General features: G+C 43.1%; 2 protein-coding genes and 1 long non-coding RNA gene across 4 annotated transcripts; 2 read left to right on the top strand and 1 right to left on the bottom strand.

The window, feature by feature from the left end:
• Positions 1-8546: 8546 nt before the first annotated feature.
• LOC110214212 (uncharacterized) lies at positions 8547-26650 on the bottom strand. Its single transcript, XR_002326218.2, has 3 exons — positions 26497-26650; positions 11313-11388; positions 8547-9948 (listed from the first exon to the last, which is right to left on the bottom strand). It is a non-coding gene; the product is annotated as an uncharacterized LOC110214212 (long non-coding RNA).
• Positions 19878-50186, top strand: LOC110214198 (glycosylphosphatidylinositol-anchored high density lipoprotein-binding protein 1). Of its 2 annotated transcripts, none has more exons than XM_020994984.2 (5): positions 19878-19896; positions 32624-32810; positions 33597-33719; positions 43065-43181; positions 48154-50186. In XM_020994984.2, the coding sequence occupies exons 2-5, from the start codon at positions 32759-32761 to the stop codon at positions 48393-48395; spliced, it is 534 nt and encodes a 177-aa protein (XP_020850643.1). In that variant the 5' UTR covers positions 19878-19896; positions 32624-32758; the 3' UTR covers positions 48396-50186. The 2 variants fall into 2 exon arrangements, with proteins under 2 accessions (XP_020850643.1, XP_020850640.1); XM_020994981.2 differs by lacking the exon at positions 19878-19896 and adding an exon at positions 31927-32047.
• Positions 50187-55753: 5567 nt separating this feature from the next.
• LOC110214196 (uncharacterized) lies at positions 55754-67770 on the top strand. The gene is made up of 3 exons (XM_020994978.2): positions 55754-55954; positions 58870-59024; positions 66604-67770. Exons 2-3 carry the CDS (start codon positions 58898-58900, stop codon positions 67701-67703), a joined length of 1227 nt encoding a protein of 408 aa, XP_020850637.1. The 5' UTR covers positions 55754-55954; positions 58870-58897; the 3' UTR covers positions 67704-67770.
• Positions 67771-71109: the final 3339 nt, after the last annotated feature.

The raw sequence follows: 71109 nt of genomic DNA on the forward strand, positions 1-71109 counted from the left end.
ACCCTGGAACTGTGAGGAGGGTTCCTTTCCACTGCTGCCACAAGCTGTGCTATTCTAGTGTTCCTTCTCACCCTGGGACTGCCACCCAGGACTGTCACCCAGATCTGAGTATGGGCAAAGCAACAGAGTCCTGCCTCAAGGCTAGCAAAGAGACCCCTTCTGAGCAGTTGTTCAAGCCCCTTACCATCTGTGGACTGAGAGCTCTGGAAGCAGCCTGCTGATTCAGTCCCTCCCAACACCTGCTCCTGGTTTGCTGGGGCCCAGGCTGTGCTGGTACTACCTGAGCTGGACTGCATTCCTCTCTCACCCAGGTCTGACAGACCTTACCTGCTGACCTTCCGAGTTGTCTTTGGTGTCTGTGGGCTGAGCTGACTGGAAACCTCCACTGATGCCAGTGATTCAGTGACCTCGAGGCCTACTCTGGGTTTGCTGTGACCCAGTTTGTGCTGGACTGTGTTCTCTCTCACCCTGGTCCAACAGACCTTTCCTGATGACCTTCCAAGTTGTTTTGGGCTGGAAATTTATTTCACTACATCTTTTTGTGGGTTCTGCTGTCCTAGAATTTGTTTAGAGTCATTTTTAAAGGTATTTGGAGGGGTTTGGGGGAGAGCTCAGCTAAGTCCCTGCCTTTACTCCACCATCTTGGCTCCACCATCTTGTCTCCACCTCCTCACCTGGGCTATTTCAGTGGCCTCTTAACTGGACGCCCAGCTGCCAGTCTCTCTCCTCTGCAATCCGTACTCCACCCAGTTGCCAAAATCATCTTCCTAAGCCATCTTACCTTTTCACTCCCCTGTTTAAGAACTTTCAGTGTCTCCCTGTTACCAGTAGGAGAAAAGGCTAATGTCTGTCACAATCTGGGTCCAGTCTCCTTTGCTGGGATTATTGTCAATTACTCCCTTTGTCACTATTTGCTATTCTCTGAACCTCTCCCATCTCCCACCTCTCACCTCTGTGCCTCTGCATAGACTGTCACCACCACAACTATGTGGCAAGCAATCTCTCCTCATCTTCTCATAGAAGTCCTGTGTAGAAGACCACAGGTGAGTAGGACTCTGACCCTGATGGCTGAATAAGCCCTCTCAAAGGGTGACATCCATCCATATGGACTTGATTCAGGTGCCCCAGTGTTCAAGGAATTTATATTAGGACAGGAGGGGCTGCATGAGAATAGCGGAGCAGAGGGGGAAACCTGATGGTCAGCCTCAGCGGCGAGGCACTCCTCATCATTTCCCCGTTTCTGTGGTCTCGCTTCCTTTTCCATCTGAGTACCTGCATCAAATTTTCTCACTTCCCGAAGCTCGGGCCCCACTATACATAATTTGAAAACATTGTATAGCTGAAAACAATGGACTGGAAAGTCTGGTGCTTGAACAGTCACGGTTTCCTTAAAGGCACCATTCATGCATCACCTCTTATGGGAAGTTTTTCCTCATCTTCCTAGTTTTTAGTACTCTCTCCTTCCAACAAGACTGAGAACCCTGAAATATAGGGAGATGCATGTTTGGCAGGATGCAAATGTTTCAGCTGGTCTCTTGAACACATTGGGAGAGAGTCACTCCTATTCCCTTATAACCTTTGCCCACTCCAGAAACTGATATATTACTAGGAAATTATAATCTATGAACCTTTAGTGTAAGCTACATCGAATAAACCAAAAAGTCCAAACTGGGGGGACTGGAGCTTGCTAAGCAGAAGAAGATAAGGAGGGAGTATATTTGATAGAGCAGAATGCTGCAAGAGCTAGCAAGGAGACAGCAGCTTAAGACAAAAGAAAATGTAGGAGGAAAGGATATTGATCAAGAGCCCCCTGATCAGTTCTTTACCCTACCCCCTCACTCCAACCCAAATGGTGAATGGGTAGTGATTGTTATTGTTGTTTGTCCTTCCTTCTCAAAAGGACCATGACATCAGGAAGATGATGCCATGACTTGCAAATGAATTGGATTTAAGTGAGGGAGGGCTGTGCAAAGTCACCTTTGAAGCCCTCTGGGTCCAATGGGCAAGATATAGATCAGGATGACTGGAGTTGGCCCCCAATAAGCAGGAAACAGAGACAAGGAGATATTAAAGTCTTAAACAACATAAAGAAAGCTTTACATTTTGTTACTCCTTTATGAGATGAGAAGGCATCCTTTAATGAGGCTTGATAAAATTAGTGGGTAGCTGGCCCTTGGTTGACCAAAGAATCAGCCATATCCCTACTACTCCTTTAAAATGCAGACACACCCTCCAGAGGTGGGATTCTTAACCTTTTTTGTCACCTGAACCCCTTGGTAGTCTAGTGAAGCCTAAAAACTCTTTTTGGGCTTCTTTTTTGTTTGGTTGGTTTTGGGCTAGGCAATGGGGTTCAGTGACTTGCCCAAAGATCGCCCAGGTAATAAGTGTCAAGTATCTGAGGCCAGATTTGAACTCAGGTCCTCCTGACTCCAGGGCTGGTGCTCCATCCACTGCACCACCTAGCTGCCCCTCTAAAAACCCTTTTTGGAGTCAGGTTTTTAAGCACATAAAATAAAATACATAGGATTATAATGTAAGTCAATTACATTGAAATATTTAACTCTAATTAGAAGAGAAGGAAGAAAGAAAGAGAGAGAAGGAGGGAGGAAAGAAGGAAAAAAGGAAGGTAGGAAGCAAGGAAGGAAGGAAGCAAAGGAAGGCAGATCCAAAGAAGAACCATGGACTATGCATCCATTTTGTAGACCACTTAGCTCTGCTGGTTCTGGGATGATCTCTGATGACAAATATATTGAAAGAGTTTTGTAAGGCAGCTAGCCGGTAGGGGTCCTGGATTCTTTCTGGTGACCTTATATGGATTTACTTCAAAGTATAAGTGACAGAAGCTACTTTGGCTGGAAGAGTCCCTCCAGAGGACACATCCCCCTACCTGCCAGCAGTCTTTGTTCCACCTGAAATGGGGCTGGCCAGTTCAGCCCTGGAATAGAAAGTGATAGTACCAGGAAGATACAGGAAAGAAAGGACATCATTCAATCCTTGACCTGTATCCAGGTGTGCTGGTAAATCGTTAGTAAATGTTTAACAGCCAGCTCTCCAGGAAAACCATATCTACTTATGAGACATTTTTAAGTTTAATGTATGCTGTTAACATTTTCTCCATCATTTTCTTAAGTTTAGACAATCAACAAAACGATGAATCAAGCCCTAATCTGTGGCTTGCCGATTTCCAAGGTAAAAATGTTCACACTGGATATTTAACAATCAAGCTCAGTTCCCAGTTCCAGCATACCCCTGCCTACATCCAGCATTTCCAACTCTCTTCACTTGCCATTGTTAAGTAGAGTAAATATGTTTGCATTGGAAAATATTCTTTCTTTGTCAGGGAGAGCCTAGGACTCCACAAGAGCTTTCTGCCCCCATTATTCCATATAGTTGGGTGAACATTCCATTGAATGAGTCCATCAGCACTTAGGTCTTGGATAGGTACTGCAAGTGGAAGACCTGGTTGAATAATTGCATAAGAAGAGGAAAAAAGATGGAGTTGTATTTGGGAAATTAATTAGTGCTTTTAATTGCTCCCTGAAACAAACAAACAGAAAGTTGTATTTTAACACCATTATCTTCCCGAGGACGCCATGTAGCTGCAAAAAATCAGTATTGCTGGTGACTCTGAGGACAGAGGAGTAGAAGCAGGTTGCAGCATGTTAACATAATAATAGCTGTTATTTGTACAGTGCTTTAAGTGTTGGGAAATTCCGGAGGCAATTTGTGCTTTCTGTGGACAGAGTTCGGTAGCAACTGACCAAAAAAGAAAGTTTCTGCATTCTTCCCCTTTTATCCACTGTTGACCTAGCTAAACACTGGGCAAATACACACAAAGTCTTTTGCAATCTCCATTGGTTATTTGCATTAGAAAACGTTCCCTCATTATGAGCTCAGAGACGGAAATTGGAGGCTTAGCTAATGATTTGAGGAGGAAGCTAGGACTTTAAAAAAGGGTAGGCCCCCAGGAGGGTAAGGTGAAGGAAATAAAGGACCCAAGTTTCCCCAGGCTTTCAGTAAGGAAATGAAATAGGGAGCTCAGCAGAGCCTGAGTCAGCCAAGTCCTAGGGAACTCTATCATGGCCCAATTTTGACTCCCTCTTCTGACCATAGATGGAATAACACTGCACCCAAGGCTCATAACTGACCTCTCCAGTGACTGAGACCTAGTGGTATTTTCCATCCTGGTGGCTGATGTGGGGCCAGGGGTGTGCTGGAGTCAGTTTGTACAGGCTTTTAATCTGGTTAAGTTTTTAGTGTGAGTATTTAAACCTCAGAAGTTAGTAAAGGTACAAATCAGGGCTTGGTAAATTATTTTTGATTAAAAAAATCGTGGGGAAAATGTTAATAATTCAGATTAAATTTAAAAGTGTACTATACATGCTTTTTTTTAACCCAGAGAATCAGTTGTTATATGTTTACCAGCACACTCCTAGATATCACTAATTTATACCTTTCACATCACTCTGGTGATGTGACACGGGGCTCCTCCACCACCACCACTACCCCCACCTCCCCATACCTGTTATCAGGAACATCCCATAAAATTTTTTGGCTCTCCCTTCATAGTAGAGGAGAAATCTGAATTATTATGGCATTAAAAGATAAAATATGTTGATGTTGGACAATACTATATATATATTTTATGCGTTTCTGAGTTTCTAATCTTTTTTATGTCATCTACTGGCCTTCACGTGTCATCTGTGGCTTCCACAAAACTCCTCAAAAATTCCCATATAATTTCTTATGCCAACCCATGATATATCAAAACTGCGATGGGAAAAATCACCATGTGGAAAGGATAGCTGTATATCCTTTGTCCTGAACCTCTTTCCCTTACTCAGCTCTCCCAGACTCTAGCCCCTGGACATCTCAAGGGAAGCCTTATACTTTTCTTTTCTTTTCTTTTTTGTTAATTTATTTTTAGTTTTCAACAATCACTTCCATATACCTTTGAGTTTTAAATTTTTCTCTACCTCCTTTTCTTCCTCCCTCCCCAAGACGGTGTGCAATCTGGTATAGGCTTTACATATACCTTCCTATTGAACATATAAGCTTTATACTTTTCTTGTGTGAATAAAATATACCATAATAAAGGCCTATTGAAAATGAATAAATATATGAATGAATGAAGATAAGGAAACTGATTTAGAAAACTTGCCAGTGGAAGAAGTGGGAATAAAACTTAAGTTTCTCTTGACCTCAAGTCCAAAGCTCTGTCCATTAATCATGCTATCTCTACTAATGAGGACATACACAATTTGTAAGACATTATACCAGAAATACGTGACCAGAAAAGGGAGTGGGAGGGAGGTATCATGCTATGTTTACCAACAAGGACATAAATGGATTATAAGACATTACACCAGAAAAGGGAGTGGGAGGGAGGTATCATGCTATGTTACCAACAAGGACATAAATGGATTATAAGATATACCAGAAATACGTGACCAGAAAAGGGAGTGGGAGGGAGGGATCATGCTATGTTACCAACAAGGACATAAATGGATTATAAGATATTATGCCAGAAATATGTGACTAGAAAAGGGAGTGGGAGGGAGGTAGGAAAGCTATTCATGGAGTGAAAGAGAAAGTAACAAATGTGCAGAGGGTGAAAAGGTCATGGAGGTAGAACTAGAAAGCATTTGAGCTTCCTTCTGACTCAGAGGTACAGTTATGGAGAACTGAAGACTGTTCTAAGTTTGGGGGGCTACTATCAGAAATGTGTGCTGTTGCCACAGAGCCTTTCAACGACCTCATCTGTGGGTAGGTATTTGAAAAGACCCAAATGCAGAGGATGAGGTGGGGGGAGCAGAAGGAGTAAGCAATCTGGCTTGAACCCTCCAGAATCCGGAGGACAATTTGGGTGAGAAACATGAGCAGGTCTTTAAGGATGTAACCAGCTACTTCCTTCACACACCCTTGTTGACTTTTGCCAACCCAGTTAAGCACTTTTTATATGCTAAAATCAGTGCCTGGAGAGCTAGGAGGCAATTATATACCAGGAAAGGCTGTGGTCCTGATTTGTCTTTTGCTGTGGAAAAGGACCATGACATCAGGAAGGTGATGCCAAGACTTGCAAGTAAATAGGATTTAAGTGAGGGAGGGGGCTGTGCAAGGTCACCAGCCTCACTTTCTCCTCCCGACCATCTGGGTCCAGTGGCCAAATATAGATCAGGACAACTGGAGATGGCCCAGGATGCAGTGAGAGACCTTGACCTTTTTAAGCTAAGGTCTTTCCAAGTTCTCACTTTGACTGAGGTCACCAGACAGGGAGGAACATCTACCAGAAGCCCATCGCACTTACCAAGACAGGATTTATAACAGGGATGCTTGCTATCCAAACCAAGTTGGAGTTCTTGGCCCTGATGGGGGCTGCTAGACAAGTCCACTGGATCAGAGGATCATACTTCTATAGCTAAAAGAGATCTTCAAAGAGCATCTCTTCCCCTTAGAAGCAACCAGGTGGTGCAACTGGTCTAAAGATCTAGGCCTGGAATCAGGAAGACTTGAATTCAAATTCAACCTCAGATATCTATTAGCTGTGTGAACCTGGACAAGTCACTTTACTGCCTCAGGCTCCTCATCTGTAAAATAAGTACAATGGTGCCCACCTCCAATGGTCATTGTGAAGATCAAATGAGACAATATTTGTAAAGTGCTTTGTAAACCTTAAAGTGCTATATAACTCAATACCCTCAGATTACAAATTGTATTTCCTCTATATAATTCAGAACTGCAGGAGGGGATGCAATCAGTGTGAGAAGAGACAGAATGGGATGGAGTGAAGAGGGATGGCTTCTTGGAGGAGGTGAGACTTAACTTGAACCTTAAGGAATGCATCAGATTGAAAGAGGCAGAAGAGAGGATGAGGACAACTCACTTAAACTCTGTCTGCCTTAGTTTCTTCAAATGGAAATAATAATAATAATAATAATAACAATAACAACCACCATAATAACACCTACCTCTCAGGTTTGTTTTGAGGATCACATGGAATAGTGTTTGCAAAGTGCAGAGTCCAGGAACTGACATACAGTGGGCGCTAATAAATGCTTGTTTTCTTCCTTCTCCCCATTTTACAGAGGAAGAAACTGAATCTTTTTACACCTTCCTCCCTGACACGTACCCTTCAATACATTCACTGGCCTCCTGACTGTTCCATGAACAAGACACTCCATCTCTCACCTCCAGACATTCTCCAATCAACCATCCAGGCTGTCTTGGGCTGGAAATTTGTTTCACTCTGTCTTTTTGTGGGTTCTGCTGCTCTAGAATTTGTTTAAAGCCATTTTTACAGGTATTTGGAGGGGTTTGGAAGAGAGCTCAAGCAAGTCACTGCTTTTACTCTGCCATCTTGGCTACACCCCTCCAGACATTCTCTTTAGCTGTCCCTCATGCCTGGAACTCTCCCTTTTGACCTGTTTGCCTTTGAGATTCAGACCTTTCTTTCCATTAACATGTGAGAGATGGTACATTTGGCTGCCAGTGGGTTAAGCTCTGAGGCTGACTTAGAGGTAAGCAGGCAGCAAATAACTAGGAATGGAAACTGCTCTCTATACCTTGGCAGTCATGACAGCCACAGCCCAAGAAAGACTTTCTAGCAGCTGTTAGGACCCAAGGACAGGAAAAGATGCAGCAATCAGGCTAGGAGCTCCCAGTGTCCCAGTCAGCTGCTGGGATGCACATTCCTAGAGTCAGAGAGTAGGAAAGATGACAGAAGAGCTAGATGAGGCTGGAATTAGAGCAAGCAATTTGATACCAAAGAGCCAAGTCCCAACTGAGCAGAGAGGCAGAACAACACCTGGCTGAGGTAAGGGGACCTCGAGGCACTCTCCCCCACCCCAGCCCACTCCCTTTTCTCCCTTATTCTCACCATCCTGGAACAGGACCCAGAGCTGAGGCCTGGATCCCAATATTGATTTCCTTATACCCTTTACATGGCCTTTAATTTTTTTAATGGTTTATAAATTTATTTACTTATAAATATATGTAATTTAATTGATTTAATTGTTTTTATATCACCACATTTCTCACTATCTTCCTCTTGTCCCACCCCATCCCAGAGAGCCATTCCTTATTTAAAAAATAAAATTAAATGTGGGGTAGGGCGGCTTGGGGGAAGGTGGAACAGCTAAAAAAAAAAAAAAGACAAGAAACCAGCCAGATCAGACATTATATATGATGTTCTATACCAACAGTCATTCGACAAAGAAGGAAAGGAGGTACATTCTTATGTCTCTTCTTTGGGACCGAGCTTGGTCATTGTAATTTCACAGCATTTAGTTTCAAATGTTGTGTTATTGTTGGGTAGTTGTTGAGGTTTTTGCCCCTATTTATATTGTTATGCTTATATTATATGCCACCTTCTGGGATCCCTCTCCCAACTGGAACTCCCACTGGCAGTTTGGGATCCCCAGAGATGCAATAACTCCTGCTCTCTCTCAGAATTCTAGGGGTGACCCTGACAGTTGTTGAGGTTTCTAGTACTACTGTCCACAAGCCTCCACCAATGTGTTTCCCACAAATCATCAGCCAGGCTTAAATAGCTTACAGAAAGTGTTTATTAAGAGGGAATAGCAAGGACAGCTGTTACAGAAACAGTTCCCTCCTTCCAAAGTGTGGACACAATCTCCCCTTGCACACACAAGATCTCTGGGAAGAGTGGCCTCAAATTTATAGTAAACATAGTGAGGCACACAGTGTATATGTGTGTGTATGTGTGTGAGTGTGTGTGTATATACACAGATATAGCATATACAACAGTGTGTGTGTACATACACACACACACACACACAGGTATTGAGGAAGCAGCTCCAAGAATGCTGTATAACAAAGGGGTAACAGCTTCTGGTTGCTGAAAGTCCTTTTCTCTCTTTGTGGGGTCCTCATGAAATTCCCAGTAAGTGTAGTTGTCTACAACACTCTAAGGGCTAGTCTCCATGTAGATTTCTAAGCTATTTTTCCTCAGTATATCTAGTCTATCCTGTGTTTCTCAGAACCCAAAGCAGACATAGTCATAGCCTGATTCTGGTCCCATTGGACTCCATTATCAATGCCAATGGGATTTCCAGTTCTTCCAACTTTCAAAGCTTACAAGGTCATAACCTAACCCTTTCTTTTTCTGAATACTCAGCTACTTTTCTCAAAAGAGACCTTCTGTTTGTCCTGGTTAAATCTCCCCCTACTTTCAACTGTATGTATTGTCTTCTATTTGTCCAGCATCTTCAGCCACATGGTCAAGGACCTGGAATTGTCAGCTCCCAAATTTGGAGTCTTCTACTTGACTGACTTGCTGTAAACTAGCTTGCTTCTTAATATGTAGCCCAAGAGGAATGACTTGATCTTTTTCAACCAATTAAAATACATTTCCTATGTGGCACTATCCAATGACCCAACTTCCCTATGATACTTTCAACTGATTAAAAACTTACTCACACCTATTTTTTAATGATTCATTGATTTAATTCAGATGTCTAGCCCTTTTATAATTAACTGGGATCGGAGGAGACCTCTGCCCTTACATGCATATTGTTTTTTCTGTTTCTTCTGTTTCTGTTTCTTCATTTTCCATCAGTTCATATGTCTTCCCATATTCCTCTGTAATCATCATACTTATTATTTCTTACAGCACAATAATATTCATTATGTCCATTTGTTTAGTCATTCCCAAATTGATAGACATCCACTTTGTTTCCAATTTTTTGCTATCACAGAAATTGCTTCTGAAATATTTTGATGCATGTATTCTTATCATTGAATTATTTAGAGTATACATCTAGCAGTGGGATCTCTGGACCAAAGGGTAGGGAGTTACTCTGAGTTACTCTATTTTCACATTTCCTTTCATAATTCTAAATTGCTTCCCAGAATGGTTGGATCAGTTCACAGTTCCACCAAAAGCATATAAGTTTATGGGTGTTTCATTCCTGCTGGGCTGTTTGAAGCCTGTAGGATGATAAAGGTTAGTCATTTACATAGAAAGAATTGTTGACACATAAAATCAAAAGAAAACACAGGTTTGGCTCAGATTCTTAAGATCTAGCCCACTTGCATTCGCAATGTAAATGCTTAGATTCCTCAAGAATCTGGCCAATATGGCAGATTCTTTAAATCTCACCCACCCCACCCCCCGATCAATGTTATAATAAACTTTGTCTTTGGCTGAAAAAAAGAAAGAAAGGAAGGAAGGAAGAAAGAAAGAAAGAAAGAAAGAAAGAAAGAAAGAAAGAAAGAAAGAAAGAAAGAAAGAAAGAAAGAAAGAAAGAAAGAAAGAAAGAAAGAAAGAAAGAAAGAAAGAAAGAAAGAAAGAAAGAAAGAAAGAAAGAAAGAAAGAGAAAACACAGGGCTGGCATCTATAATTGACTTGACTGACTTGGTGTACCACCTGGTGGACAGAATTATAAATTATACTCTTGGGCTAATCAATGCTAAAGAGACAAAGGACCTATGTCTTTGTGTAAGGCAGTTATTTCAATTTTTTTTTGTTCTCCAAATCCTTTTTAACAACAACAAAATACGTCTTGTGAACCTTCTGGATAATTTTATATACTACTTATAATATTCTCTTAGATTAACCCATTAAGTGCTTGCAGCAATTAGTGATAACTTTTGCTTAAAAATGCTCATGATGGTTTTGAGTCGCTGTAGAAACAAATCTAATGCTTCAAACACATACAGCTTGTTGTCACAGAGGAAAAAATACATTGCTAATGTCACTGAGCAATTATTTACTACTTAAGGTGTTATTAAAGGATTTTTAGCATAAATCTCTCAGACCATTATTGAGACTGAATCACTAAATGGAGATTATAGCTGTAAACTTACAGAAAGGGGAACAACAGTTAATGAGTCAGTCAATAAACATTTATTTAGCACCTACTATGTGCCAGGCACTATACTAAGCACTGAAGACACAAAGAAAAGTAAAAGACAGTTCGCATCCTGTAGGAGCTCATAATCTAATGGGGAAGACAACACCTAAAAAGAAAATGGGGGTGGGGCTAAGAGGGTAGATAGTGCAGAGGCATGATGATGTCCAAAGGAGTGTTGCCAGGTGGGAAATGATGAAATGGCTGCCCGAGGATCTAGAAGGAGCTTTCCATTGTCCACCTGTCACCAAACAATATTACCACATGTAGCACCATAGATATGCATTAAGTGAACGTGAAACCTGTTCCTCTACCACACATATAAGGGTAAAGTTCTTTTAAATGTATCTAACTACATTTATTAATAACTAATAACAATTAATAAAATGCATTCTCATTAATTAATTAAAATAATCCAGACTTCACAGAGGTTACGCTTACCAACATTTTCTATTTTCCAGACTGAGAGCCTTCCCCATCACCGTCTACCAATGCCTGGCTCTGAGTTTCAGGGAACCTGAGGAAATGCAAAAAACAGGACTCACTCTATCAAAGGTCCTGAGCAGATCTTCAAGTCCCAAGGTACCAAAAGCAATAGACAGATGTCACTTCTTAGGACTCCAAGACTCTTAACTGAGTGTTTGCTACATTTACAGGGTTACCTTCTAGGTCTCTTCATTTCATACTCCTTCCATCTTCTGGGGCATAGAGAAACCTGGATATTCCTGGAAGAACGGTACACCTGGCCATCCTTTCTAGTAAAGGACGCTTTCCCTTATGTTTCCTTCATTGGTCCAGTTCTGATATATAATCAAACATAAAATATAATCACCTCTGACCTACCTATAAGTTTTATTGATAGCACTAAATATAAACCATGAGTAGATTACTTACTCACACCAAAAGGATACAAGAAGATATGTGCGACCAATGAGTCCCAGGCTAGACACAGTTCTGAGAGAGGAGATCAAAAACCCAAGCAAATGACTCTAACCAGAGTACAGATGGATTCAGAGCATTCCAGGGGAGTCAGGATCTGTGAGATTTTATTAAAAAGTAGATAAAGGAATATGGAGCCAATTGAAAATGCTACAGTCTGGGATAAACAGATGTCATGTACCTTTAAGTATTCCAATTAATAATAAAAATAATAATAATAGCTAACATTTCTATAGTGCCTACCTTGTGCCAGGCACTATGCTAAGCACTTTACAATTAGGTCAGATAAAGACAAACTTGGGGGTGTGCTCATGAATTCATCAGTCATTCCAGGTGTCCAGGTGTCTACATATTTCCTCTTCTCCATCTGGGGAAAGGGTCTAATCTTTCCAGCTTGAATCACACTTCCCCACCTCCCCCTGAACCCCCACCACCATCACCAAACACTTAGACTCCCTGGGCCGGGGAGAGAAAACGACATACTTTCTCTTATCTGTCACTTCCAGATACTTCCTTTGCCATTACCACTTAGCAAACCCTCCCCTTAGGAAGTTCACTCCATCTATCTCTTCATACCACCCAAGCCATATCCTTGCCAAAATCTTCTACCAGACTCTACTTTGGTCTCCTTCCTCTTACTTTAAGGAGTTCAGTACCTACCCAGTTCACAGACTTCCTCTCCACCAACTCCTGACCCCATATTCGAACATTTCAATATAGGGTGATTTCCTCTCTAATATTCTGGCCTCCTTAATTGCTATGATCTATTTCTTCATTCCACTTCAGACATATACAAAAGAGTATCACATCTTAGATTTCATAATCTCCATAATCATGAACTCCAAAATTCCTCTCTCTGGTACTAACCTCTTAAAATTGTTAGTACCCTTTTCCTCCTCACATTATTTTGCATTTTCTAATTTCTGTCTCCCAACAGAATATAAGTTCCTCAAGGGCAAAGACTGTTTCTTCTTTGTCTCTGTTTTCCCTAGCACCAAGTATAGTGCCTGGTAAATACTTTTAAAATATTTGATAAATTGAATTTATTTGAAATTCCTGTATTCCCTTCCTGAGACACAGTTTTTTTTAACTAGTCTACCTGGTCACTCTGGACAGACCTCATTGCTCCAGTCTATAATCCTGTGCTCACTCTAAAGCTCTCAGATATGGAGGCAGCTAGGGAGTGTAGTGAATAGTGCACTGGACTTGGAGACAGGAAGATCTTAGTTCAAATCCTGCCTCAAATACTTACTGACTCCCTGATCCTGGCAAAGTCGCTTAACCTCTGTTTGCCTCAGTTCATCAACTCTAAAATTATAATATTTGCATCTACTTCCTTGGGTTAAAAGAGATAATATTTCTGAAGTGCTTAGCCTGGCATATAGTAAGTGCTATATAACTCAGTTGCATGCTCTTATTCAATCACTAACTAATACTCTCCACTTGCTGAATAAGTCAAAGAGGAAATGGGGAGAGGGGTTGAAGAGGCAAAGAAGACTTCAAATAATAGACTTTCTTTTCTAGATATTTACTAACTATGTCTTCAATGATTAGTTCTAAAATTTTTCCAAGAATTAAAGTCAAGCTCCTTGGATAGGCTTACCATATTTATGAAATGAAACTGGGAAGGAAAACTAATATTTTGGGGGATAAAATATAGCTCCAAAAAAAAAAGACAAGCAGGTTAAAACAATTGGCTAAAACTAACAACATAAAACTGAAAATGGATAAATTTAAAGTCTTATTCTTGGGTTTAAGAAATAATTTGGACAAGTACAGGATTATTGAGATACGGCTAGATATCAATTCTAGCCATGTCAGAATAAGACCTGCAGGATTTTAGTGAACTGCAAATTCAACATTAGTGAGTAAAGTGGCTAGCAAAAATATTAATGCTGTTTGAAACCTCATTAATAACAGCATGGTTCCTAGAAAGAGGGAAGTGACAGTCTTGCCTTAATCTGCCATGGTCTTAATTTCTTCCAGAGTATTACATAGAGTTCTAATCAAATGCATTTTTGAAATGACATTGACAAACTGAAATATTCCAGCGAGGAGGGTGGCGATAATAGCAAGAAGGCTAGAGACCCTGCTGTGTGAGCTCTATCTGAAGGAACAAGTGAGTATGTCATTTATAAGATGATGAGGGATGATACCAGTTCTGCAGAACCAACAATGAAGACAGAGTGACAGAGGAAGTGCTTTGCAAATTTTGAAGCATTGTCTACATTGGTATTGTTGCTATCACCACTGTCATCTGCTAAAAGCCCAGCTGTCATCACATGAGTGCCCCAATCCTTGCCTTCCCACTGTTGTAGGGTGTAACGTCTTTCCTCTCAATTCCCAAAGCTAGACCCTCATCAAATTCTGATACAACAGCTTCTTAAAATTTTTTCCTGCCTTCCAGGTTCTCCCCATATTTCCAGTCCATCCTTAACAAACCTACCCAGTGTAGGGAAAGGTATATATTTTATGACCTCCATGGGTGACCTTTGTATTAGGTTGAATTATTCCAGATTTTTAAGATAATAGGAAACAGCAGAGCCAAGATGGCAGAGTAAAAACAGTGACATACTTGAGCTCTCCCCTAAACCCCTCCAAATACCTGTAAAAAATGGCTCTAAACAAATTCTAGAGCAGCAAAACCCACAAAAAGACAGAGTGAAACAAATTTTCAGCCCAAGACACCCTGAATGGTTGATTGGAAAGGTCTATTGCACTGGGCTGAGAGAGGAGTACACTTCAGCCTGGGCCACAAATGCAAAGATCAGGCCTCAGTGAACCTGGAGCAGGCCTCAAGGGACTGAATCCAGGACAGCTGAGGTGCTTTCCAGACTTCTCAACCCACAGATGCCAAAGACAACTTAGAAGGTCAGTAGGAAAGATCTGTGACCACAGTGAGAGAGAAGTTTGGCTCCAGCCGCAGTCCCAGCACAGCCCCAATGCAATGGCTGCTTCCAGAGCTCTCAGCCCACAGACTGAGGGGGAATTGAGTGGCTGATCAGAGAGGGGTCACAGGGATTTCTTTGCTGATGCTGAGGCAGGAATCTCTTGCTTTGCCCATGCTTGGATCTGGGTCATAGTTCTGAGTGGCGGTCCTGGGGCAAGGAGGAGTGCTGGCATGGTGGAGCTTGTAGTGGTAGTACAGAGAGAATCCTCCTCAAAGTTCCAAGGCAGAAAAGAGTGCTGACAGACCACTCATACACCAGAGCACAGGCCAGGAAAAGAGTAAACACCTCACCCTTGATCATACCACCTAGGAAGAATTGAAAATTTGTAGGTCCTTAGAAGTGTCTCTGAAAACAGTTGCTCAAAACCCCCAAAGCTTGGGACAGTACATTCTCCACACTGGAAGCAGACCCCTACCTTAACAAAGAGTTTAAAACTCAAGAAATTAGCTGGGAACATGAGCAAACTGCACAAAAAAAAAGTCAGACCATAGAATCTTTCCTTGGTGACAAAGAAGATCAAAACATACAACCAGAAGAAGACAACAAAGTCAAAGGTCCTACATCCAAAGCCTCCAAGAAAAATATGAATCAGTCCCAGGCCATGGAAGAGCTCAAAAAGGATTTTGCAAAGCAAATAAGAGAAATAGAGGAAAAATTGGGAAGAGAAATGAGAGTGATGTAAGAAAATCATGAAAAACAAGTCAACAGCTTGCTAAAGGAGACCCCCAAAAAAAATACTGAAGAAAATAACACCTTAAAAATAGCCTAACCCAAATGGCAAAAGAGGTCCAAAAAGCCAATGAGGAGGAAAAATGCAGAATTTGAAAAGGAAGTTCAAATGGAAAGTGTGAACTTCAAATGGAAGTTCAAATGGAAAAGGAAGTCCAAAAGCTCACTAAAGAAAATAGTTCCTTAAAATTTAGAATGGAGCAAATGGAAGCTAATAATTCTATGAGAAATCAAGAAATTATAAAACAAAACCAAAAGAATGAAAAAAATAGAAGATAATGTGAAATATCTCATCGGAAAAACAACTGACCTGCAAAATAGATCCAGGAGAGAAAATTTTAAAATTATTGGACTACCTGAAAGCCATGATCAAAAAAAAAGAGCCTAGACATCATCTTTCAAGAAATTTTCAAGGAAAACTGCCCTGATATTCTCGAACCAGAGGGTAAAATAGAAATTGAAAGAATCCACCAATCACCTTCTGAAAGAAATCCCCAAAGGAAAACTCTTAGGAATATTGTAGCCAAATTCCAGAGTTCCCAGTTCAAGAAGAAAATATTGCAAGCAGCCAGAAAGAAACAATATAAGTATTGTGGAAACACAATCAGGATAACATGAGATTTAGCAGCTTCAACATTAAGGGACTGGAGGGCTTAGAATATAATATTCTGGATGTTCAAGGAGATAGGATTAGAGCCAAGAATCAACTACCCAGCAAAATTGAGTAGGAAGAAATGGACAGTCAGTGAAATAGAAGACTTTCAAGCATTCTTGATGAAAAGACCAGAGCTGAATAGAAAATTCAACTTTCAAATACAAGACTCAAGAGAAGCATGAAGAGGTAAATAGGAAAGAGAAATCATAAAGGATTTATTAAGGTTGAACTGTTTACATTCCTGCATGGAAAGATGATATTTGTAACTCATGAGACTTTTGTCAGTATTAGGATAGCTGGAGGGAAAAAAATTATGGATAGATAGATAGAGGGTACAGGGTAAGCTGAAGATGAAGGGGTGATATCTGGAGGATAAAATTAAGGGGTGAGAGAGGATTATATTGGGAGAAGGAAAAAGGGAGAGGTAGAATGGAGTAAATTATCTCACACAAAGATAATGGGAAACACTGTCTGTGCTGGGTGCATTCTTGTTTTTTCCATTGTTTGAGGGAGTAGGAGAGGCAGAAAGTTTAGAAATTATTTAGTAATCTGGGTGGAGCACCCTGGATCTTGCCTTGACATTAGAAAGATTCCTAATGATGAAAGGTGCTGCCCATCTCCAGAGAAAGAATTAGTGGAGCCTGAATGCAGATCAAAGATACTTTTTCTTTACTTTATTTCTTGGTCTGTGTTTTCTTTCACATGTGACTGACATGGAAATGTGTTTTGTATGACTACACATGTATAATCTATGTCAAATTGCTTGCCTTCTCAATGAAAGGGGGGATAGGGAAGGGAGGGAGAGAATTTGGAACCCAAAATTTGAAGAAAAAAAGAATGTTAAAATTATTTTACATGTAGTTGGGAAAAAATATTTTTTTGAATAGAAAGATTCCTAACTGACTGAGAGCCTTCAGTTTTAGAGTGGACCAATGAACTCAGTTCAATGTTCTCAAGTGGAATGATTTACCAAAATCAATCAGTATAAAGGCTGTCCCAGTGACAAGATGCTAATATAGTCTGGGTTCTTTTAAGGACTTTTCAAGACTAGACTCCCACCTTAGCGAGAATCAGGATAGACTTCTCTAGCGCTAAGGAGGTTTAGTCAAGGTTTATAATAGAAAGCTTAGACGCTACTCAGTCTGAGATGGGATAGATTTCTTTCATTTGTACATATAAAAATCTTCCACCTAATATATCTGAAATTGTTCATTTGCTTTTCCTTTGTAAATAAATCATAGAAGATACACTACTGTACTCTGCCATGTGTAGAGCCAGAGGAGAAAAGGGACAGAAGGACACAAGACTGGGGCAATGGCAGAAAAGAGAGCTTAATTAGAATTCAAGTTAATTTTAGAAAGCAGTGGAAAGTGAAAACAACTGGCTTCAAAGGCAAGGGTCTTCTGTATTGACTCCAAGTGGAGATAAGGTTCAATATCTGTGGGTTTGGGATGGATCTTACATAGGTAAATTTCATCTTAATGTAATGGAGAAGATGCTACCAAATAGAACTGTCCCGTGGTGAAATGGGCTAGCTTGGAAGGGTAATGAGCTCCCCTTCACTAGAAGTGGGGGTTTTTTTAAAAAAACTTTAAAACTTTTTTTTAAAACGTCAAAACATTCCCTAATTGATAAATGGTCAACGGATATGAACAGGCAGTTCTCAGATGAAGAAATTAAAGCCTTCTATAGTCATATGAAAAAATGCTCTAAATCACTATTGATTAGAGAAATGCAAATCAAAACAACTCTAAGGTACCACCTCACACCTATCAGATTGGCCAAGATGATAAAACAAGAAAATGATAAATGTTGGAGAAGATGTGGGAAAACTGGAACACTAATGCATTGTTGGTAGAGTTGTGAAATGAACCAACCATTTTGGAGAGCAATTTGGAACTGTGCCCAAAGGGCTATAAAAATGTGCATACCCTTTGACCCAGCAATAGCACTTCTAGGGCTATATCACAAAGAGATCATACAAATGGGAAAAGGACCCACAGGTACAAAAATATTTATAGCAGCTCTTTTTGTGGTGGCAAAGAATCGGAAATTGAGAGGATGCCCATCAATTGGGGAATGGCTGAACAAGTTGTGGTATATGAACGTAATGGAATACTATTGTGCTGTAAGAAATGATGGGCAGGCAGACTTCAGAAAAACTTGAAAAGCTTGTATGGTCTGATGCTGAGTGAAGTGAGCAGAACCAGGAGTTGTACACAGTAACAGCCACATTGTGTGATGACTAATACTGATAAACTTAACCCTTCCCAGCAATACAAGGATATAAGACATCTCCAGAGGCCTTTTGTGATGTAAAATGCTATCCACATTCAAAGAAAGAACTATGAAGTTTTAATGCAGATCAAAGCATACTATTTGCTACTTTTTTTTTTTGGCTGCTTTGTTTTGTTTCCTCTTTCTGGTGGTTCCTCCTATTGATTGTAATTCTTACTCACAACATCACTAATGTGAAAATGTGTTTAATAGGAATGTAAAAAAAAAACCTTTAAAACAGTTTAAAACAGAAACTGGAGCATCACAGGGACATTATCAAAGAAATCCTTGCTCATGTATTGGTTGGACCAGATGATGTCTGAAGTTCCTTCCAGCTCTGATGTTATAGGATCCTACAGCAAAATTCAACTTGAAAAGTTCAAGTCAGAAGCAATTGGCTTGTGAAGAAATGCTGGCCAAACTGCCCTCCATTAACTGCAGAGGTGGAGAAATGCCACGTGTGTTATCAGATTGGTTGTTATTGCTGAACTTTGTTTTATCATCGTAAATCTTTGTTTCAAGGAGAAGCTCACTCACTGAGTTGGGGGAGGGAAGGAATCTATTCAGAAATTAGAGTTGTGGGGGAGGGGGGGAGTCTGGTGCACCTGTGCCTTTGCAATAAAGGTGTCCTGGGTGTCAGACCATGCTTCGAGCTGCCCCAAATCTTGGGCACAGAGCACACTAAAGGGTTGGAAGGGGACTGTGACCTTTGATAAGTGATAGCTATATCCTCAACAACATTTCCTGAGTCCTTTTCTGTGTCGTAGGTCCTGCTTCCCAACGTGTTGGTGGAGTCTCAGGATCCCAACTGACATCAGGTGACCCCTGCAGAACTGGAGGGGGGTCCTGGCCCTTTAAGGTTTAATTGTAGACCTGGTGCCTGACAGGGGGGGCAGAAGTCCCCAGGCAAGGCCCGATGGAATTGAATCATGGGGTGAAGGGGCACATCAAGGACTCCGCAGGCATAGGGCCTCGAGCAAGAGATAGAGATCCGAGGTCGCGGGGCAAGAGGGGGGGGTTTCCCAGAAATAACGCCAGTGGCTGAGCCCACTAGGAAGAGGTAGGAAAAACAACAACTGAAGACGAGAGACGTGGAGGAGCAAGAGGGGAGAGGGAGGGAGAGAAGCGCAGAAACAGAGACCCGAAGGGGCAAAGGCAGAAAGGAGGCCGTGGAGGACTAAGGGAGGGAGAGACAGACAGACGGACGGACGGACGGACGGATGAGGAGAGGGAGGGGCACAGGCACAGGAGAGGCTGGGAGCAGACAGTGCCCTGCAGCCACTTGCTCTTTGTAGGCCGCCCTGCAGGCCCCCACCGTCAGACCCCGCCCCCATTTTAGAAGAGGGGGATGGGCCTCGCCTGGGAGTAAAGAGAGGCTCTCTGTCCCCCGGCAGTCACCAGGTGGCGCTGTTGGGACTCGGGGGCAGCCGAGGCAGCGCCGAGGACGGAGAGCCGAGGAGGCCGAGACCTGCAGGTTCAGGGGGGAGACGCGGCCCGGCGGGAGGGGGAGGCAGCCTGGCCTGGGTTCAGATCCCGATCTTGTGCTCCCACGGGCGCGGCCTCGTCATGGACAAGTGGGTGTGGTGGGCTCAGGGCTCCTGCTCCGCCTAGGGAGACCCCGGCCTCAGGGGCCCTCGAGCTCCGATGGCCCACGTTCTGTGAGCCCTCCCAGGCCCGACGTCTTATGTACTAAGAGCCGTCTGGATCCGGCGTTCTGTGTTCTTGCGCCAAGCGGCCCACCTCAAATTTGATATCCTGTGTTCTGTGTTCTAAGTTCCCCTCCTGGCCGTGACAACCTGTGTTCTAAGCACCCCGCCTCCCCCCCCACACACATCCTATGTTCTGAGGCCCCTCCTGGCTCTGATATTCGTGTTTTATGTTCCAAGGACCACCACCATCACCACCAGCCCTCCAGCTCTGACATCCTGTGTTCTATGTTCTAAAAACCCTCCCAGCCCTGACATTTTATATACTAAGGGCCCTCACAGCTCTGACATCCTGTGTTCTATGTTCTAAAACCCCTCCCAGCTCCGACATTTTATATTCTAAGGACCCCCACAGCTCTGACATCCTGTGTTCTGTGTTCTTGCGCCAAGCGGCCCACCTCAAATTTGATAACCTGTGTTCTGTGTTCTAATCCCCTCCTGGCCATGACAACCTGTGTTCTAAGCACCCTGCCTCCTCCCCACCCCCACATCCTATGTTCTGAGGCCCCTCCTGGCTCTGATATTCGTGTTTTATGTTCCAAGGACCACCACCATCACCACCAGCCCTCCAGCTCTGACATCCTGTGTCCTGTGTTCTAAGGCCCCTCTAGCTCTGACATTCACATTCTGAGGCCCCTCCTGACTCTGACATCCTGTGTTCTATGTTCTAAGAAGCCTCTCAGTGCTGACATCCTATGTTCTATGTTCTAAGGCTCCTCCAGCTCTGACTTTCTGTGTTCTCTGTTCTAAGACCCCTTCCATCTCTGATACTCTGTTCTATATTCTAAAGTCCCTCCAAGCTCTGATGATGTGTTCTAATGTTTCTCCTAGTTCTGCCATGCTGTGTTCTAAGTTCCCTCCTAGCTCTAGCATTGTAACATTCTTGGACCATTGTGGCTGCCCTGACACAGCCCTCCCTCAACAGATATGGTATACAAAGAGGGGGCTGCTCTGCCAGCAACTGGGAGAAGGGGACTGATGAAAGTTCTGATGGAGTAAATAACCACACTTCCTCTCCTCAAGCTACCTGCATCACTGGGCTCTCCTCAAGCTAACCTCCTTTTTTTTTTCTATCCTCCCTCTCCCCCATCATTTCTCACCCTCTTCCTCCTTTTCTCTTGCTAAATCCCCTCACTCTCCACCTTTCTTTTCCCTGACCATACTGTCCCCTTCATCTCCTTCCTCTTCCTTTCTCCCTTGTCTCCTCCACTTCTTTCCTCTTTTTCTTCCTCTCCTCCCAGAATCATACAAAATCTGAGTTAAAAAGACCTCAGAGGCCCTATGGCCCAGCCCATACTTGTCCAACAATTCCCTCTATAACACCTCCAACAATTGATCGTTCAATCGTTCCTTAAAGACCCCCTAGTGAAGGAGAATCCAGTATGAACCCCTGCCACACACACAGCCTATTCCACTTTTGGATTGCTCTAATTCTTAGGGAGTCATTATCTTAACCCCTTCATCCCACCCCCACCCTGTCCTGTTCCTTCTCCTTTTGTCCCCAGTAAAATGGGTGGAGTACCCCATTTCTGAGCATGACTCACACAAAGGCCTAGAGCTCTTCCTCATCATAGGAAAGCAGTTTGTAGGGCAGAGGGCTCTGGGGATAGTGCTGCCTCACGTCTTTGAGAATTTCCCCTGACCAGTCACTTCTGACCCAACTCCAGCCCCATTCTGCTGCAGAAATCTCCTTGTTTTCAGCTGCCTGGCCCTTCTCCTAGTTAGAACAAGTGACTTCATCCATGTGGACATTTCTGTCACTGATGCAGAATGCAATTCATTGCCAGTCAGTAGGTCAGAGATTTGGAGCTAGAAGGGACCCTAAAGGTCAGCTGGTCCCATCTCCACATTTTATAGATAAGGAAACTGAGGCTTAGAAAGAGGAAGTGATTTGCCCTAAGTCTCTCAGTTAGAAAGTGGCAGATCTGGGATCTGAACCAAGATTTTCCTGACTCCAAGTCCATAATTCATTCCACTGTTCCATAGTGCCTCCAATTGTGTTTTCAATTCACAATTAATTCCGCTTGTTTCTACTCTCTCTAAACTCCAATTCTCCATCTAGCTGCCAAAATAACCTGCTTAGGAGATAAGGCTGACCATGTCACTTCCATACTCAGAAATTTTCAATGGTTCTACCATAGTTGCTGTGATGAAAAAATTTGTCACCAACTGGTGGTGAGCCTCTGACCTACTCAATTCAACTCAACACACTTATTAGACACCTACTACATACAAGAAAATAAAAATGAAATTGTTCCTGCTCCCGAAGGGTGTGATATGAGGTAATTTGAGAAGGGAAAAAGTATGAAGAACTGAGGGGATGAAGAAAGGCTTCCCATTAGGAAGGGGCACCTGGGCACTCTGAGTCATAAAGGAAGCCAAGGCTTCTAAGAATAGGAGCATGAGGGCCAGCTTCACTAGGCAGGGACAAAGCTTGGAGACAGGAGGTAGACTACTGTGCCCTGGAAGTAACTAGTCCACTTCAGCTGGAATGCAGAGTATAGGAAGGGGTATAATATGAAAAAAAGTCTGGAAAAATAGGCTGAGGCAAGGTTGTAAGTGCCAAGCTGGGAAGATTGTGATTTATTCTAGAGGCAATAGGGAGCCACTGAAAAATCACTGAGCAAATGAGTTCTATGTTCTGACCTGTGCCTTAGGAAGATTGTGTTGGTAGCTGTGTGGTGGATAAGGAGCAGCTTGGTGTTGCAGTGGATAGAACTGGAGTCAGGAAGAACTGAGTTCAAATCTGGTCTCAGACATTTACTAGCTGTGTGACCCCAGGTAAGTCATTTAACCCTGTTCCCCATCATTAATCCTATTGCCTCAGTTTTTTATCTATAAAATGAGCTGGAGAAGGAACCGGCAAACCACTCCAGTATTTTTGCCAAGAAAACCCTAAATGGGGTCACAGAGAGAGTCAGACACAATTGAAATGGCTCAGTAACAATAAAAGTGGAAAGTCATTTGGAGAATGGAGAGACTCAAGGCAAAAGAACTAATTAGGAAATTATTACAATTGTAATAGTCTCTTCAAGAGGTAACAAAGGATTGAACTAGAGGAGAAGCCATGTGAGTGGAGAGAAGATGGAAGAGAGAGATGTTGTGAAGTAGAAGCTACAAGCCTTAGGAACTGGTTGGATAAGGGGAAAGAGGGAAGGAGAGGAGAGGGTCAAAGATGTCTCTGAAGTTTCCAACCTGGGTAAAGAAAACATGGTGATGAGCTAAATAGAAATAAGCAAGTTTAGAGGAGGAATAGGTTTAGGGGAGACTATGAGGGGAGTCTATGAATTCATAGAATCACAGATCTTAGAGCAGGAAGGGCTCTCAGAGGCCATCTAGTCCAATCCTCACATTTTACAGATGGCCATGTATGTAGTATCAGAGGTGGGATTTGAACCTAGGTCCCAGACTTTCCACTATACCATGCTGGACATGTCCTGTTGGAAATGTCTGTGGAATATCCAGCTGGAGAGGTCCGTCTGGCAGTTGGCAATGTGGGACTAGAGTCTGTGAGAGAGACGAGGGCTAAACAGGTAGATTTTAGAGTCATTGACGTGGAGATGATAGTTGCACTTATTAGGGAGGGAGTTTGATGAGATTACTGAGAGTGCAGAGAGAAGAAAAGATGGCCAAAACAGTGCTTTAGGGTCAGGAGATGGATGACTCTTCAACAAAGGAGACAGAGGATCTGTCAGACAAGTAGGAGGAGAACCAGGATGAGAGGAGTTCACCAAAGCCAAGGAATGAGAAGGCATCCATGAAAAGGGGGTGGTTGATAAGGTGAAAAGTTGCCAAGGCGTCAAGAAGGATGAGGCTTGAGAAAAGTGCATCAGGTTTAGTGTGGGTAACCTTGGACAGAGCAAATTTAGTCTCAAGCCAAAAGACAGTAAGAAGTTAAGACACTGATGGAAGGTGAAGAAATGGAGGCCACAGGGTAGATGACTTTTTTCTCTGGAGTTTGGCTGTGAAAGGGAGATTTGGAGGGGTTGATGGGGTCAAGTGAATGGAAGCATCCACTCAGCCCTTGGTCAGACCTGGCATAAGCCATTCTGGTGTTTGATAGGATCTTAATCATGGTTAGGTCCTGGCAGCAAGAGGCAGCAAGTTAGGTCCCGGTGATTAGGGAGGGCTGAGAGCACTACTGTGATCCTCAAGTGACAAGATACATGCTCGGTAAGACCTACCAGGATTTGTGGTCTGCTGGATGGCATAGCCTTGAAGAATCCAGGATCACCTTCATACTATGACGGGGTATCAAAGGAGGACTTTAGGAGAGGTGTAGTCATAATCAATAACTCACATTTACTTGCCACTTTTAAGGTTCACAATCTCCTTTCCTCAAAATAACTCAGCAAAGTATGTAGAACAAGCATGACTGTCCCCATTTTACAGATGAGGAAACTGAGGCACAGGGTGATTAACTGACTTGCCTGTGATCACACAGATAGCAAGTGGCAGGACTGGATTATGAATTCATTTATACTGAGTCCAAGATCAGTTCACCCAATCAAAGCACTTTCCTCACAACAGTCCAGTAAGATGAGCAGTACAAAGTTTATCCCTATTGAATAGATGGAGAAATGGAGGCTCAAAGAGCTGAGGTAAACTGCTCAGGGTCCCACAGTTACATAGAGGGCAGAGCTGGGGCTTGCATGCTGGCTCAGAGACCAGCCCTCTTTCCCTGCCTTCACTGACAACTTTTTTTCTCCTTTTTTTGGCTGGACAATGGGGTTAAGTGACTTGCCCAGAGTCACACAGCTAGTAAGCGTCAAGTATCTAAGGCCAGATTTGAACTCAGGTCCTCCAGACTCCAGGGCTGGTGCTCTGTCTACTGCACCACCTAGCTGCCTCCACTGACAACTTCATAAAGATGCAGGGCTCCCTCCTCCAAATTCCCCCTTTTCTTTATTCCCCTCTCTCTCTTTTCCCCTCCCCTTCTCTCTTTCTGTCTCTCCCTCCCTCTCTCTCTCCCTTCCCCCTTCTTTCTCTCCCTTCCTCTCTCCTTTTTCTCTCCTCTCTTTTTCTCCCTCTCTTTCTCCCTCTCCCTCCCTTTCCCTTCCTCTTCTTCCCTTCCACTTCCCTTTCCTCTCTCTCTCCCTCTCTCTTTCTCTCCCTCCCACTTCCTCATTCCCACCCTCCCTCTCTCTCTCTCTCTCATTCCCTCCCCCCTTCCCTCTCCTCTCTCTCTTCCTTACTCCCTTCCTCCCTGTGTGTTCTCAGCTTCGGGTACAATAACCTTTCCTCCTCCTCTTCCTCCCACTGGGATGCCCAAGGACTATTTTGTTCTATTATTTTCTGAGACCTGGAGCCTCTTTGTCTCTCCTTAAAAATAAAAACAGACAAACAAAAAAAGCTAATCCATCTACTCTAATTTAGCCATAACAATTAACCCTTAACAGGGATGAACAAAAATCAGTATTGGGAAAGCTGGAAAGGCTGGCAGTTGTCATCCTGTGTATTGGCTTGAGCAGGTCACCCAGCTGGCCTTTCTGGATTTCACATTCATCTGAGCAGGGAGAGGGGACTGGATCTCAGTGGCACTTGGCCCAATTCCTGCCTCCTCCACTGACTCATCTCTCTAGGTTTTTTGGGGGGAATCCATCCCACTCAACACTTCCAGCTTCCCCCTAGCACCCCTTACTCCAGTACTCTCTGCATCCTTCATTCTGACCCTGTCATCCAGGTTCATTGACATCTCAGAGGATTCATCCACCTGATGATTTGACCTTAGGTCCTCTTGATGCACAGGGGAAAGTTATCATGGGATCATAGCTGAGAGAGACCATAGACAAAGCCCCTCATTTTTAAGGAAACAGAGATCTAGAAAAAAAGTGACTTGCCCAGCTAATGACACAGATGAGATATGAACTCAGGTGCTCTGAGTGCAGACTTTGTTTCCATTGTACCTTTGTTGCTTCCTTATCTTAGCTCATTCTGTGAGTCAGGCACCAATAAATCAGAGAAGAGATGAAAAGGACCTCTCATCAGTTGCAGCATCCACCTTAATTTTTTTCAGGAGCCACCATGAGGCTGACAACAGTATAAACTGTCCTCCAGTCATGTATCTTCCTCTCCCACCTTGTGGCTGCTCTGTGCTCCCTCACCACTAGCATCCCAGTAGAATCTCAGTATCCTCTAGGGCAAAGGCTCTTTAGCTTCTCTGGACCTTGGACCCCTTAAGCAGTCTGTTGAAGCCTATGGACCCTTTCTCAAAATAATGGTTCTTTTTTAAAAAAAAAATCATAATTGAAGGAAATTCTAAATTTTACTTAGAGGTTAATGAAAATAAAAATGCAATCTTTTCCCATACAAATTCGCTGACCCCTGAACCCCAGCTTTAGGGCTTGTTACCTGCTTCTTCTCCTTACCTCTTCCACAGCTGAACCCCCATGGGAGCCGAAGCAGCTGTTAGAAATCCAACAGGTGGAGAGTGAGTGTGCTGATCCCAGTTCCCCTCCTACTCCTCCTCTGCCTCTTCCTCTTCCTCATCAGCTGGCGGGGGAAGTCAGCCCTTTGACCCTGCCAGGCCCCCCATGGGTCAGTGTTGTTGGAGGCTGCTATAGGGGGAGGCTGGACCCTGGGAGAATATGGGAACTGAAAGTTCCAAAGCTAGATGGGGAGGAAGGCTTCCCTCCCAGAATAGAGTGAAGGATCTTTCCCAACCTCACATGAGTAGGCAAGATGTAACATATGAGTAACAGTGAGTGACAAGTCACAGAAGGATACCTTGAAAGGGCAGAGTGCCTAGCAAGCCCCTCTGTCAGCCCTCACCCTAAACAAGAAGGTCCTTCTTAGGCCTGGGGCTGGGCCTGAGCCCTTTCATCCAGATGGAAGTAGAGGGGCTGGGCCAGGGGAGGGGAAGCTATGGCCTTGAGGCCACTTGAGGGCCTAGACGGCCACATGTGGCCTAGAGGCCACAGGTTCCCCACTCCTGGACCAGGCACTTCCAAATGTGGGGCCCACGTTGTTATAGGCAGGTGCCCGAGGGATCACTTGGATATTAAGGGTTTCCTGTCTTTGTTTTGGGCTATGCTGGGGCCCTGCAATTAATTCTCTTTCCTCAGTGATTGGCAAATCCCATTTCAGACTCTAACTAGCCATCTGACCATAGGCAAGTCACTGACCCTCACAAAGCCTTGGTTTCTTTCTCTGTAAAATGGGGCATATAAAACCCTTGAGAGGAAGTGTGGCATAGTCAATGGAAAGCTTGCCTACCTCAGAGCCTGGAATGCCTGACATAATGGCACAGTCTGACTGTGTGACCCTGGACTAGTCACTCAACCTCCAAGCACTCTAGGCAGCTCTCTGAGAATATAAGTTGCAGAAAAGGTGCTGACCTGCATTGGTGGGAGAGAGTTTCCCCATTCAGGAGTTCCCTATACCAGTGAAATCACAAGCCGATAGATGGTACAGTGGATAGAGAGCTGGGCCTGGAGTCAGGAAGACCTGAATTCCAATCCTGTGTAGATATTTACTAGCTATGGGGAAATCACATAGCTACTTTCTGCCTCAGCTTCCTCAACTGTAAAATGGGGCATAATAATAGCACTTAACCTCCTCCTGGGCAAGTCACTTAACCTCTGTCTGCCTCAGTTTCTTGGACTGTGAAATGGAGATAATAGCACTACCTCCCAGGATTACTATGAGGATCAAATGAGATAATATTTGTAAAGTGCTTAGCACAAGTGCCTGGCACATGGTGAGCCCTTAAGAAATGCTTGTCCCCTTCCCTATTCCAGATCCCTATAGTATTCACCTCATAGCACTGTGATGAAGCTCAGATGAGGTAACATGACATAAAACACTTTGTAAACATTAAGGTACTATATATAATATATAACTATTAGAATTATTATTCTTTATAATGTAAAATTATATTCTTCATAATCTTATTATTCAAATGAAGTAATATTTATAAAGCACCTGGCACAGAGTAGGCACTTAATAAATGCTTGTTCCCTTTCCTTGCCCCTTATTCTTAGCTGTGGGTCTGTGCCATCCCATGGTGTGGCACCCAAAAGCCCACTTCCTTAGGAGTTAGGAGACCTGGATTTTAGTTGTGACTCCCATTACCTCCCTGGGTAACCTTGGGTAAGTCCCTTTGCTTTCTCTGGGTCTCATTTTCCTCCCCTGTCCAGTGAGGGTTTGTACCAGGTGTCCTCCAAGGGCCTTTCCTGTTCTTACCATCCTGTGCTCTAAGGTGCCTTCTGGCTCTATTGTTCTAGGATTCTATGATCCCATACTCTCTAGTCCTACAACCCAAAGAGACAGTGTAGTACCATGGCTAGAGGCTGAACCTGGCACAAAGGGCTTCAGCTTAGATCCTGCCTCTGACACCTACAATTGCAGTGTGACACCCAGCCCAACTTCTATTCACCTGAGACAACTCCAGAGTGTTATCTGCTGAATCACAATAGGGTTGCAATCTGTGTTGGTGGAAGGAATTCCCACACCAGGAGTTCCTATGTAGCTGTACATTTTTACTCCCCAGGGGACCTTAAAGTCTCAGAGGCTCAATGTCCTTACCTGTAAAATAAATGAGTTGGACAAGATGAAGTCTAAGATCCCTCCACTTCTACAGGATATGATCTTATGATCTTGGGTCACCAGTCGGTCAGTATTTATGGGTACTATGTGCCAGGCATTCTAAGTGTTGGGGAAAGAAAGACAAAAACCCAGACCCTGCCCTCAAAGAGCTAACATTCTAATTGAAAGCACTTTGTACAGCCTGGCACGTTGTAAGTGCTATATGAATGTTAGATATAATAATAATAATAATTATTATTATTATTATTATCATATTAATGGAGGAGACAACATGATTATGGAGAAGGGCATGCTCAGCAGCATTTGATTTGCAGCACGGAGAATTCCTAGACACCCTCAGAGCTAGGGAAATTCTAGGAATGTAAGAGAGGAAGAGGGAAAGAGCCCTTTACTAGGTGGATGGATATGTCTATCAGGGATTCTTAGGCAGGGTATCCCCACCAAAGAGCTGTCCAGATCTCCATGACTCTGGTGTCCCTCTGAGCCATCCGAAGTAAATTCAGGGGTAAGAAAGAAGCAGGGTGAGGGGAAAGAACGAGACCTGAGGAAGTTTGGGGGGAAAGCAATTCACCCCATTCTTAGTGGATAGAGTGCTGGCCTTGGAGTTAGGAAAACTTGACTTCAAATTCTGCCTCAAACACTTACTAGCTATGTGGTCCTGGATGAGTCACTGAACCTCTGTCTGCTTCATCTGTAAAATGGGGATAATTATAGCACCTACCTTCCAGGCTTTTGAGAGGATCAGATGAGATAAAGATGGAAAGTAAGCCTTGAGGGGATGTGTAAATGCTAGCTATTGTTGTTATCATTTTCATAAGTCACTGATTCACCAGCATCACTACTGGCAGATTATAGCTGTGCTCTCCAGGGATTTTATCCAACCCAGAATCCTGCTCTACCAGCCATAGCTAAAGAAACAGAAGGGATGCCCTAATCTTTGTCCTTGGGCCGGACCCAACTGGCCCAACCCTATACAACTGATGGCCCCACTGGGGTAGAAAATTGATGACACCTCAAAAACTTTCCCCCAATTTCATAGACCATTGGAACTGGATAGAGTCTTAGAGGCAATCTTAGATAACCTCATGTTACAGCAGAACAAGGTCAGGTAGGGATGGGAGGGGAGGAAATGGATCAGATTCATAGAGTAGGGGTAGCATGCTGGGGAGCGACCCACAGAAGATGAAGGCTTTGTTCTTATTCTTATTAATTGTTATTCATACTGCTCTAATGTTTGAAAGTTTGAAAGTTGTTAAGATTACGAAGAAAGTGCTTCCTTCATAATAACTCTGAGAGAAAGATAGTGAGGTTACTATTTTTCCCATTTTATAGATAAGGAAAGTAAGACTTGGAAAGGTTAAGTGATTTGCCCAGAAATCTTGAACCCAGAACTTGAACCATACCTCAGTTTCCCCATCTGCAAAATGAGGGGGTTGGATTAGTTGGCCCTTAAAGCCCTTGCTGTGATGCCTCTGTCTCTGTGGCTCACTCCCACCCCCAGCACTGCAGGGCTTTCAGAGGAAGTTCAGAAGCTGCCAAGTAATCCCTTGAGTAGTCTTCAGGGCAAGAAAGGCCCCTCACACAATGAAAAAATCTGCTCAAGGTCAGGGGCGGGAATGTAGGGGGGGCCTGAGGTATTTTCCTGATGGCTATTTTAAACTGGCTGAGGAAACCACGTCTCACAGTTGGATAGCTAAAGTACCTTTCCCACCTACTCCTGACCCCATAACTACTCTCCCTCTTGCCTCTCAGAGCCCCCAGACCTTTCCTCCACAGCCTAACTGATAAGTGGTCACATCCCACTTATCAATGCCCTTCCTAAAATGGGGCATCCGGAAGAAAACAGGCACTAGATGTGGTCTGAACTAATGCCTACTGGCTGTGTGAACCTGGGCGACTCACTTAATCCTGTTTGCCTCAGTTTCCTCGTCTGTAAAATGAGGATAATCACAGCACCTATCTCTCAGGGTTGTTGTGAGGGTCAAATAAGAGAATGATTGTAAAGTGCTTAGCACAGTGCCTGGCACATAGTTAAGTGCTGTATAAATATTAGCTATTATTATTGTTAGCTATTATTTTCTAAAATTCTATGATTCTAGACTTTCCATAGAGGTAGGAAAAGGAAGTAACCCTTTCCATAGCACTTAATGGATGTAGGACTTTCCTCACAAGGACCCTATGGGGCAGGGAGTACAATGAGCCCTATCGGCATTTTATAGGTGAGGAGCCAGAGGCTTAAAGAAATGACAGTAACTTGCCCCTGGTCACACAGCTAGAACTTAGAACCCAGTTGGTCTTTGGATTCCCTACCCAGCGGGAGGAGTTGAGGCGTGAGCCACTCACCCCACTCAGCCCATCGGTAGCCTGGCATCAGAGGGATGCCCTGATCTCTGTCCTTGGGCCAGACCCAACCGGCCCAGCCCAATGCAACCCACAGCCCCACTGGGGTAGAAAATGAATAACACCTCGCAAACTCTCCCCGAATTTCATAGGTCATTGGACAGAGGCTTCGAGGCAATCTTAGATGACCTCATTTTACAGCAGAACAAGGTTAGGCCGTGAGTTACAGGACGGCCTTGAAGGGAGCTGTATTCTGTTCAAAATCCTTTCCTCTTCCTTACTTCACTTGACCTTCCTAACAGCTCCATGAGGCAGGCAAGGCAGGGATTATTATGCCCATTTTACAGATGAGAAAACTGATCCAGAGTACAAAAGCTACTTTATGCTGGGTTCCAAAGTGCCTAAATCTGGGACCTAGGTCTTCTGAGTCCCAAGCCTGAGCCCTTTCTTCCATACCCTCTGGAGGAGGCTGCTCCTGGCTCCCAGGTATAGGTGGTGTCAGGTGCTTGGGGTACTGACGGCCAAGAAAGGAAGAAAGGTACAGTTGCAGCAACTGGCAGATGGAAAATCCCCACATATGCCCCATACCATGGTGCAATGGAAAAGATGTTACATTTAGAATCTCAAGTTCTTGTATAGCCTTAAGCAAGTTATTTACCTTAAACCTACAGTACGATTCTCTCTGTGCGGTTACTGACACTGCAGGCTGTGAGAGGTGGGAGGGAAGAGAGTGAGTGACTGAAGTTGCGCACAGGACCTTTAGGGGATGTCAGAAAATCAGCAGGGCACTAGTGGATATGGCATAAAAAAACTGGAACCTGGCCTGGTTCCTGTGGACATAGCAGCATGGAAGAAGTTAGTTGTGCTGAGTGTATATTCTGTGTGGGAGGAGAGGGTGAGGAGAAGAGACTGGAGCCACAGTTTATAAGGGAGTGTCCCTTACAGGGGAAAGGGAGAGCTACTGAGAGCAGAGATTGACCCCAGGGGCAGAACATTCAGGAATAATAATCTGGCCGAGAAGCTTAAGAGCAGGTGAGTGCAGGGGTTGGCTATAGAGATTCTGTCCCTGTAGAGGCATGATGATGTGTGCTGTGTGGTTCTGTGACCTGGCTGCGTATGCCCCTGTGCGTTAAAGTAATTAAGTATAAATCGGAATGATGTGAGCTGCTTTGAAAAGCTGGACTATCAGATTTTTATCTAGCACAATTTAACTGAATTAGCATCAGCTGAACTCCCCTCTAGCATTCTCTTTCAGAAGGATGTTGCCCTGGGTGGGGAGGGAGGGGTACTGAGCAACCTAACTGATGGTTACTGGGGGTCACTCCAGGGACTGAGGGAATGAGAGACAGGTGGACGGGAAATAGACTCCTGGAGTTGTCTGACCTCTTAAGACTGGAATGGTTTCCTCTTCCTCTCCTCATTTCCCCTATGACCTCCAGCGTCCCCCAGGGTCCAGTTGGGGGAATGGGAAGGAAGAGAAACGTGACAGACACCAAGTCAAGACCAGAGCTGGTATTCAGAGAAAGGGGAAAACAATTGTGTCAGGCTGGGAGCTGAGCCTGTCTATCGATCCAACACCCCTTCCCATACTTCTCTGGCATCCTTTAGCCCAGCCGAGCCTTGCTGCCATCCCGTGTCTCACGCTGCCACAGCTAGGTGACAGCCTTCAGGTCCCTTGGTCCCACTGTCCACACCACCACCATCAGGAGCACAAAGCTGGACTACAAGGGCTGTCCTGTTGGAATGAAGGTCTTTATCACCATCTTGTTGGCTGCTCTGCTATGCCTGGATCAAGGTGAGTGAGGGGTCTGGTACTGGAGGAGGGGGTGATGCCCTCATTTGAAGGGAAGAACCAAGAACAGAGTCTAGAGAGGGCAGAAGGGACCCTCCTTCTCCCTCAAGAGTGAGCAAAACTGCAACCCAGTCAGGGGGCATGTGTGGAAAGGTAGCATGGGAGAGGGGGCTAGGGCTTCCAACTGGAAAGCTTCCAGCAGGACCAGAAGAGCTGAAGTGGTCATCAGAGAACCTATTTAGTAACTAGGTCCACAGTGTAGTTGAAGTGAGTGATGCATTTTAAAGTCAGAGGACTTGAGTTCAAATCCCAGTTCTGCCACTGATCTTTGACAAATCACCCCTCCGGTCCTCAGCTTCCTTTTCTGTAAAAAGGAGAGGGTTGGATTTTAGGACCTCTAAGGTACCTTCTGTCTATAAATACAGGGTGCTCCCAAGGTCTTAAGCTATGAAAGCTTAATAGCAGGACAGTATGATCCTCTGAGTCTGATTCTGAGTTTTGAAAGCGGAGAGGAAGGCTATGAATTCACTTGTGCAGTGAATCAGCAGCAGAAACAATGCTTGAACTTCCCAACTCTGAATTCAATGCCTTTTTTACTATGACTGTGTTAGGGCTAGATTGTAAAGGGCCTCGAATAGCAGGCGGAGGATTGTTCAAGCCTTGGGGAGTCCTCAAAGGAAAGGGGAATGTACAGGGAGCAGCATGGATAAAGGCCCCACTAGAGACCCCAGCCCTAATTTCCCTGGGAATGCCTCACCTCTGAGACTTAGATTTCTCACTTTGGGACAGGGAGTGAACAGAAGGAGACAAAGTCGGCAGATGAGAGCAGAGAAGAGGATTATGACTATAAGGATAATGATGATGATGAAGAGGATGATGACGAAGTTGAAATCAAGCACATTCCCTATGAAGGTACAAATCTGTCCCAAATCCTCCCTGCCCCACCCCACAGCCATTCCTAGGACCTGGTGGAGTTTATAGCCTAGTAATGGAATAAGACGCATGCAAAGATAACTATAATATACATGATCAGGGCATTAGAGGGGTACAGAGAAGAGCTATGTGTGGTCTACAGAGGTTGGGGGAGGGGTGGGGAAGGAGGGAAGGCTTCCTGGAGGAGGTCACATTTAATACCTTCACCATCGATTCTAGGCCATCTCCGTTTATCATAGGATTTGAGTGGGGATGGGTATGAATTCAACAAGCAAAACCAGGGAGGACTTTCCAATATGAGAAATAGCCTAAGCAAAGGTCCAGAGTCAAGAGGGTGCTGGGTGTCCTTTAGTTCAACTGGTCTGGAGCAGAGAGGACCTGATACGTAGAGTGGCGTGAGCTGTTTGTCGGAGCTGGAACAAGCGTTAGGTGAATGGAGTTTTACCTCAGAATGCTGTCTTGGACGGGAGGTGGGGAAGGGGGAGGGCCTTCTGCCCTGGAAAGGTAACCATCAATGCTTTCCCATCCACTGAAACAAACACTGTCCCTGTATAGAGACTCACAGTCCTCTGGAGGCACAGGGCACAGCTCCTGCCACCCACCACCCCACCCACCATCCCTAGGGTCCTAATATTGTGGCAATCACACCCAGGGGCTGCCTTTCATGGGAGTGAAGGCTGAGACCCTGATGTCAGATGGGTAGATGCCTCCCTCCCCCACCCCAGGCGAGACTAGAGAGCTAGGATGGGCACAGAGAACATAAAAGTTCATGCTAAGCCCTAGTAAGTAGTTTACTCAATGCCTACTGTGTGCAAAGCCCCATGGGCACCTGGCTGAGGAAGGCTTCAGTGTCCTTTTCAGTCAGTCAGCCGGTATCAAGTATTTAGTAAGCATCGACCCTGTGCCAGGCACTGTGCTAAGTGCCAAGGATACAAAGAAAGACAAAAAGCATCCCTGCTTTCAAGAAGCTTACATTCTATGGGGTGAGACAAAGTAGAAATAACTAGGTACTTGCAAGATAGATGCAGAATAGACGGAAGATAACGTCAGAGGGAAAGGAACTAGCTACTGGGAGTCCTGGAGATTCGGCAAGCATTTACTGAGTGGTGTCTGTCATACTGAGGATGCTGGGAGAGGCTCCTTGCCCTTGTGTCTGGTAGGAGAGAGGAGACTACACATATATCTGCCCAAACATAACTACACACATATCACATCCAAGCCAGGGTGTGATAAAGATCATCGAGAGGCAGCTAGCTAGTTGGCATGGTGGATACAGGGCTGGGCCTGGAGTCAAGAAGACCTGAGTTCAGGGCAGCTAGGTGGCACAGTGGATAGAGCACTGGCCCTGGAGTCAGAAGGACCTGAGTTCAATTCCAGCCTCCCGACACTTGACACTTACTAGCTGTGTGACCCTGGGCAAGTCACTTAATCCCATTGCCTCTCCCTCCCTACCACCCTGCAAAAAAAAAAAACTGAATTCAAATGCAGCCTCACTTATCAACTGTGTGACCCTAGGCAAGTCATTTAACTTCTGTCTGCCTCATTTTCCCCATCTGTAAAATGAGGATAATAATAGCACCTAACTCCTAGGGTCGTTGTGAGGATAAAATAAGATAATATTTATAGTGCTTTGCAAACCTTAAAGTACTACATAAATGCTTTTGTCGTTGTTTAGTTATTCATTCATGTCTGACTCTTTTTTGGTGTTTTCTTGGCAAGATCCTGGAGTGGTTTGCTATTTCCTTCTCCAGCTCACTTTACAGAGAAGGGAAGTGAGACAAATGGGGTTAAGTGACTTGCCCAAGGTCACACAGCTAGTAAGTGTCCGAGGCAGGATTTTAACTGAGGTCTTCCTGACTCTGGGCTGGGCACTCTATACATTGTGCCACCTATGTGCCCGTGTAAATGCAACTATTGTTATTATTATTATTATTATTATTATTATTATTATTATTATTATCATTATTAAACAGACACACAGTGCTAGGGAGTGGGAGAGCTAGTCATTGAGTTATTTCCAGCTGGAGAGATTTGGGGAGGCTTTCTGGAAGATGTCAGATTAGATCAAGGGTTCTTAACCTGGGGTCCATAAACTTTTTTTTGGTTTTTTTTTTAACTAATTGTATTTCAATGTAGTTGGTTCCCTTTGTAATTCTATGTTAATTCTATGCATTTAAAGCCATCATTCTGAGGAGGAGTCCATAGGCTTTGCTAGGCCATCAGAGAAAACCAGGACATAAAAAAAGATTGAGAACCCCTGGTGAAAGGATGGGAACCATTTGGCTAGCTGAGGAAAGCAGGGATGTGAGCCCAGTCCTGTGAGCCCTAGGCTGGGGGAGAAAAGAGGAGAAGACAGTCCCTGCCCTCAAGAGCTAGCAGCCAAGTTGGGAAAATGAGACAAAGACACTGCTAGTTATAATATAAAACAAGACAAGGTTAGGACCATCTGAGGGAGCACCAGACGCTGAGTTGGAGAGGTTCAGAAGAAGGAGAAACAGCTTCCCAATGGGGGTTGGAGGGTCCTGACCATAGCATTTGACCTGGGCCTGCAAGGAGCAGTGGGATTTGAGTAGGTAGGGATGGTACTGTCTGTGGTAGGGCAAGGAGGAGAAGAAGGTTGTGAGGAGAGGGTAGACAAGAAGAAATTCCATTCAATGTCCAAATGAGTATGGGCAATAGGAGCTGAGAAAAGAGAAGAATGAGCAGAGGGCAGTGTGGTCAGGGAAGGCTTCCAGCGAAGGGGGAGTTGAGCTTTTCACTGAAGAGAACTCACATACCTAGAGCAATTTAAGGTTTGCCGATCCCTTCTCTAATTGCAAATGCTACCATCCCCATTTTACCGAGGAGAAAACGAAAGCTCAGAAAAATGAAGAGCCTTGCACAGTCACACAGCTCATAAGGGTCAGTGCTGGGACTCTCTTATCTCCAGCTCCAGTGTACTTTCTACTAAACGACACCACTTCTCCACCAAAAAAAGAGGGGAAATCTTTTCCTAAATGGAGAGAGGCAGGCAGAGAAAGCCCCCATGGTATAATAGGGACAGTCAGGAAAATCTGGGTTCAGATCGTGCCTCAGATCACACTAGCTGTGTGACCTTAGACCTAGTTCCCTCAACTGTAATATGAGGGGAATTGATCTGGATGACCTCCAAGGTCCCTTCCAGCTCTAAATCTTTGATCCTTCAAGACAAGAGGAACTTGAACCTGATCTGGAGGAAGAGAAAGTGAGTGTCCTCCTTCCTGGTGACAGCAAGGCTCTGAGCCTCTGGGCACGGTCCTAGGACTGTCATAAGTCCTGGCAGTGAATGGGGTTAAGCATCTGGCTGCTTGCCAGCTGGTTGACTCCCAGGGCCCATTGTCTTCCTTTCCCCTCTGTTCTGATGTTATCTGCATGCCCCAGCACTTCTTCAGTTCAATGGAATTCAACAAACAAACAGTAGTAAATGCCTACTGTGTGAAAGGCCTTGTGATTACCTGTTGAACCTTACCCTCTAACCTCACAATCCACTGGTTTTAGCATTTCTGGAATATGTCAAGACATGTCAAGACATAATCTTTGCGCATATCCTATTTCCCAGTTAGACTGAGAGCTCCACAAGAGGAGGGACATGTTCTTGTCTAAACTTTGCAGCTCCCCTCAGAACCTGGGGTAGTACTCTGTATTAAATGCTTAGGGAATGATTTGGGTCCTGGTTTGTTTGGTTTTTTTCCAATCTAATGGGAGGACAGATATATAAATAATGCTAGTAGAGGGAGGGGAGAAAGATAAGGGCAAAGGAGAAGTCTAGGCAAAGTGAATCAAAAAGGTTGAAAAAGGAGAGGATGTTTTCACTTTTGGGGTGGGGGTGAGGGGCAAAGGTTCAAGGAAGACTTCACAAAGGAGGTGTTATCTATATCGGGCCTTGAAGAAAGAGAGGGACTTCAGTAGACAGAAATGGGGGTCAGTGGAATAAAGAGAAACCAATCCATGAGAATGGGAGAGAGAAAGAGTGGTCCAGTTTGGCTGCTACATAAACTCCCTAAAAGGTGGTGGCATGAGATAAAGCTGGACAGGTATCTTGGAGCCAGATTGTCAACAGCAGGAGGTTAATACTTGATCATACAGTAGTGGCGAGCCAGCAGAGGCCTAGAGAAGCAGCATGACCAGAGTGGTGCATTGGGAAGATGACTTGGGCTTCTGTGTGAAGGATGGACCAGAGAGAAGAGAAAATCAGAGGGAGGGACAATACTTAGAAGTTACATGGGCTGCCAGCCACAACCATACTGCCGGGGCCCAGACTGTCTCTTCCTCCCCACCTTGGCCCGTTCTTGCTTCTCATTTCCTTTGCGACCCAGCTCCGTAGTTGTTACCACCACCTCCTCTAGGAAGACTTTTCTAATTTACTGTCTCTGTCCCTACCTACCACTCTCCCTCCCCTCATCGACTCTCCTTGTCCCAGATGTTGTCTCCACCTTATCTTTGGCACTTGGGGACTCAGTTCACATCTTTTTAGAGTTAGAAAAGACCTCAGATTTATCTAAGCCCAGCCCATGCCTGTATAAAAATCCCTTCTGCAACATCTAGTCCAAAACTGTCACAATTTAGATGAGGAAACTGAAGTTAAGCAATGTGGCCTAGCTGTGTGACTCTCTGGGCCTCAGTTTCCTCATCTGTAAAATGAGGGGGATTGAATCAGTGATGTCTAGGGTACCAGCTCTAAATTTGTGATCCTGTGATGTGTTCAATAAGGGCTCACCTAGGGTCCACTCTTTTTTTTTTCTTTTTAGTGAGGCAATTGGGGTTAAGTGACTTACCCAGGGTCACACAGCCAGTGTCATGTGTCTGAGGCCAGATTTGAACTCAGGTCCTCCTGACTCCAGGGCCAGAGCTCCATTTACTGTGCCATCTAGCTGCTCCTCCCAGGGTCCACTCTTGACAGCCCATTCCACTTTTGGGCAGCCCTGATCATTAGGAAGTCTTTAATTTCCTCTAGACTATGTTTACTTGATTGCAAATTCCACCTGTCGATCCCAGTTCTTCTTCCCAATGCAAGTAGGACAAAGCTAATACCTCTTCTATATGTTAATAGTATTTCCTATTCCTGAGCATAAGGATCACTCCCCACCCCTAAGTCTCCTCTCCTCCAGCCTACACATCTGTAACTCCCTCAAGAGATCCTCATGGGGTGTGGTTTTGAATTTGCACCTCCTTCTGCTACTCCTGTTTACCTATGTGGCCTTGGGCAAATCACTTGACTGCTGCTCTAGGACTCAGTTTCCCCGTATGTGAAATGAGCAGTTAGACAAGATAATCTCTGAGGTCCCTTGTAGCTCTGGATCCCATAAGCCAATGATCTTCCTCTTGTCTTAGTCAGTCCATCGATAATTCTGTTCTGTATTCCCAGTCCATAGGAAAAGCAAGAGGTAGAGACCCAGTCCTGTCCCTTGGGAACTTTACAATCTAGTTTGAAGGTCAACAAGCATTTAAGTCAACAAGTGTTTGCTAAACACCTACTATGTATCAGGAACAGAGAGAAAGAGAAAGAGGGTAAGAGAGATAGAAGAAGGAAGGAAGGAAGGAAGGAAGGAAGGAAGAAAGGAAGGAAGGAAGGAAGGAAGGAAGGAAGGAAGGAAGGAAGGAAGGAAGGAAGGAAGGAAGGAAGGAAGGAAGGAAGGAAGGAAGGAAAAAACAGTCCCTGCCCTCAAGAAGGTCACTATCTAATAGGAAAGATAAGATGTAAACACCTATGTACAGATAAGACAGATAAAGGATAAAGTGAAGATAACCAACAGAGAGAAGGCACTCCTGTTAAGGGGGATCTGGAAAGGCTCCATGGAGAAGGTGGGGCCTTAGCTGAAACTTGAGGTAGAGAGGAGGAAGGAGAATATTCCAGGCTTGTGGGAAGAGCCAGAGAAAATGCCCAGAGGCAGGAGACGGACTCTCCTGTGTGAAGAGGAGCCAGGAGGCCAGTGTCCCTGGGTTGACAAGTATGTGGAGGGGAGTAAGATGTAAGAAGGCTGGAAAGAGAGGAAGGGGTCAGAGATTTAAAAGCCAAACAGAGGACTTTCTGCTTGATCCTGGAGATAAGAGAGAGCCACTGGAGTTTGTTGAATAAGGTGGTGACAGGGTCAGATCTGTGCTTTACAAAGAGTACTTTTATGTTGGGTGGAGGATAGATTGGAGTGAAGGATGAAGAAGCCTTGGAGCAGAGAGTTGGTAAATTCAAAGTTGGTGAGTTGAAACTTGGAGCTGGTAAAGGAAAGAGACTTGAGGCAAGAAGGCCAATGAAGAGACATCAGAGTTCCGGCCTTAAAACAGGTCTCCTGACTCTACATCCAGTGTTTTTTCCACGGTTCCACAGAGGCCCCTCTCTCTATCTCATAGTTTGGTAGGGAAGAAACGTGAGAAATAATGAAATAATACAAGGGAATCTCTTCTACCAATCGCAAACCACTCCTTTCTGTGAAAGCCCTTTAAACACACACACACACACACACACACACACACACACACACACACTACTGTCCTAGTGGTGCCTATGAAATGTCACAATCTCAGAAGAATAAAATTTTCAGGTGACCCCAAAGGGCAACAGACAAATACGTGTTAGATATAAGGAAAGCACAAATCTACAAGTAATGACTCACATGACAGAAATAATACAAAAGACTTGAGGGGTGTGTCTGATCCAAAAGAGGAGGCGGGCCACAAATGTGGCAAGAATGAGGAATGATGAGTGGGTCATCTCAATGTCAGTATTTTTTTTAAATATCAAAGGAATTAAATTCAACAAAATTTAATGAGTGTCTACTATGTGCAAGGCAGAAAGCTTCAAAGTCACAGTGACCAATGACCTAGGCTTATGCTCTGTCTCTGACACAGTCTGTGTGGACCTGGACGAATCACTGTCACTGTTCTAGGCAGCTCTCTAAGTCTGTGATAGGCTGACCTTTATTGGCAAAGGGACTTTCTTCATCTGAGAATTTCCATACAAATGAAATCACAGGTCCAAGACCACTTCCCCAAAGCCCCAGATGCCATGCTAGGCACTTGGATACCGAGACAAAAATGAAAAATTAATCATAAAAATAAGAAGAAGAGCTAACGTTTATATAGCACCTACTATGTCCCAGGCACTGGGCTAAGTGCTTTACAATTATTTTCATTTGATCCTCACACCAATACTGGGAGGTAGATGCTAGTATTATCCACACTTTACAGACAAGGAAACTAAGGTAGACAGAGGTCAAGTGGCTTCCCCAGGGTCACCCAGCTAGCAAGTGTCTGAGGCTATATTTGAACTCAGACTCCAAACTTGTTGCTTTATCCTCTAAGTCACCTAGGAGCTCACATTGTGTCACTTGAAGCAGAGGAAAGCATCCACTACATTGGGTAGATTCTCCTTAGAGGATTTATTGAAAGGCCGTGTTCAAGGATCACGCTGGATGAGAAGGCAGCAGGTGGGGTCCAGGTGGGGAGTTGCTATCGGCACCAGTGGAGGGAAAACCCTTACCAACAAGATCACTGTTCCATAGAAGTTCATCAAGTAATTGAACCAGGAAGTATGTGTATTAGCTCCTCAGGGAGGCAAGGGGAGTTGATCTGTTGAGGGGGAAGTAAACATTTTCTACCAGTAGTCCTAGAACGGTCTCTACTCCTTCTCCCACCCTGAGGCTGCCTACTACAAGTAGGAGATGAAACCAGAAAAGGTCCGGGCCTCTGGACCAGAATGCCCTAAACTGGCCTTTAAACTATGGCTATGAAACTAGATGTGTTGACAACAGAAAAAAAGAAGAAATCTGAATGGACTTCTTTGTAACAGAGCCAGGCAACTCTGGAGAGCTGTCAACAGGGTAGCTTCCTGTAAGCCTGTGTCTACCCTATGTTGTTGGTTACCCCTAGAGAAGTCTTATGTCCTGGGCTGTGCTGTGAGCTGCCTGAGATCTTAGGCAGAGATCACTGAAGAGCTGATGACTGGTACAGAGTTGCAACTTTGACAACACCTTCTAGCTCTTCACTATTATTGTAGTAAGAGAAGTCAAGAGACACTGGCAAGCAGAGGTTGCAGGACCATAGCACAATGCTAAGTGTCAAATGCCAAGTTCAGACAGTGAACCTCGAAGTTCAAAGAAAGGAGAGGTCAATGAGAGCTAGAGTAGTCAAGAAAGGCTTCCTGAAGGAGATGGAATTTGAACAATGGGTTAATGTTTGGATAGATGGAGAAGATGAAGAGCATGGGATGATAGTGGTGGAAGAGACTACAAAAGCAAAGATGTAGGAGTAGGAATGAGCCACATATATGCAAAAGGAGACCACTCCAACTTACCCATTTCTCGCCAATGAGCTTTCCTTCAACTCCATGTTTTCCTTCAGCAATTCAACAAATATTTATTAGGCCAGTGTGAGGCACTGTACTAGGCACTGATAATCCAAAAGTGAAAAATGACAGTCCCTCAAGGCACTAACATTCTCCTGGGAGGGATATGCCATGTACACAGATAAATATAATAACACAGGATAGAATATAATGGGGGTAAAAGAGTGATAAGGGGGTGGAATCAGAGAAGACTTCAAAGAAAAAAGTGGCAACTGAACTGAGCTTCGAAGGGAGAAAAGACTTTTTAAAAAATTATGTTTTTATTTTGTTAAGTATTTTCCAATTACATTTTTAATTTTTAAGACTCATTTTTTTTTAAATTTTGAGCTCCAAATTCTCTCCCTCCCAACCCAATGAGAAGGCAAGCAACGTGATATCAATCATACATTTATAGTCTTTTCTTTTTTCTTTTTTTGGTGAGGCTGTCGGGGTTAAATGACTTGCCTAGGGTCACACAGCTACTAAGTGTCAAGTGTCTGAGTCCGGATTTGAACTCAGGTCCTCCTGACTCCAAGCCAGAGCTCTATCCACTGCCACCTAGCTGCCCCATGTATAGTCATGCAAAATAAAAATTCCATCAGCCATCTTGCAAAAAAAAAAACAAAACATGAAAAAAGCATGAAAAATAAAATGAAAAAAGTATGTTTCCCTTTGCACTCAGAGTTCATCAGTTCAGAGAGAGTATTTTCAGTAGGTAGAGATGAGGAAAAGAGTCAATGCCAGGCCCAGGGGACTGTCTGCCTGGGCAAATGAATAGAGGCAGGAAAACATAAGATGAGATTAGGAAACTGTTCATTAATCCCTTGGTTATTATTCAGAGTGCGAAAGGGAGGAATATGATTATTTCACATTGCTGGAAAGGTAGATTGGAACTAAATTGTTGACCACCTTTGGATTTTATTCTATACATCCCAAAGAAAACATCTCCCTCCCTTCTCTCACCTTTTCCCTTACCTTCATGTGTCCAGGCTCTCTGGAATGCTACACCTGTGAATCAGAGTCCATTGAGGAGCACTGTAACAAGATCAAAACTTGCGCACCCTCTCAGACCTTCTGCAAAACCATCATCACCAGAGGGAATGCAGGTGAGCAGTAGGGGAAGGGGAACCCACGCTAGACAAGAGGGACTGTTCCCAAGGCATAGAGTCTGATTTCAGGGCCAGGTCTTAAATAGGCAGCCCAGAAAGACCCTGGACTGAAAGTTTGGGACCTAGGTTTCAGTCCCGTCTCTGCCACAGACTAGGTCCATAATTTTGAGTACATTATCTCTCCCTAAATCTCAGTTTCCCATCTGTAAAAGACAGACCCCTGAGGACCTTCTAGCTCTGATATCCTATGTTCTAAGACCCATTCTAGCGCTATCATTCCATGATTCTATGATCCTGGGCAATTATCAACCCCTTTCTCTATATCTTTCCTTTTTTCCTTCTATCTCTCTTCTAGGACCTCTTCATATACTCACAGTCCCCCACGGAAAGGAGAAACAAGTTCTTGTTCTGCCTTGGCTATTGTCACAATGGATAATAATAATAATAATAGTAATAGTAATAATACCTCTCATTTCTTGAGCACATTAAGGTTTGTAGACTCTGAGTTGTAAGGGACCTCAGAAGCCATGTAGTTCAATCTGTACCTTACCAGGAATCCCTACCTTTATCCTCAATACAAAGTCACTCAGCCTCTACCTGAGAAGTTCTGATGAGGGGACTCCAACTACTGCTCCAGGCATCCCATTCTGCTCTCAAGACAATCCAAATTTTAGGAGTTTGTCTTGACATCAGACATAAACTGGCACATTGGTCCCAGTTTTACCATCAGGTCCAAAGCAGAATAAATCTAATGTTTATTTCTTATGACAGCCCTTCAAGTAACTGAAGACAACAATGGGGATTCCATTAGTTGTCTTCTTTTCTCCAAACTAAGCATCTTTGTTTCTTTTAACCCTGTCTTATGTGGTGTCTCTAGGCATCTCACCATCTTGGGCGCCCTCTTCTGGACACATTCCAGCTTCTCAATGCTTCTTAAAATGATGAGCCCAGAACTGAACAACACAGTGGTCTGATCAGGGCAGAGGAGAGAGGGATCATCACTTTCCAAATCTGAGCTCCTTTTTTCTTAAATTCTTTGTTTTTGTCTGTCATATCACACTGTAGACTTGTATGGAGCTTGAAGTCTACTAAACTCACCACATGTTTCCCACACAAGGACCCATTATCAAACCATGTCTCCCTATCCTTTGCTAGTTAGGCTCAGTTTTTAAACTGATTCCAGACATTCAACTGATTCTATCATCTAGCCCACATCTCTCTACCTTGTTGGCAAAGTTAGTGTAAAAGAGTTTTGTCAAGGTTTGGGTTTTTTGTTTGTTTTTTGTTTTTGCTTTGCTTTGCCAAAATCAGCGTACGCTCCCTTTGTCTAAAGTATTCCTTTAGTCTACCAGTCTGGTAAGCACATCCACAAAGGATAAGAGGTGAGTCCAACAGTACCGTTTCTTAATGATGGCTGCCATGCTGGCTCATAATGAGCCAGCCATTTTTTTCTAAATGCTTAGAAACTTCACCATTAAAAAATATGCCCTAGAACTTTGCCAGGAATTGAAGAAAATATTTTGAGCCTGTAGTATGCAGAATTCATTCTCCTGTTTTTGAAAACTCATACAATATTTCCCTTTTTCAAGTTGGTAATATCTCTCTTCTTTTTCAGGATCTTTCAAAGATCATAGATGGCTGGGTAGCTCAGTAGATACAGCACTGGGCCCTGGAGTCAGGAAGATCTGTGTTCAAATTCTGCCTTAGATATTTACTATGATCCTGGGCAAGTTACTTAACCTCTATTTTTTCAATTGTTTTTTCAATTGTAAAATGAACATCCCAGGGTTGTTGTGAGTATCAAATGAGATAATATTTGTAAAATGCTTAGCACAGTGCCTGGCACATGGTAGATAATAAATATGTGTTCCCTTGTTTCTATCCTTCAAAGATTGGTAACAGAAATCCTGCAATCTGCCATTTTCTTAGCTTTTCTAAAACATAGTTCATCTAGGCCTGGTGCCCTGAACTCACTAAGTATAGCTCAGTGCTCTTTTACCATCTCTTCACTCATCTTGGGGTTTCAACTCCTAGTTAAACTTCATTGTTCTAACTTTTCCAATCCAAAGATTTTGGGGAAAAGAAAACAGAAGCAAAATAAGGGTTGGGTTATTTAGCCTTCTCATTTCCAACCTTTTGTCATCATCCTATCTATCCAAGTCATTGGTCCTATCCCGTCTTTGATCTTCCTCTTATATTTTAAAATTTTTTATGAACATATTTTGTTTTTACATCACCTATTCTATATTTCCCAATGTAGCTACCTCCCAGAGAGTCATATTTTATAACAAAGAATTTTTTTTAAAAAACAGCTAAAAACAGCCAGCCATCTCCCAAATCTTGAATGTTCTTCCCTCCATCTTCTTCCATAATAGAAAAAGAGGGTTAAAAAAAAATTACATCTCCCAGGAGTCTGTGTGATTAGTTTTGGGTCCACAGGCTAATAAAAGATAATCCTTGACTTCAAGGAGATTACATTCTATTGGGAAAGGGGATGGAGGGAGATATAACAGGCACACAGATAGCTGAGCACAAAACATAAAAAGTAGATGCAAAGTAATTTCAGGGTGGGAAAATATTTAGCCACCAGGGGGATCAGGACAGATCAACCAGTGAATAAATATTAGTTAAGCACCTTCTGTGTGTTGGGATACAAAGAAAAGCTAAGACAGTCCCTGTTCTCAGGGAGCTCACAGTCTAATGGGGAAGGAGAACATGCAAACAGTTTTGTGCAAACAACCTATAATCAGGATACATTGGAAATAATCAATAAAAGAAAAGCACTAGAAATAAAGAGGATCAGACACTTGACACTTGCTAGCTGTGTGACCCTGGGCAAGGCACATAACCCATTGCCTAGCCAAAAAAAAAAAAGAAAAGAAAAGAAATAAAGGGGATCAGGAAAGGCTTCTCGTAGAAGGTGAGCTTTTAGCTGGGACTTGAAGAAAGACAAGAGGTAAGAGAGGAGGATGCATGGGGGACAGCCAGTGAAAATGTCTGAAGTCAGGAGATGGAAATCAAAGAGTATAGGAGAAGTGTAAGGTGCCAGAGAACATCTGAGCCTTCTTCTTCTTCTTGCCTTAACTTTGACTACCAGACTTATCTCATTCTGGCCAATAGTGTTCCCAACTCTATTCTTACAGAATGAGGCTACTGTTTTGTATTCATGCCTTGTTACCTACCTGCCCATCTTATATGCTTTTTTTTTATTTGACTTGTGATGAATTCCTTTCGTAGCTACATAGGCCCCTCTAGGCAGTTGCTCCTTTTCCTTCTCACCAGAATCACATCTATAATATTCAGAATTTCATTTACAAAAACTTCCCATCCCTCTTGGGATACCTTCCCTTGCAGAATATTAAGTTGGTGGATCCTACCTTTCTTCTAATCTCTATCTACTCTTTGAAGTCAGATCTCCTCAAGTCTAGGTTGTGTCTCAGACTATGCTGGTTTTCTTCTCTTTCCTGAGCTCTATGATAGAGTGGTCACTTCCCATCCACCCTCCACCATAGTATCCATCATTTCTCCTTGAGCAGCCAATATCTCCTTGTTGGTCAGAATCTAGTCCAGAACAGCAGTTCCCACTCCTTACTTCCTTCACTTTTTGAAGGATGAAATTATCCCTAAGGTAGGTCAAGAATTTGTTGACTATTCTACTTCTGACGGGAGGAAGGTTCCAGCAGGTATCCGGATAATGGAAGACCCCCTCAATAGGAAAGCGTGCATCGCTGACAGCCTTATGATCTGTTTACCAAAGTCCTCCTCTATTTCATCCTTCTGTCCAGGTGGCCTACATAATATTCTGATAACAATATCCCCTCTGCTTCTCCCTTCATTGGTCCTTATCTGAAAGTTCCATACCATATTTTCCCCCTTGGGATTCCTAGATTTCCTCACTAGAATACACCTTCAGATATCTATCTATCTATCTATCTATCTATCTATCTATCTATCTATCTATCTACTATATATATATACATATATATGTGTATATATATATATATATATATATATATATATATATATAACAAGCAGAATTTCTGCCTTCAACATAGTTTTATTAGCAAGACCTAAAGACAGGCCCTAAAACCATTTTCCTTAATGATACTTGAGATTCTACCACAATTGCTTCATTTCTTTGGATTCAGTATTACCCACTCCAGGCTCCCATTTTAAAATCCTACCACCTTTCCTCATAAAGGGGACACAGTTGGTCTCCAACCTTTGAGGGGAAGAAGTTCCTCAGAGAGTATCAAAGGATGTCAGAACCGGAAGGAGCCTTAGAAAACATTTCATCCGATCTTCTTTTATAGAGAAGGAAACGCCTCCTAGAGAGTAGAAATAACTCACACAGTGAGAGAGCTTGTAGCAGCATGCCTTGGAGGGTGGGGATGACGGTGAGAGTTGGAGAGGGGGCCTTCTATTTGAGGACAGTGAGCTCTCTTCCTCATCCTCCCTGGAAGGAGTGGAGAGATTAAGATTAGTAAGGGGGAGACCCACTGTGACCCCTATTCTCCAGAGTCGAAGTTTCTGAGGATGGGGTCCCACGAAGAGCAGGACTTTGATCTCACTCCATTTAAGAGGGCCAGAAATAGGCTGGATTCCCTGCTTCCCATAAGACAGAAATATACCTGATCATCTGATAAATATTGCAAGCAGAGAAGCTCCATGAGGTTCCCACTGCCCCATCCCCTACTCCCATCCCCAGTTGAGAAGGATAATGAGAGACAGCTGTCAGAATAAAGTATCAATTTGAAGTTCATCATTCCCCCAGGGCCCACTCCCTGGTCCTGTGGCAGACCCTGATTACCGAGTCCTTTGTCCCCATCACCATATCCTCAACCTGGTTCCCCTTCCCAACCGGTAAAATCTAGCAGCTACCCTCCCCCTAAGAGATCCAGCCTTGATCATGCCCTCAGCTCCCAAGCCATCCACATGGCCTTCTCACTCCCCGCTCCTTCCTATGCAGACTCCAACTACCTTACCACCTTTTCGGCGTGGTGCTCAGATACCTGCAAAGAAGCCACTAAGATCATAGAGGGGACTCATGTGACCGTGAACTGCTGCCAATCTGACATGTGCAACCCCTTGTTGGTGGATGGCAAAGCCTCAGACACAAATGCGAAGGCCAACTGTGGGGGCATCCTTACAGGTGTGGGGGTGACCACCCTGTTCATGCTGCTCTGCAGCTGGCTGGGGAGAGACCTATGAAAGGAGACCCCATCAGGAGTTCCCCTCTGCCTTCTGGCCCTACTTCCTTTGCCCCTGACCCTAATTCTGCCCCACCCCAAGGAAGAGCTCTCCTGTGCCATGAAGTCTCTAGCCCTTCTCCCCCAGGCCTGTATTCTGTGGTCCCTTTTGTTTCTGGAATGCTGTGTTCTACCAAAATCATTTTCACCTCCAACATCCCATTTTATGATCAGAGCTCTGCCTCTGATATCGTAGGTTCTAAAGGGCCTTTCCAACTCTGACATTCCATGCTGTATGTTCTCAGGTCCCTTCCAGTTCTAATATTCCATGTTCTGTGATCTAAGGTCTCTCTTAGCTCTAATATTCTATGATTTTATTACCTTCTCAAACGAGAGGGGACCCGATAAAGGAAAAAGGTCTCCCTCAGGCCAGCTCGGTCTGTCTCCAGGAAATAGGTCACAGGGCCAAAATGTTCAGACTTATATGAATTGTACTCAAGTCTCTGCTGCATCTCCCTACCTGTGTCTTCCTGTAGGGAAGAGGAGAGGTGTAGATGTTGAGAGACAATGTGGAGGCAAGCTCCTGTGTCTAGGAGCCGGGACTCTGCCCATCTCTAATGCCATACATTGGAATGGGATTGTAGAACGAGAGTCTAATTGGGCAAGGGGAAGGTATGGGAGGACAAAATGTTAGCCCTCTGGGCCATTCATTTTTGATAAAAGTCCCAAGGGCCTCAGAACACTGTAGCCCTTACTGCCCCTCCCCCTACTTCCTCTATCTCCATCTGTCTCTCCAAGTGGTCCTATCTTCATGACTAGAGTACTACCTTCTGATAATAAAGTTTTGGTTTCTTTAATAGGTGGCAGCATTCAAACTCTCCAATGACACCAGCATCTGACATGTCCCTACTCCTCTCTGAACCTGTTTCCTCACCTTTAATTATGAAGCCCCTTCCAGCTCTGCTGTTCATCCAGTTTATTCAGCCAAAACTAGGGACAGGCCAGATAGGCAGCTGCCTAGGGTATAACATTCAAGGGCTAGAGAGGGAGAGTCACAACAAAGGACATTTCTTTCCTATCACTTTTTATAAATGCACATATATTTAATGCCCCCAAATCCCGCTCACTATACCTTATAGGGATTAATTTTGTGACAAATTAGCACCTACATGTTACAGTGAAAGCTTGGGAAGGCTGTAGCACATCCTTGGGGCACAATTTTCAAAATTTGTCAGAGGTGCACAAATGCTTTGTGCTATCTTCAGATTAGGTGTTAAAGAATCCAAGAATTCAGAGCTGGAAGGGACCTTAGAGAGGTCCAAACTTCCCCACTCCTATTTTATTTATTCTTTTTTTCTATAATATGAGGAGATATTTTGTTTTTAACACGACAGCTGTTATCCAGCAAACACCTAAATAAACCCACTTACAAAGAATATTCCCTGAAAAACAGCTTATCAGCTGTCAGTACATATTTATGTATTATTAATATCAGAATCATTTCCCAATATACCACCTCCCCATTGAATTTTCCCTTGTAACAAAGAAAAATTGAAGAAAAGCCACAAAATAACTGTGTAATAGTATATACATCACTCCTCACTTATACTGCTTCACCTCTCTGCTCAGAGGAAGATAATGTTTTCCTCCCCTGTTCTCCAGAACCAGGACTAGTTGGTGTAATTATTATGACTTCAGGAGCTTTTTAGTGTTATTTTGTTTACATTATTGTAGTCATTGTATATATTGTTCACTTGGTTCTACTCTTTTCACTCCACATCGATTCATACAAGTTTTCCCATGTTTCTCTGAATTCAGTGTATTTGTCATTTCTTGTAGAGTGATAATATTCCATTATGTTCATATACCATGGTTTATTCTGTAATTCCCCTATTGATAGACACCCACTTTGTTTCCAAGGTCCTTGCTACCATGAAGAATGCCACTATGGACATTTTGTTATATATGGTTATATATGTCATTGACATCTGAGAGATGTGGGCCCGAGTTGTGTCAAAAGACATTAATAATTTAGACTTTTTTGCATAATTCCAAATAGTTTTCCAAAAACAATCCCTTCACTTTACAGGTGGGAAAAACTGAGGCCTAGAAGAAATAAAATGCCCAAGATCACTCATGTACTAGATTGTGGAGCCAAGATTCAGATCCACATCCTTGACTCCATATTCACAATGCCATGTCGAGTTCACCCATGGGAGGGAGGGATGACCCCACCTAACACACACCAGAGATCAGAGCCATCACAATATCCTAAGGGAAACAATATCCTAAGAAAAGTGGGTCAGAGTCCAAAGCTTGAAGATAAACCAGAAGTTGCTGTCTGTCAGGAATCAGTTTCCTGGGTACACCAAATGAAGAAACTGTAACAAATCAAGGAGTAAAGAAGGACAGCAGTGGTAGGACCATATGCCCTTGTGGCCTAGCAGCGACATATCAGTGTGGTCATGAGTTGACAGCTGACCTTTAGCTCATCCTGACTCAGTTGGACTGGTAAGAATATGGGATCAGAGAATAAAGAGAGAGATTACAATGGTAGCTTCCAAATCTATGGAGCATTAAATTCAATTGATATTAAATCAATGAGAGAACATTCAATCCAAGGAAAATAGCCAGTGCAGATGTTTAAAGCCAACAGATGGAATGTCTTGCTCATAGAAGAGCCAGAAGGTGGGAAGTGACTTGGTCAGATCTGCACAAAATCACTTTGGTGGCTGAAGGCAAGCAGACTTGAGCAGGCAGACCCTGCCTCATCCCAGGCTGTTCTAATAATAATGCGAATGTGAGATGATGAGGGCCTGTAACATAGTGGTGGTAGTGTCAGAGGAGAGAAAGGGGCCTATTCAAGAGATGTTGCAAAGGTAAAATCAACAGACTTTGGCAGCAGCTTAGATATGGGGGATGAGAGAGAGGGAGGAATCAGGATGACTCCTAGATTTTAAGCCTGAGGGACTGGATAGCAATAGAAAACCTAGAACTCACTTCCACCACCACGACTACCACCTCCTCCTTTTTATGGGGTTACAGACAAGCAGAGTAGATAGTTCCCTGTCCCCCACAAAACATCCTCATTGCTTATTACCAACCATTTATCTTTCGATAACTATATCTTTTTAAATCTTTCTTTGAGAACTTTATCTTTTAGGGTTTTAAAGACTTTTCCCATCTCTAGCAATCCCTATTGATACAAATATCTCCCAGAAGATTTAAGCTTTCTCAGATATTATTTGAGTTGTCAGCCATGGTCTTAGGCATGGCATAGTAAGAAAGAGCATTGATTTGAATTTAGGAGAGGTAAGTTCAGATATTAGTTTTGCACACAAGCTGTGTGACCTTGGATAAGTCCCTGAACCTTAGTTTCCTCAGAAATTAGCCTGGATAATCTCTAAGATTCTTAGCTGCTGTACACCATGTATGATCACCTAAATATCTGCCTGTTCACTGAGAACAAGACGTTACAGTCTATGAGGAAGGGTATGGAGAAACTCAAATGAAATAATAGATAAAGCACTTTGCAAGCCTTAAAGGACATACAGATGCCAATTATTGTTATTATCATCAGCCTAACTTCCTTCTTCAAGCCTTTTACTACACTCCTACTGAGCTCAAGCAATGTTTGTAGGGCAATGTAAGGGTGTGCTGGTAAATGTTTAGCAACTAGGGTCTGAGAGATGGAGGAAATTTTTTAAATTTATGCATTTAAATTTAATCTGAACTATGAACACTTTCTTAAGTCTAGACAATCAACAAACAATAATTCAAACTGACTTGTAACAATTGAATATTTCTGAAGTGTAAATACTCTCACTGAAAATTTAAGAATCAGCTCTCCCTACTGGTGAAAGCTGGCTAAAGCACACTGCTTGGCTACAGAATATAGGAAGGGTCCTAGGAGTGAGGGTCAGACAGTCAGTCAACAAGCAAGAGAAATTAATACTATGCTGTTATGTTAATGACTAATTATTAATTCATAATCCACCCTTTTCCTCTTATATCTATTAAAGCCCAACTCCTGAAAAGGTCAGTCTCTGTAGGGCATGGCTGAATGATGAGACCTCCAACAAACATGCTCCTTAACTAGGGTGGGTGGGATCCCACACAACTGGGAAACCTCATTTCTGTTTAAAGTGTAAACAAAATCCAATCTGAGTGAGTTCTTGCTGGGGGAGGAACCCCCTGTTCTTGATCCCTTCCATTAAAGCTTAGGGCACCCCAGCTCATGAAGGAGAAAACTAGGCAGAGAGATCCCAATGGAAATGGTTCCCCCTGCCCAAATGCCTTGAGACTGCTGAGTCTCGCAATCAAGCCACATTCTTAGCAGGAGGATCTGGAGACTTTTAGCCCACCTCCTCATTAAATGTCCATCAGTCAGGGTTGAGTTTCATGAGTCAAAGGACTTCCCTTTCAGAGGGTATGCATCTGATTAAAGACATTTCATAATCTCCTTTGGCATCTTTGGTTACTGAGAGAAACTGCTGACCATCACTTTATTGAGTCAGGCTAGGCTAATTAATAAATTGATTATTAATTATACAGAAACTCTGTATAATATAATGGGGGTTTTCATTCATCATACAAGTGAGGGTCAGGTAAAAAGAAGGAATTGCCACTTAGAATTTCAAAGTGGGAAGATAATTTAGAACCTGTGGTTTAATGAAGATGAGTAAGATATTTCAACTGATTACCTCCAAGGGAGGAAGGGGTCAAAGACAACTTGTGAGTTTTGAACCTAAGTGATACTTGATAGGGACTAAGATGGCAGGCAGACTTCTAGAGCTAAGAGAGATTTTAAAAATACAAAAACAGCTGGAGCAATTAGCAATCATGGTCCAACAAGGAACAACAACAACAACAACAACAAAATCCTCAGCAGGGAAGTGTCATGGTATGGGTGGCAAGCATTTTGGTCTCAGGACTCCATTACAGTCTTAGAAATTATTGAGGACTTCCCCCAAAGAGCTTTTCTTTATATGGATTATATCTATCAATATTTACCATATTCCAAATTAAAACATCTTAATATTATTGTGAAATTGTTTTAACCCTGCATCCCCCCTAAAAGGGTGAGCAGGATCCCTTGAGAACTGCTGGTGTAGTGAATGGAGCACTGGACTTCTAGTAAGGAGTCCCACCTCAAACACTTGCTGTGTGACCCTGGGCTAGTCATTTAACTAGTCATTTAACTTTTCGGGGCTTGTTTCCTCATCTGTAAAATGAAAGCATTAGATTGGATGACCCCAAGGTCCTCTCCAGCTCTAAATCTATGATCCTAAGTCATCTCCCCCGACTTTTCCACTCCCAATGAAGGAATTACCTTCCTCTGCAGCTTCCTTAGCAAAATGACCTAGCCTTTGCTTGAATATTTTCCAGTGATGGGAAGTTCACTTTAATTTTTAACAAATCCTACCAACTATTGAAATAGAACCTGATTCCCTAAGACTATCCCAACACTGAGCCTATGTTCTAGAACTCCCCAATTTTGTCTCTGGGAACCATCGTTGGAACCATTTGGAAATGATAAGCCATCTTAAGACAAAATCAAAATCAAATGGACTTTGGGTTTCTCCATTGAAGTCAACCCTGAATCTATCTCACCCTCATTTGACTTGCCTAGGACCCAAATCCCAGTACAGATGAGTTCACCCAGGAGAAGCAGAAATGAAATCACACAGGGGGCTGCTAGGTGGCACAGCAGATAGAGAACCACCAGCCCTGGAGTCAGGAGGACCTGAGTTCAAATCCAGCCTCAGACACTTGACACTTATTAGCTGTGTGACCTTGAGCAAGTCACTTAAATCCATTGCCTAGCAAAAACAAAACAAAACAGAAAGAAATGAAATCACGTGAAATCTCAGAATTCTAAGGCTCATCAGTGATCAAGTCCAGCCCATACCTGAACAGTTTGGAAGTGCTGGAATTAGAATCCAGTCATCTGATTCCATGTCCAAGGCTATTTTTGGAAGTTCAAAGCCTAGGATGGGAATACCAGGCTTCAAACTGGAAGGCCCCTCAAAGACCATCAGCTCCCACCAAATCATTTTCTAGAGGAGAAAACTGAGGCCCAGAGGGGAGAACTGATTTGTTCCATGTTTCAAAAATGGTAAGTATCAACCTCCCAGTCCACTACTCTTCCTCCACAACAGGCTGCCCTGGGAAGGGCTGGGAATCAGATGGAGATGGGAGATGGATATTCAGGTCAGTTTTTACTGTTATTGCCTGGACGACAGCTTATTCAGCTGGTCTGAAATGTGGAATGCATGAAGAGGAAATAATGTGAAATACAGTTAGGAAGGTCAGTTGGAACCAAATTGTCTATTGTACCCTAGCACCCTACTCTGAGAGGTTCTGGGACTCTGACTGAGGTGGGAGAGAAAAGTTCATGTTGGGTTTTTTTTAATTAGTTTATTTATTTTTAACATTCTTTTTTCTTAATGTTGAGCTCCAAATTCTCTATCTCCCTCTAGCCCCTCCCCTACCCATTGGGAAAGTAAACAATATGATATCAATGATAAACTCAAAGTCACACAAAACAGATTTCCATGTTAGCCATGTTGGCACCAAAACACACACACACACACACACACACACACACACACACACACACTAAAGAGCAAGAAACATAAAGCGAAAAAAGTATGCTTCAATCTGCTTTTAGAGTTCATCAGTTCTCTGAGTTGGACAGCATTTTTCATGGGTCCTTTGGAATTGTCTTGGATCACTGTATTGATCAGAGGAGCCAACTCTCACATTGGACCATCATTACAATATTGCTGTTACTGTGTACAATGTTCTCCTGGTTTTGCTCATTTCACTATGCATCAGTTCATATAAGTCTTCCCAGGTTTTTCTGAAACCATCTCCTTCATCATTTCTTATAGCACTTACAGGACTACTGTAAATAATCACATATCGCAACTCATTCTGCCATTCTCCTATTGATGGGCATTCCCTCAATTTCCAACGATTTGCCACCACAAAAAGAACTGTGCTAAATATTTTTGTACATCGAGGTTCAGGTCAGTTTTTACTACTATTGCCTGGAAAACAGGTAGTTTATTTTGTCTGAAATGTAGAATGTATGAAGAGAAATAGTGTGAAATAAAGTTAGGAAGGTCGGGTGGGGCCAGACTGCCCTTTCTACCCCAGCACCCTGCCCTGCGAGGTGCTGAGACTCGGATGCCGCCCATGAATTCAAGAAAACAGAAGCCACAGTTTAGGGAGAGGTCAGTACCACGAGCCTTCCCCCCGCCCTGCAGCTGGCCAACGACCGAGATGCCGAGTCCTCCCGTCTTCCTAGAGCGTCCCAGGAAGCAGCCCGGGGGACCAGGCTGAAGAGGCTCCGCCGGAAGGGGGTGTGGGCTGCCGAGAGTATACATCCGGCCGGACTGTGGCTGGGCTTCAGCTCGGGGCCTGAGCCCGCGTGCTTTGTGTTTGAGTCCTTTGGAGCCTGCTCTCCCCCCAGCCCACCCCCACAAAGCGCGCCCGATTCCGCGGGAGGGATTGCGCCTTCACCTGGGGGGTGGCCCGAGGGCCCCGAGGCTGCGGCCGGCGACGAGGACGAGGGTGAGTCCGGCCGGGACGGGGCGAGCCTCTCCTGTCCCCTTCCTCCTTTTTCAGAGCCTCTCCTTCCTTTTCTCCACATCCGCCCACTCGGGTTCCTGGTTTCCCGTGGCCCTGGAATCCCCTGCCTGGCAGGATTGGACTGGAAGAGGGTGAGGGCAAGCACGGCAACGATAGTAAGGGGCCCCGATGATGTGGCGGAGTCAGAAGGGCAGCAAGCACTTATTAAGCGCCTCCTGTGTACTGGGCATTAGGCTGAGATGCAGAGAGAGGCAGAAGAAAGACTGTGCCCTCAAGGAGCGCACAGCCTAACGGGGAAGACTAATTGTAAACAGCTATGTACAAACAGGATGTTGACAGGCTAAATTGGAGGTAATCAGCACAGAGAATGCACTAGCACGAAGGGAGATCAGGGAAGACTTCTCGCAGAAGGTGGGTTTTTAGGTGGGACTTAAAGGAATCCCCGAGGGGGAGACGAGGGAGAGCATTCTAGGAATGGGAAAATTCTGGGAGTGGGGACAGGGAGTGTCACGTGCAACCAGGAGCAAGCATGCAGGTGTCATTGGATGGTAGAGTAGTGGGAAAGGGATGAAGGTGCAGGAAGACTGGAAAGATGCTGAAGAGGCCAGGTTATGAATTCAGACCGTCACACTATAATGGGTGTCTCAGGCAAGATTTGAATGCATACCTTCCTTTCTCCAAAGCTGACCCACCATCCACTACGTTGTATGCCTGGGGAATTACATTTATTGGGATTCTGTCTTTTTAGATTCATCTCAGATCACTCTTTTTGCATACTGATTGTGTTGACATAGTCAGAGTTCTTAACATAGAGTCTAGGGCAGCCAGGAGGTGGCAGCCCTGGAGTCAGGAAGATGAATCTTCCTGAGTTCAAATCTGGTCTCAGACACTTATTATCTTAGTGACCCTGGGCAAGTCACTTAACCCTGTTTGCCTCAGTTTCCTCATCAGGCAAATGAGCTGGAGAAGAAAATGTGCAAACCACTCCAGTGTTTTTGCCAAGAAAACCCCAAATGAGGTCGTGAAGAGTAAGACATGACTATAAACAACAACAAAAAATATAGGATCTAGAAACTTGGGGCATTTAAAAATTTTTAATATTTCAGTATAATTGGTTTCCTTTGTAGTCTTGTATATTTTATTTGATGCATTTAACAACATTCTGAGGAGACTACAGGCTTTACAAAAGGGGTGCATGACATTAAAAAAAAAGTTAGGAAGCCCTAATCTAAATGGTTGCTATGGTTCCTTCCAGATTTGACATTATGTGATTCTAAATAACAGTGAAGGAAATGGCAGAAAGTTTACTAACAAATTTATATTCAGAGAGAGGATTGTATCAAAGGCCATAACCATCCCTGAAGAACAACTTACCAGACCAACTTAGTATTCCAAAGACTGATAGAAACAGCATTACTATGACTCCCTACATGGTGGTCTGCTTTAAGTGTTTTGTACTCTCAAATAAATTAATGAACAGTGATGAAATACGGCTCTACAGGGTCATTACACAGAAAATCCACCATTTTGTTGGTTAGTATAGATAACTAGAGGATTTTAGAGTTGGAAGGAACTTTAAAGGTAGACCATGTAGTTTCTCTCCTTCATCTTACAGTGTATACTTAGTGGAGTAAACCTATATTTCACTGAGACCTAGAGGAATAAACTTGCTTTTACAAGGTTACACAGTAAGTTGGCAGTAGAACCAGGCCTTTCTTGTCTCTGGTAAAGTATTAGATTTAGTTTATTGAAAAGAGCCCTGGACTTTGGAGTTAGGAGACCCGGGTTCAAGTCCCTGCTTGAGCACAATGGAAAAGGGGATTGTTATTAGAGAGATAAGGTTTCTGGGGGTACCATGGACAAATTCCACTTCCTTTGAAATTCAAATTCAAGTCAACAAACATTTATTACATACCTACCACGTGCCAGGCCTTTTCCAGGTGCTGAGAATATAAAGATAGAATTGATTGACCCTGCCCTCTAGAAGCTTATATTCTGGGTAATATAGAAGTAGTACAAGTACTCCATAATAAAAAATAGGGTGTGTTAGTGGGAAAATTTGAGGAAAGAGAATACTTGCTCTTCAGGAACTCAGAGAAGGCAACATACAGGAGATGGCACCTGAGCTAAACCATAAAGGAAAAGAGTTTTGCAAGGGAAAAATGAGGAAAGAGAGTACTCCAGGCATGGAGGATTGCCCCAGGAAATTTATGGAGGTGTGTGATGGCAGCTTAGATCAGTTTCTGGCGTTGCCTGGAAAATGCAAGTTGGGTCAGTTTTCTGAATTGTTGACTGCGTGAAAGAGAATGATGTGAAATAAGGGTAGAAAGGTAGGCTGGAGCAGATTGTGCTGATATTGCTTAATGCTGCCTGGCTTTTGCCACTAAACCATTTCCTAGGATAGTGACTGACATTTAAAGTTTGCAGAATGCTTCACATACGTTATCTTATTTGAGCCTAACACAAAATTATAGGTGCTACAGGTTTTGTCATTTTACCAATGAGGAAACTGGTGCTTAGAAAATGAAGTGATTTGCTCATGGACATACAGCAAGTGTCTAGGGTGGGATGCTATGATGGCTCTCCCACGCAAGAGGTAGTTGGCACATACTGATAACACCTGAGGGAAAGTAGAAGCTAGTCTTAGAAAATCTTGGAGAGAATATGATAGAAATAATACACAGTGCTAGGTTTTTTTTGGGTTTTTTTTTATCTCCCCTACCCCTTTGCTCTTCCTGATTTCCTTTAGGAAATGAATGAAACTCTGGTTCAACCTTCCCACCCACTCCCCAGCCTCTCTCCCCTTGGAATGAAGTGTTTATTGTTTTTAGTTTGGGATTCTTGCAATATCCATCTGAATCCATCCTCACCCTCCTGTAACATTAACTGTTCCCCAGGTCCCATTTGTGTACATCACCAGAGGATATGGCAGCCCTGGGGGCAGTACAGGAGCCACTCTCTGCTTCGGCCCACATCAGCTTCCCATCACCTGGATCCCATGCAGGGCCTCCGAATCATGAGATGCTACTGTACCTCCAGGATCCCCAATACGGTACTCATTTTACCCCAGCCCACTCCCAGAGGTCTATGTCCCTCCTCTTCAGCCAGAGCCTTCAACATAGATTCCTTCATAAAGTCGTTGAGCTCATTTAGATAAAAAATATTGTAGAGGCAAGTTGGATTTTTCTTCTCACTGCAGATATATCTGCTTTACATTAGACAGTTTACCATCTTTGCTGATAATCATTTTTTGTTTATTACAGGAACTGAAATAAGGATACTTGTGAATTAGAGTTGTCCTAAATTTAAATAAATTTATTTTAAAATATTTCTAGATGAGAGTTTGATACTTTTGGTGATCTGTGATTTCATTAGTGGGTTTGCCTAAATCTGCCAGTGCAGATCAATGTCAATGTCAGTCATTTTTCATCTTACTAGACTCTTGTCCATACAGTCCTTCATAGATTACTCACATGCCTGTAGCATTTTATGATATATCAGATAATACATTTAGAGGTAGAAGGGCTCAGAGAGATCATCTCCATCCCCCTCATATTGCTGATGCCAGTTACGGCACCTGTCTGGGCCCAGAGCGGGGACTTGGCCAAAGTCAAGCACAAATAGCAAGTGGCAGAATCAGAATTCATGCCCAAGTCTGCTGACTCCAATCTTTCCGCGCCCAAACCTTTCCATAATTTTCGCTCTCAACTTTTCAGAGTACTTCCATTTCAGTAACAAGGTAGGTAGTAAAGTATAATCTTCATTTTACACTGAAGAAACTAAGGCCTAGAGAGGTCTGGTAAGTGTCAGAGCCTAGGATTGACAGCTCCAAGTCCAGTATGCATACCACTACCCCACACTGCCTCCCCAGGGGAGGAAAGGTCCTCCTCTTACTCTTTTTGTATCAAGGATACAGTTGTATCATTTGGATTACTCTTCTGTTACTTCATATTGTTGGTTATGTGACCAAGCTTACATGCTTTCCCAAGTACTCTTATCTTCGATATTGCTTCTGCTTCTTGCATGTAGGTCATTGTTGGTAACATGTAGCATTTGCACCCCTTCTCAACATTTCCACTGTCTGCGGGTTTTCTAGTCATTTAAACTTTCCAGGGATTATGTTCCATACTTTGCCAAAGTGGTACATTTTAAACACGCATGAGGTTTTTACAGAAATCCATTTTTCCACTTCTTTCCCCTTTTGGTTATATGATCCCTATGTATAGATGTAAATACATATACAATATACAAAATTGGGAGAAACAACTAATATGTTGAATAATAGGATCCAAAAAATCTACAGGCTAGACCATTGGGCCAAATCTAATAATAATAAATTTAAAGTCCAAAGAGCCAACTACGTGAATACAGGATAGAGACAAACAGCTCTAAAACAGTGTGAAGAATATCTGAGCGTTTTAATGGGTTTCAAATTCAATAGTTGTAGCGATAATGGAAAAAGCATTGGATTTGGAGTTAGGGCACGTGCATTTGAATCCTAGCTTTGCCACTTACTCTCTGTGTCAACTCAAACAAGTCACTTTGTTTTACCTGTTTCACTTCTCTGGGCCTCGGTTTCCTCACCTGTAAGGTGAAGGTGTTGAACTAGATCAGCAGGTCTTAAGTTTCTTTGTCTCCCGGACCCCTTCAGCAGTTTGATGAAGTCTGTAGATCCCTTCTTAGAATAATGTTTTAAATGCATTAAAGAAAATACATAGGATTACAAAGGAAACCAGTTATATTGAAATGCAGTTATCAGAGAGTTAAAAACATGTTCATGGACCCCAGATTAAGAACCACTGGACTAGATGATTTCTGAGGCTCCCTCCAGCACTAAATCTGTGTTCCCAGAACACTATGACATGACTGCCCAAAAATAAAAACCACTATCTGTATTAAAATGAGGCATAGTCTTCATTAGGAAGGAGGTGTACTCACTGTGCTTTTCCATGATCCAACCACACTAAAGTGTCAGTTCAGTTCTAGACAGACTTTAGGAAGGACATTAACAAGAGAACAGGTGACCAGGTTAATGACAGGGCTATCATCGATGTCATTTGAGGCTAGGTCGAAGAAACCAAAGGTATTTAGCTTGGAAGAGAAGATTTTTAGGGGGATAGCTGACTTCAAGTTTTGGAAGGCTGTCGTATGGAAAGAGACATTAGATTTGTTCTGCTTAGCCCCAGAGGGTAGAACAAGAAACTGGGTAAAAGAGAGAAGTAGAATTCACTTCCATGTAAGGAAAAACTTCTTCACAGTTGGTGTTATCCAGAAGCAAAGCAGGCTGCCTAAAGAGGTAAAAAGTTCCCTTTGAAGTGTGGCGCAGAGAAGTGCCAGTCAGAGGGAGAGGGGATTCCTGCTTGCATGTAGACAGGACAAGGTGACTTCTGTAGTCTCTTTCAGTTCTGATTCTGACTCTGTGTTGCAGTCTTGGTGGGTGGGTGGGTGCACCCACACCAAAGAAATCACTTATCTTTTGAAGTATATAAAGTTGGATCCATTGTGGGGGCCACAGAGCCACTGCCCTCTATAGTCCTCAGCCTCACCTGCTTCTCTCCTTCTGGAGGACCTCTATCTCATCATAAATGCAGATTAGTTAATATTATGCTTCCCACTGTCTATCTAGGCTGCTTAGTCTATATCATTAATAACCCGATAGCTCCTGGCCCCAGAGCTGCTCTTACCGTTTATCCATTTCTTTACCCATGAAATCTTAGGTTTTGATAACCTTGAGCCATTACTGATAGTCAATTTAATTCAACAAACATTTATTAAGTACCTAAGCACACTCTAGCATTAGGGGACATCAAAAATTTGGATAAAAAGAGGAACCCCCTTCTCATCAAATTCACATTTCTACTAGGCAGATAAGACACCAACATGTTAAATTGTAATACACAGTTGTGCAAGAAGAGGTGCTAATAAATGCATGTGAAGTCCAAGGTAGGAGTTCAGAGTTTCTTGAGTTGGGGTCTGGAGCTATGATTTCATCGGTGTAAGCTGCTCGAATTTGGAAATTCATTCCACCAGTGTAGATCAGCAGTTTAAAGTCTTATACAGTTACTTGGATCTCAGAGCTCTGTGACTTACTTTTGGTCAGAGAGCTGGTATTAGAAGAAGCAACTTAAACCCAGGTCTTCCTAACTTCAGAGTCAGCTCCTTATCTACTTCAACATGCCACCTCTTAGAAGACTGTTAATAGTGAGAAATCAGAGGAGGCATCCCGGAGGAGGTGGCATTTCATTTGAGATCACAGAAACCCTTTAATTTTTCCAAATAGGAGACCTGATGCACAAATTTACAAAACTTAAGTCACATTTATTCGTGGTTTACAAGGCACATTGCCTTGACACGCCTGGAGGGTAGATAATCTAGTGATGGGAAAGTACTAATAAGATTAATTTCATACTTCAAGGATTCAATTCAATTCAACACATTTACTAAGCTCCTGTTTTGTGCAAGGTCCTGGAGTTACAAAGACAGAAAAGAAATGTTCCTGGCCCTCAAGAAGCTTCAATTCTCCCGGTGGGCACACATCATTTACATAGATAAATAGAAAGTAGATACAAAGTCATTTCAAGAAGAGAGTGCTAATAAATGGGCTATGGATGGGGAGGGGAGACAGCCTATGATGCAGGGGCAGAGGAACAGGAGATGCAATGTAAACAGACCGATTGCCTGGAATGAAGAGCAAAGGGGGGCAAAGGGGGTAAAGGAACAAGCACTTCTTCAGTGCCTACTTAGTACTCCGCTATGTGCTTTACAAATATTATCTCACTTGATCCTCACAGCAGCCCTGAAAAGGGAGGTGCTGTTATGATCTCCATTTTACAGCTGAGGCAAAAACAGGTGGAATGACTTGCCCAGGGGCAGACAGCAAGACTCAGTGACTCCAGGCCCAGTGCTCTGTCTGTTGCATTACTTAGCTGCCCATAAAGAGTAGTGAAGTGAAAGAAAAAGAGAAAGGTAGGCAGAACCCAGATTGTGAAAAGATGTCTATTTCAGACTAGTTTTTAGATTTTAATCCCAAAGACAGCAAGGAGCCATTGAAGGCATTTGTGGGAAGAGATATGATATTGTCAGATCTGCCATATGGATACCAGTTTGGCAGTTGTGTAGGAGATAGATTGGAGGGAGTTAGACTTGGAGTCAGAGAAACCAGTAAAGGGACTATTGCATTGGTAATTGCAAGGGTGATGAGGGTCTTATCCCTGATTTCATCAGGCATGGTGTGAAACCCCTCTTCATGCAATTATGTGAATGAATAATTCTTTATTTGGTAGCCAAGCTAATGTTGATGAGTCTCCTAGAGTGGATTTCAGATGACAGAATGATAGAAACAGTCTATCTCTGCGCCCATACTCAACTGTTTTCAGCTTGGTTAAAATTTCTAGAGGTTGAACTCCATTGGCACAGCCTCCAAGAGCCTAAAGGTATCTTCATGCAATGAGAAGAGGACTTTAGTAGAAAAATTAGGTTAACCAGGAGTCTATCTACATAACCAAAATATTCTTAAATTTGCTTTTTTTGCAGCATTCTTCAGCATCTAATTTCCTTATTTCACTTAAGGTATCTTTTTGTGTTAATGGGTATATGTAGCTGTATGTGTAACTTTGACACATGGTTGAAAGAGCCCTGAACCAGGAGTTAGGAGGCTCATGGTATAATCCTGGTCCAGCAACAACTAGATCCAACCTTGGACTAAATTACTTCCATACTGTAAGCCTCTAGTTCTTTCTCTGAGAAACAAGAATAGATAGACTAGATATAGCAACACAGTCTGCAGACCTGATATTGACATGGAAAACCACAAATTAGCATTATCTGTGTTATATTGTATTTTTATTTATTTTGTTAAACATTTTGCAATTGTATTTTAATCTAGTTCTGGTTTGTGGCCCCATGGCAGAAAGTTTGACACCTCTGGACTAGATGATCTCAGAAGGTCCCTTCCATCTCTGAAAGTCCATAGCTTTGATATGAAGTGAGTTATACTTGTGTTTTCCTGTTTTTCAACAGCTCTTCAGACTTCTCTCTCCATTGGAGATACCCAGTCTGACCCTACACAAGGGGTCGTGAATGAGTGTTGGTTAAGTAATTTGTATTCAACCAGTATTAAACACCTAGCATGTGCTATATTAGATGCTGTAAAAGAATACAAAAGAAAGTTTAAAACCCAGGACTTGTCTTGTAAGGATTTTAAAATCTAGTTGGAAAGAAAAGACATATATATTAAGAAAATTAATAAGCAGATATATGATAATCAGATTCAAAATATGTGCTAAAAAATAAGGAAACAGTAACACAGTGTTGGGGGGGCAGTATGAAACAGCAGAAAAAAGAGTATTAGCTCTGAAATCGGAGAACATGGTTTCAGTCCTCTAATGCTTACCACCTTTTTGACCTTAGATAATTACTGGTCCTTACCCTCCCTAGGGCCTCAGTTTCCTCCTCTGTAAAATGAAAAGTTGGCTTACATAGCCTTTGACACCCCCTCATACTTTAGCTCTGAAATCCTACTATGATGAAGTGGGGTGGCATTATTCAGGGAATGTATGAATGGAAAGGTCACTCTTGAAAGCTGTGGTGAAATTCTGAGGGGACAGCTTAATAATGATAATAGCTTGCTTTTTATGGTTATAAAGTATTTTTAGTAGGAAGAGCTGGGTTGAAATCCCAGCACCAACACTTACTAGCTGTGTGATGATGAACTAGCAAAACCAACCTCACAGGCCTGGAAGGGGCTCCCCAAATCGCAAAGCTCTCACATAAAAATATGAGTCATTATCTCATTTGAGCTTTGGTAGTGACAAATGGTAAGGACAAATAGGGAAACTGAGGCTGTGAGAGGTAAAGTGAGTTGCCCAAAGCTATATGACTAACAAATGGGAGAACCTCGACTTGTTCCCCATCCTCCTCCCAAGTCTAGTGTACTTTCCACTTGCAGATATGTTCAGTGTAAAGAAGAAATACTTACTCAAGGTAAAGAGACTAGGTCTAATAAACCGTGTTGAGAAATGATAGAAAAGAATTTGGAGAGGTACCTCCAAATGATACAAGGCTGAAACTTGAAAAAATAAGCTTTAGAAAGCTGTAACCGTATTGGTTTTGTGTGGGAAAATAATGTCATTTATTATTGATGTATTTAGAGAGATAATTTCAGAAGTGTTGGCAAGTACTAGGATAGGAAGATACATGAAGAAAAGGAACTGATTAGGGGAGTGTTTCATTTAGCTGGAATAGAAAGCCATCAGGGGAGACACAAAAAGAATAATGAAAAGATGATATGACCAAGACAGCACAGAATCATGGAAGCTAAGGGAAGAGCATTTTGAGGAAGTGATTGATGGTGTTGCCAAATGTGGTGGGGAGAGAAGAGGACAAATTTAAGAATCACCAAATTTCAAAATTAGAAGGAATCTCAGACCACTCTAGTCCAATCCAAACTCCAAAAGAAAAAAAACCTTTTTTACAGTATTCTGGACAAATGGTCATCCATTTGGGGAAGGCCTCCCCTTAAGCGTAGCTCACTATTTCATAACAAAGCAGCTCATTCTACTTTAGGATAGCTTGAATTGTTAGGAACTTTTTCATTATACCAAATTAAATTTGCTTCTTTGAAACTTCCATTGATTGCTCCTAGGTCTGTCCCCTCAGACCAAATAAAACAAATCTCATGCCTCTTCATATGACAGGCCTTGAAATATTCGAAGACAGCTCTGAGACACATTGTAATGGAAGAATTTTAGTAGTAACTGCTCAGATTTCCAAGGGGAAAAGGGAAGGAGAAAAATGAGACAAAGATAACTTCATGTTTAGAAACTGAAAGTACCATCCCACCAAATTGCTCCTTACTAGCTCATCTGAATTCCCTCTCGTTTCTAATAATGGTTCTCTCTCTCTCTCTGGCTTGAGCTTACCTCCAGAATTGTGCTTATCCTCAAATACCCTTACTCGTTGTTCTTTGTCTCCTCTAGTCAAAAGTCTTGTGTTATCTTGTCTGGATTCACATTACCTTATGTCCAAAACACTCGCCATTCCACCATAACATCACTCTTCTACTCTACTTTCCTAGCTTTTCATCAGATTGTAAAATAACTTTTAAAAGTTATCAAAGTCATGGGACCCTCTTGGACGTTACCATCAATTTGTAGAGGGAACTTAATAGCTGTCTTCCAAGTATTTGAAGTTTTGTCAAGTAGAAGAGGTTAGATTTATTCTCCACAGCCTGGAGAACACAAGTAGGAATGAGGGCTAGGACTTGCAAGACGAATTTCAGCTCAGGAAAAGTGGCCTAACATAGCTGAACAAAAGGAGACAGGTTGCCTCTAATGGTAAGGGGTTCCCCACAACTGGAGATCTTCAGGTAGAAGGTAGACCACTTGTCAAGGACATTATAGAAGGGAACCTCATTACTAGATGCACTAAACTTCTGAGGTCCCTTCCAACTCCATGATTCATGCATCAACTAGAGGATTGCACTACATGGCCTGTACAGTTACTTCCAAATCTAAGGCTCTTTGAAATTACGATTGGATAATTGTCATCTGTCTCCATCAATTTCCTTCCCCTCCTACTTCCAATGAGAGAACAGATGACTTTTTTTTTTTACTTTCCATTTATAATTTCAGATTATAAGACCAGGACTGACAACAAGTTACTGATCCCAAAGCAGGAAATTTCTGAAGAAATAGAATCTTGTGGAACAATATCAGAAATACTCCAAACAGATGTTCTCCAGAAACCCAAATTTGGAGAAACCTATGAACTTCAAAGCAGGTTAGATAGTCAGGTGGGAATCTCAGCTGAGAAGAGATGGAGAAACTCCCTTTCCCAGCAGAGAAAGACACGGGTCACAGTCATGCATGAAGAAACCCCTAGAGATGAGAGAGGCCATGAATGTACTGGATTTGGGAGAACTTTCAGCCTGAACTCAAATCTTGTTGTAGAGCAGAGAGTTCCTACAGGCGTGAGACCTCATAAATGTGATACTTGTGGCCAGAGCTTTGGCCAGCGCTCAGTCCTTATTCAGCATCTGAGAATTCATACTGGAGAGAAACCTTTTGAATGTAATGAATGCGGGAGAGCATTCAGCCAGAGATCTGAAATTATTAGGCATCGGAGAATTCATACTGGAGATAAACCCTATGAATGTAATGAGTGTGGCAAAGCATTTAGTCACAGATCAACCCTTATTGAACATCAAAGAATTCACACTGGAGAAAAGCCCTTTGAATGTAATGAATGTGGGAAAGCTTTCAGAGGAAGGTCAGACCTTATTCGGCATCAAAGAATTCACACTGGAGAAAAGCCCTATCAGTGTAATGAGTGTGGAAAAGCCTTTAGTCACCGATCTGTCTTTATTGCACACCAGAGAATTCACACTGGGGAGAAACCTTATGAATGTCATGAATGTGGCAAGACCTTCAATTGGAGCTCAAGTCTTTTCCAACATCAGAGGGTTCACAGTGGAGAGAGACCCTATGAATGTCATGAATGTGGGAAAGCTTTCACACAGCTTGCAGTTCTTATTGATCACTTAAGAACTCACACTGGGGAGAAACCTTATGAATGTCATGAATGTGGGAAGGCCTTCAGTCATGGCTCAAACCTTCTTCAGCATCAGAGAATTCATTCTGGCCAGAAACCATATGAATGCTGTGAATGTGGAAAAGCCTTCTGTCACAGCTCAAAACTTATTCAGCACCAGAGAATTCATACCAGAGAGTGACTCAATGTAGTGGGGAATTCCCAAAAATTACTTTGGTGTAAGACCCTATTAAAGATGATAAGTTCAAGGGCAGGGCCAATTTTTGTCTAACTTTCTCTAGCACCTAACCTGGTGCCACATGCAGAGAGTTTAATAAATGTTTTTGGTTGGCTAAAATGATAAATAACTTTGAGTGACAGTTACCCCAACTGGTCATCTCCCCGCCAGAGAATATACAGCTAAAGTATTCCTTGGAATCATAGGAGGGTGACATTCCAACTTCAGAATCATTTATTCTCTATCAAAAATTGATATGAATTGGGCAGGGCAGCTCTACTGCTTTCCTTATGGGCCCCACTGAGAGAGAATGATACCACCCCTATCCGAGGCAGTTTGGAAGATAATGAGCCTAGTTTTTGATGTTTTAAGTTAAGTTCTGTTGATGGGATATTTAAGTGAAGGTGGCCTACAGACAACTGGATTTATAGAACAAGGCTAGAGACACAGTTAAAAAGAGGCAACTACAGATAGGGGGTACCCATATGGTGGAGTCATGTGAGTGGGTTAGCTTCCCCAATATATAGGGTAAGCAGAACATCCAGAAGAGAATGAAGAGTTAGTGATAAGAGAGAAGGCTCAAACATCAATAGCTAACATCACACTTTAAAGTTTGCAAACCACTTCACATGTATTATCTCATTTTGATCATCCCAACAATCCTATGAGGTGGGTGTTATTATCGTTACCATTTTATAGATGATACTGAGGCTAAGAGGTTGTGACTTACCTAGGCTCACAACTAGTAGTTTCTGAGGCAAGATTTAAACTGAGGAGTCTTCCTGACTGCCAAGTATAGCACTCTGTCCAGAAGAATTCACTCAATATAAGGAAAGATCAAGCAAGAAAGGAGAGGCTGAAAAGTTGTGTCTTGAAATCAGTTAATTAGCATTTATTAAGTGTCTACTAGATGTCACATTATGCTAAGTTCTGGGGATCCAAGAGTGGAAAGAATCCTGAGACAAAGGTTGCTGGGTTTTGTCCTTTCTCTCTCTTTTTTTTTTGGGGGGGGTGTTAGGCAGTGGGGTTAAGTGACTTGCCCAGGGTCACACAGCACGTAAGTGTTATGTGTCTGAGGTCACATTTGAACTCAGGTCCTCCTGAATCCGAGGCCGGTGCTCTATGCACTTTGCCACCTAGCTGCCCCTTCTCAAAGAGGATCATGACATCAGGAAAGTGATGGTGTGACATGCAAGAGAATTGGATTTAAATGAGGGAGGGCTGTGCTGAGTCACCTAGCTTCACTTTCACCTCTGGAGCCATCTGGGTCCAGTGGCAAGATCAGGACAACTGGAGATGGCTCCGGATATAGTGGGGGACCTTGGCCTTTTCAAGTTAAGGTCCTTAACAGGTCTCAGTTTGACTGAGGCAAAGTCTATTCAGTGATTAAGGCTTGATAAGAAATTTTTTTAAAAAATAGATCTGGGAGGGGAAGACCCTCAGGGTTTCTGGCCAAAACAGAAACAATTGCTATTTACCTTCACTCTGAGCCAATCAGGGCCCAAACCATGACCAATTAAGGCTTGGCCTGAGACCTGTTATTGGCCAAAAAGAGCCCGAGTGATTTGGGGTTTAGGCTGGTCTTTTTTTAAAAAAAAAGTTTCAGAGATTAAAAATTTCCATTCCCTTTGGCAGAGCACCCAGCAGGTAAGGGTGTGGTACTCTCTGTGGACTGAGGGAAAGGAAAGGAGAGAACGCTGTGTTGCCCACCTGGCCAGTTCCAGTTTGCTCCCCAGTTGGCAGCTCTTTTTCTACTCTCAGAGGTTTTCTCAAAGAGGACCATGACATCAGGAAGGTGATGCCATGAAGTGCAAGAGAATTGGATTTAAGCGAGGGAGGGCTGTGCTGAGTCACCAGCCTCACTGTCACCTCTGGAACCACCTGGGTTTAGTGGCCAGATCAGGACAGCTGGAGATGGCTCATGATGTAGTGAGGGACCTTGGCCTCTTCAAGCTAAGGTCCTTAACAGGTCTAAGACAAAGGGAGCAATTGCTAATACAGAATGCAGTAGAGAAGTCAAGAAGGATAATGGAAAAGGAGACCACTTGACCATATCATCAGAACCTTTATTCATTTCAGCATTCATTAAACACCTACTGTGGTTAGAGCACTGTCCTAGGCACTGGGGGAGATAAAAAGTTTAGAGGAGATATGCTTCCAGCCCTCACAGACTTTGAAGGCTAATCGAGGGATAAGACAACACAGTTAACTAAAATGCACATGAGAGAGGAAGTGACATTTGAAAATTATTTTTAAAAGGAGTGTAGGAATTCAGTGGTCAGGATAGAGTATTACTAGCAAGTGAAAGTGGGGAAGGTGAGATTGGGTACTTTGTTTTAGCTGGAGTTACTGTGAACCAAGAAGTACTGTGAGGTAAAGCTTGAAAAATAGATCTGTGCCAGACTGCAGGACCTTGAATGCCAAAGGAGTTTGGATTTTACTCAGTTGGTGATAAGAAGCCACTGAAGGTTTTGTTTTTTAAAAACAAAACCACATGACCATATCATCCTGTGAGAATTTATGAAAAAGATTACTCTGGCAACAGCAGGAAGTACAGACCGGAGTGGTAAGTAAGTGGACTTGGCTAGACCTATTCAGAGACTATTGCAGTAGTCAGTACAAATAGCAATGAGATCCTGCACACTAGATCAGTACCAGTAGGACTAGATGTGATGCAATGTAGAGATGGAATCAGCTAGATTGGTAGTTGGAGTTTAGATTCAAAGATAAGCCCAAGTTTACAAACTTGGTGAATAGTGTTATCAGTGATAGGTGTCAGTAGGAAGTGAAGCAGATTTAAGAGAATGACCATCAGTCAGCTTTAACGTTTAGAGAATCAACAGCCCTTGCCCAAGAAGCAATGAGGTTGTCAGGATGAAGTGTCAGACACTGTGGTATAGAGGAAGGAGCACTTTGGATGTGACATCAGAAGACTCAGATTTCTGTCTTGGCACTAACATTACCTGTGTGACCATGGTTGATAAAGCCTTTCTGAACCTCAATTTCTTAATTTGTAAAATGAGGATAATGATTTAGAGTTGAAAGGGACCTTAAAGACTATATAGTGTATAACCTTTTCTTTTTACAAATGAGGAAACTGAGGCTAGAGTTTAGATGGCTTACCCAAGGTCAGTAACCAGAAGAAGCTGGATTTGATCACCGGTCCTGTGACTCCTATCCTAATGCTGAACTGTCATCTTGCTTGAGCAAAAGTGAAACAGTGGCCCTACACACTGATGAAAGTGATTCATTCAAATGAGAAAGTTAAAACTAGAGTCTTTTTCTACCCTGAGTGAGTTAAGAAAAGCATACTTTGCTAACTTACTGTAGAAATGTAAGCTATTAAATAACATGAAATCACATTTTTATA

This window comes from Phascolarctos cinereus, unplaced genomic scaffold (genome assembly GCF_003287225.1).
Source record: "Phascolarctos cinereus isolate Bilbo 61053 unplaced genomic scaffold, phaCin_HiC Scaffold_4;HRSCAF=312, whole genome shotgun sequence".
Classification (NCBI taxonomy): Eukaryota; Metazoa; Chordata; class Mammalia; order Diprotodontia; family Phascolarctidae; genus Phascolarctos; species Phascolarctos cinereus.

Bases quoted from the DNA above. Each gene is read 5' to 3' on its own strand.
- LOC110214198 (XM_020994984.2), top strand. From the start codon at position 32,759: ATGAAGGTCTTTATCACCATCTTGTTGGCTGCTCTGCTATGCCTGGAT. The intron at 32,811-33,596 runs GTGAGTGAGGGG...ACTTTGGGACAG, and splicing joins TCTGCTATGCCTGGATCAAG to GGAGTGAACAGAAGGAGACA. The intron at 43,182-48,153 runs GTGAGCAGTAGG...CTTCCTATGCAG, and splicing joins CATCACCAGAGGGAATGCAG to ACTCCAACTACCTTACCACC.
- LOC110214196 (XM_020994978.2), top strand. From the start codon at position 58,898: ATGGCAGCCCTGGGGGCAGTACAGGAGCCACTCTCTGCTTCGGCCCAC. The intron at 59,025-66,603 runs GTACTCATTTTA...TTATAATTTCAG, and splicing joins CCTCCAGGATCCCCAATACG to ATTATAAGACCAGGACTGAC.